This window comes from Lutra lutra, chromosome X (assembly GCF_902655055.1).
Source record: "Lutra lutra chromosome X, mLutLut1.2, whole genome shotgun sequence".
Taxonomy (NCBI): Eukaryota; Metazoa; Chordata; class Mammalia; order Carnivora; family Mustelidae; genus Lutra; species Lutra lutra.
Genome location: NC_062296.1, coordinates 51,117,836 through 51,189,924, shown reverse-complemented (window position 1 = coordinate 51,189,924; position 72,089 = coordinate 51,117,836). Strand labels below are relative to the sequence as shown.

The 72,089-nt window shown below is 39.2% G+C and overlaps 2 protein-coding genes across 2 annotated transcripts; both read right to left on the bottom strand.

Moving 5' to 3' along the window:
• Positions 1–25,839: 25,839 nt before the first annotated feature.
• Positions 25,840–26,395, bottom strand: LOC125091768 (glycine cleavage system H protein, mitochondrial-like). Its single transcript, XM_047715733.1, has one exon. The coding sequence runs from the start codon at positions 26,393–26,395 to the stop codon at positions 25,874–25,876; it is 522 nt and encodes a 173-aa protein (XP_047571689.1). The 3' UTR covers positions 25,840–25,873.
• Positions 26,396–63,216: 36,821 nt separating this feature from the next.
• On the bottom strand, positions 63,217–65,681 carry LOC125092151 (sorting nexin-10). The gene has a single exon (XM_047716501.1). It carries the CDS (start codon positions 65,537–65,539, stop codon positions 64,934–64,936), a length of 606 nt encoding a protein of 201 aa, XP_047572457.1. The 5' UTR covers positions 65,540–65,681; the 3' UTR covers positions 63,217–64,933.
• Positions 65,682–72,089: the final 6,408 nt, after the last annotated feature.

The following is a 72,089-nucleotide window of genomic DNA, read 5'->3' as shown; positions in this document are numbered from 1 at the left end:
CCGCATCAGGCTCCCAGCGCCATGGGGAGTCTGCTTCTCCCTCTGACTGTCCCCCCTCTCATGCTCTCTCTCACTGTCCCTCTTTCAAATAAATAAATAAAAATCTTAAAAAAAAAAAGAATGCCACCCCAAACAGGGTGCTTGGAAACTGGTCAGTCACCACTGCCTCCTCCCATCTGTTGTTACAGCAGTCATTCAGTAGTTGTGGTTGGGATTTGATTTTGGTGTTCATTGAGGTTTTCAGAGTCCTTTCAGGCTTCTCCCTACAACACCATTACCTACCACACTGCTGTGGTCATCCCCTGAAACTTGCTGTACAGCTAGGCATTGTTCCAATCTCAGAGAAGCCCCTAAGTGGGACACTGAAACTAATAATCCCTGCTCAGCCTTAGTCTGGAATGACTCAGCTTCACACAGTTCTCACACCCCACCTTGTCCCACCTTCAACTTTCCAGGCTAAATTCTTTGTTGTTTATCCTTCTGCTTCCAAATTTACCTCACCTTCTTTCTCCAATGCTTTTTAAAAATATTTTCCAAATTGTGATCTCTCGAGCATCAGTCCTGACTCTATCCTAGCAATATAATTTCAGGCTGCCTTTGTTAACACCTCACTCCATTCACACCAGTTCTAAGGAAACCCCAACCCAACAGCATAGCTCCATCTCTTCTGTGAACCAGCTTCTCCCCCAGAGTACCATTTATACCCCTACTTCCACTACCAGACCAGTGCAGTCAAACCTGCTAGGAAAAACCTGTGGTGGAGAAGGGGATGTTGGGTAGATGGTCAGCAGTAGCCACTCTACTTGGATCTACTTGCCCATGAAATTATTGTCATGGGTCTCTCTCTAATTTTACAGTTATCTGCAGCCCCATTTGCCTTGAGGAATAGGGCCTGAACTTGCTGGGAATCTATTCCAGAAGATGGAGTGGAGAAGCTACACAGGAGTGAGTTCTAGGTAGCCCAAAACTCAGATGATTCCAACCTGGGGCCCCTTCAGCTCAGTTGGGAGCTTTCCCACCATCTAAGGTAAGGCTTAGCTGTTCGTAACCCATACTGTCCTTGCTGTAGCTGCCAACCGTTCCATATGACTCTCCATGGCTATTTCTGCATCAACCACCAAAACCTGAGTTTGGGCCTAAAATGTAGGTTCAGTTGTTCCAGGTTATCTCTAATAATAATAACTTCAACCTCAATCTCACAGCAGGAAGTAATTTTATCAACAGGGAAAATTCCAGTGCATTGTGGCAGAGAGAGTCAACTGCTCACTAACAATCAGTGCTTCTCTTGCACAGTATAAAGTTTTGCTGGGAACCAACTGCCCAGCTAGGGACTACATTTGCCAGTGTCCTTCTATCAAAATTAGGTCACATGATGGGTTATTGTGGCAACAGGAGGTGAGCAGAAATGATAGGTGTCACTTACAAATTGAGATAGTTAATATTAGGTGTGCCTTTCTCACACTGTCCTCTTCCCTTGCAACTTTGGGACGTGTGGCAAAGATGCTGACATTACAAGATGGATGAAGCTGGATCTATGAATGACAAGAGGGAGCAGAGAACCCCCATACCTGCAGACCACATTAAACTTTTATTATGTTAAGCCATTGAGATTTCAGGGTTGGTGTTACAGTGGTCAAATACCTTAAGCCAACTGTGCAGCCTAGTTTTGTCTTCCACAGCTGGCTATGAGAAACTCCAGTCAGCAGTTTTGGTCAATGCTTGATTCTTTATGGGGCTTTAGGCTCCCCTCTCTACTCCCTTATGTAAGTAGGTATTTAAAATTATCCAAAACACAGAACTTTGGATCCTCTCTGCCAGGGGACCAAGAACTTAACATATGCTTCCCCAGCACTTTCTCTCCTCCAAAGGACTTATATTAAATTCAACCACTGTCCATTGCTGATGGATTTTGTACTTTGAACACAGGTACCCCCTCATGAATGAGACCCTGGAAGCTTTCTGACATGACTTCTTAGCATAGTCTCCAAGACATTTCTTTTAAAAAAATATGTATTCCTCAAAGCTACCCTATGACCCAGCAATTGTACTACTAGGTATTTACCCCAAAGATGCAAATGTAGTGAAAAGAAGAAGCACATGCACCCCAGCATTCCTTATTGTGGCACCTGTCTCAGGCTCCTGTGTCCCATTGGCTCCAATATCTGTTTGGTTCTTTCAAAATTAATTCTACCATATCCCTCAAGGAATATGGAGAACTTCATATCTCCAGAAGCAAACCAAATGTCTATAAAAATTCCGTGCCCGTGTTGATTTTCTGAGGAAAATTTTAGTCTTGAACCAGCCTAGAAAATTCCCAACACAAAGAGGCTCCCAGCTCCTTGGTGAAGTACGTCTTACCAAGTGTGACCCTCCTCCCGAAACTTTAGTGCTGAGGTCACAGCTCTCTTCACCACATCCCTCTCCTGCTGGGAGGGGCTCCCTGGCACCATTACTATCTGAGCTGTGTCCACTTTGTCTCTTAAGCCTCAGGCCCATTTTGCTAACAATTTTGAGGCCAGAGGCCCACTCCTGGATTCAGTTCTTTAGCATGCTTTGTTTTGGGTGCAGTTAGACTGCATTACAATTTAACAATCCTGGACAGGGTCCATCCCCTGAGTGCCCTTGTCCCACTCCCCCCATTCCACATCATATAACCCTGTTATTATGCTTTTTAATATCAGAAGAGTAGGCCCATATAGCCCTTTACGGGGGGAAGGGGAAGGTCTTACTATTACCTGCTCAATCATACACAGAGTCCAGAACAATGTAAAGAATAGTTTACTCCGGGTGGGAGGTTGGGGGCACCAGGTGGTGGGTATTGTAGAGGGCACGGATTGCATGGAGCACTGGGTGTGGTGCAAAAATAATGAATACTGTTATGCTGAAAAAATAAAAAAATTAAAAAAAAAAAGTTAAAAAAAAAAAAAAGAATAGTTTACTCCAAGCTCCCATGCCTCTTACAATCCGGAGAATCCTCCCTACCACCCCTCCCAAATTTGGAATTAGCTCCTCTGTCTGAGTCAATGGCCTTAGCAGGCCTTTGTTCTTCCCTTTAAGGGCCACCCACCCCACAGAGTTGTCTCAAGGAGTCTCTCCTCTGGAACTGCTTTCTTCCTCCCTCACCCCAACTGAGGCTCCTGGCCTTTGAAGCTTCCTATGCCCTCAAAATTTCATCTCTTCTCTTCCTTGGCCTTAGGGTTGGGGTGTCATTCATACCGCTGCATCTAGTTTGCCCCTGAGTGGAGCTAGAAAGGGCTTTGGACACTTACAGGTAGAAAGGGAGATGAAGAAAAACATTGCTTACTGGTCCAGCTTCATTGTCAAGCTATTATAAGACAATCAGGCCTTTCACACTGACAAGACTGCCTCTCACCTTGCCCCCTATGCGTAATGCTGCTAGAAGAATCTCATATTGATCTTCTCTTCTTTTAGTTGCATCACAAAAGTTTCCCTTGTTTACCTTCCAGCTTGGTATGGTTGGGGCCCAAGAATGGTACAGGGGGAAAAAATCCTTCTAGCCACATCAGACAACTCCTTTCATGGGATACTACTATGGGCTTCTTCTCAACTTCTCTAGACTTCAGCTCTGCCCCCATCTTTCTCATTTATGCCATTTAATAATCATTCATTTGTCAAAACTCACTGTGCCAGGCCCTAAGTAAGGGGCAGGAGGTACAAATAGGTACAGATACCAATGTAGTTTCCACTCTCCATGAGAAAGCACACGACGAAAACAGACAAATACAATATTCTGCACTCAACACTATGACAGGAGGAGGCAAAGAAGACTGTGGGAACACAGGAAAGGGTCACCTTGTGCAGACTAGCATAGTTAGAGAAGGCTTTCCAGAGAAGGGGGCACTTGAGCTGAGGCAGCGTAGGAGGCAACCCAGGCAGAGGTAACACCTAGAGGAAAGGCGGGTTGAGGTGAAGTGAGAGTAGTACGCTATAGTTAGGCAACTCTGCGTAGTTTAGTGTTGCTAGAACGTAACATGCAAGGGAGGGTGCAGTGAAAGGTGAGACTGGGGAAAGTGGCAGGAAGCAGGCCCAGGAAAACCTTGGCACCCAACTAAACACCTGGCTCCTATAACCCAAAGGTGGTAATCAAATATTTAATGACCAGAAGAGCATGCCGTCCAACCAGTCAAAATGAGGCAATGTCCAATTCAGAATAGAGGCTGGCTGTGCATGGACCAATGATCGGTGAGGAGATGGGTCTCATCAAAACTTTTGTTCTGCATCTAACCCCAGGATTTGCTTAACTCTGTTAGAGGAGAAAATATCTGTTAATAACTGAGGTTAAATTTCCCAAGAGCCCAGGAGGTGAGAATAAAAGTCAGATTTTGATTGATTTAGTGAAAATAAGGATATTGGCTATTTCTGGTACACTTGTCTTTGCCCTTATTAAAGAGTAAGGCAGCTACTAAAAAGAGTTATCCTGGGCCTGGAGTCCTCAGGTGCTTACCTGTGTGTATGGGTGAGGGACAGGGGCAAGAAAAGGCAGAGTTTCTCTCGGTTTGACTGGTGAAGCTCACTTGAAGTGGGTTAAAACCTCTGGGGATACCCCACTTCTTCCAGCTTGATAGTATGTCACTTAATCAAATAATCACAGTGCCCTCTGGTGGGCTGCAGGGGTCCGGGGGGCTGAGGAAACCTTAAAATGACAGATTGGTGTGCCTGTTGCTGGTGATGCTCTGGGTCAGAGCATTGGCTTATGATGTCCATCTGAGTTCTGGCCTGCTGCATCTGGCTTCACACAACAGAGCCAGGTGAGATGGATCTGTAGCAGAGTCAGAGGATCATAATTACAGCAGATATGGACTGTGGAATGGGCTGCTCTGAGTCAATAAGTAGTGGGGAGATGGGTGGGTCAGTGGCCTCCTTGTGGTGGTGGAATCCCCGAGGTTGTCTCCATGCTGGTCTCACACTTGGGCTTAGTTAACAGTAGAAAAGGCAATTGCACATTTCTTGAAGCACCTTCCCAAATGGGGTCACCACACAGGTACCTGGTCAGAGATGCAGATGCTAGAGAAGTGACTCAGAACATGGGTTTGAAGCCTGGCTGCCAGAATTCAAAGCCCAGTTCTATCACTTAGCTGTGCAAACATGGGCAAGCTCTGTATCTCAGATTCCTTTTCTGCAAAATGGGGCCACCTATCTCTGGTAATGTTGTAGTGAATTAGATAAGAGGCATAAGGACTTAGAAGAGTAGCTGGCACAGAGTAAGGGCCCAATCAATAATTGTTCTTGTTACAAGGGATCCAAGGCCAAGGGGAGTCTTATACTGGGGAAAGAAAAGGTCATTTTTGCAGGGATTGTCTAGGAAGTGTGACATAATGACTTGAGGGAAAGGAGTCAAGATTCTTTGTATGGCTTTGGTTCCTGTGGGAATTTGGGGTTTAGGGCTAAGTGTAGTGGTCCTTTTGGTTGCCTAGGCATAGTTTTTTCTCTTTCTCTTGGCCTCGTGACTCTGAGAAGAGAGTGCCATGCTCCAGACATCTAGCCTGATGTCCTGACTAGCCAGGATGAACAGGCCACCAGGCTGCTGTGGTAACACAGGTGCTGGCTTCAGTCTTGCCAGGAGCCATGTAGTAGAGCTGGGATGATGCCAAAGATCATTTCTCTCTTCAGTCCTTTCTAGGTCTATGGTAGCTGATCCTGGAATTCTGCCAGCACCCAGTAAGCACAGGTGATGGCCTGCATCTGGTGATGAGAGGCTTGTAGGCAAGACCCTGTCAAGTGACATTTCCTGAGTCCTGAAATGGGAAGTCACTGAAGAGTTCTATGTCCTCAGGTTGAGAAGTATCAGTCAGAAGTTCTGGGTTCCCCTTCTAGTCCCTCCACTGAGTAATCAGAACAGTAGCCCTAAGGACAGCAGTGCATTTATCAAGCACATCCAGGGTGGGGGCCGAACAGACTTGTGAAGAGTGTGAGCTTTAGACTAGTTAGCTAGACCTGGGTTCAAATCCAGACACTGCCAATTTTGTAACATCTTTATTAGACATAATTCACATACCATACAATTCAGCCATTTAAAGTATACAATTAAATGGGTTTTAGTGTGTACGAAGAGCTGTGCAACAGTCACTACTTTCAACTTTATAACATTTTCATCATCTCAAAAAGAAACTCTGTACCCATACCAATAACTCCCCATTCCCACTCCAACCTCTGTTAAAACAAAACCAAAACGAAACAAAAACAGAGCCAGACAGTAGTTAATACAGTAAAAACAGATTTTATCCTGAACTGCTGCAGTATGGGGAAAAAAGATCTCAGTATAGAATTGGACCCAATTCCAAATACAGCAAAAATAAGTAGGGATTTATAGCAGAGGAGCAGGTTGGGGTGGGGTGTGGTTGGTGGATGGAAAATTGCTAAAAAGAGACAATAGGGTTTGGGAGATTTTTGCTAAATTGTATTCTTGCTGAAGGCAGGCTAAGGTAATCAGAAATCACCTAAAGGACAGTAGGGAATTGGGAATTTGATATCAAGGGTGATCAGATATCTAGAGAAGGAGATTCTCACTAAACTGTCTTAAGAGGATTCTTGCTAACACTAGGCTATGTAGGCCTGAAAACAAAGCCCAAGGACAAGTCCTAGTTGAGTAAAGGGCTTAGAGGAGGCTGACTAAAGTTTGGTCAAGTAAAGAGTCCTTGTCACCCCTGCAGTCCCTGGCAATCACTAATCTGTGTTCTGCCCTTATTGATTTGTGTACTCTGGAAATTTCATATAATTGGAATCATACAATATGTGGCCTTTTCTGGCTGGCTTCTTTCACTTAGCATGATGTTTTCAAGATTGCACATGTATCACTACTCTATTTCTTTTTCTTGCAAAATAATACTCCATATTTTATATACTCACTCATCAGTTACTGGGCATTTTGATTGTTTCCTTTTGGCGCTATTATGAATACTGCTGTATAAATATTTGTGTGCAGGTGTTCTGTGGACGTAAGCTTTTATTTCTCTTACCTAGGAATAGAATTGCTGGGTTAGATGGTAACTCTGTGTTAAACTATTTGAAAAATTACCACACTGTCTACTACAGTGGTGGCATCACTTTACATTATATTCTAACCAGCAGAGGATGATGATTCCGATTTCTCCACATTTTCTACAACACCTGTTATTGTGTCTTTTTTTTATTATAACCATCCTAGTGGGTATGAAATTGTATCTTGTTATGCTTTTTTTCTCCTTTTTTTTTCATTTTTTTTATTGTGGTTTTGATTTGCATCTCCATGATGGCTAACATGTTGAACATCTTTTCATGTGCTTAATGACCATTTGTGAACCATCTTTGTACAAAAATTTATTCAAATCCTTTCCCAAATTTTTAATTGCTTTTAATTATTGATTTGTAAGATTTCTCTATATATTCTACATACATGTCCCTTATCCAAATTGCAAATATTTTTTCCTATTCTGTGTGGTATCTCTTCACTTTCTTTTTTTTTTCAATATTTTATTTATTTATTTGACAGAGAGAGAGAGAGAAGGAGAGAGAGAGCACAAGCAGAGAGAGCGGCAGGCAGAGGGAGAAGCAGGCTCCCCACTGAGCAAGGAGCCCAATGTGGGACTCTATCCCAGGATCCTGGGATCATGACCCGAGGCAAAGGCAAACACTTTATCACCTAAGCCACCCAGGTGCCCCTACGCTTTCTTGATGGTATACTTTCAAGCAAAACATTTTTTTAATTTTGGTGAAGTACAATGTATCATTGTTTTATTATGTCACTCATGCTTTTGGTGTCATATCTAAGAAGGCTTTGCCTAAACTGGTGTTATGGAGAATAACTCAGGGTTTTCTTGTAAGAATTTTATAGTTTTCTATCTTACATTTGGTTTTATGATCCATTTGGAGTTAATTTGTGTGTATGTTCTGTGGCAGGGGTCCAACTTCATTCTTTTGCATGTGGATTGTCAGTTATTCCAGCACTATTTGTTGAAACACTATTCCTCCTTCACTGAATAGTCTTGGCACTCTTGCTGAAAATCAATTCACCATAAATGCAAGGGTTTATTTCTGGACTCTCAATTCTATCCCATTTATCTCAACATCTATCTTTATCCCAGTACTATAATGTCATGATTCTTGTAGCTTTGTAGTAAGCTTTGAAACCAGGAAATATGGGAGGAGGAAGCAAGATGGCAGAGAAGTAGGAGAATGAAATATCATCAGGTCCCAGAGGCTCAGCTAGATAGTTATCAAACCATTATGAACACCTACAAACTCAACAGGAATAGAAGAGAAGAAGAGCAGCAGTTCTAGGATCAGAAAATCGACCACTTTCCAGAAGGTAGGACATGTGGAGTAGTGAATCTGAGGCAACATATGGGAAGATAGATCATGGGGGGAGGGGGCAACTCCTGAAAGGCAGTAGAGCAGCTGAGCACAAAATGGGAACTTTTAGAAGTCTGCTCCACTGAGGGATGTCAACCCAGAAGCTAAGCGGGGGTTGGGGGGGGTGGGGGTGTGTGTGGAGCCCTTGCAGGGATAGTGTGGTCTCAGGACCCACAGGGTCACAGAAAGACCAGGAGTGTCTGAGTGTGGCAGCACTCCTAGGTATCAGAGCAGGGAAGCTGGCTATAGAGACAGAGCCAAGGAGTGCACTCTCAGCTCAGGCTTACCTTAAACTGTGATCTGGGGCACAGTCAGGCCACTGCTCTTTAAGCAGGGGCCCTGCAGGTGGCAGATCTGGGGAGATCTCCTTCCTCCTCCAGGAGGAGGGGTGTGGGAGTGCCCTGCAGGAATCTGCTGGGTTTGGAGACTCCAAATGGGGCCATGTGCCAGAGATAGAAAGGCTCAGTCACAGGCTGGGTGAGCTCAGGGTGTAACCAGAGACCAGGGAGATGGGAGGGATTGACTGCTTTTCTCTGAAGGTGCACTGAGGAGTGGGGCCCTGAGCTCTCATCTCCTATGGGGCTGGAGATTGGGAGGCCGCCATACTCATTCTTGTTCTCCAAAGCTGTACAGAAAGCGTGTTCAGGGAACAAAAGCTCTGGATAGCAAACCCAAGCAGATTGCTTAGTCTGGCTCCTGGCAAGGGCGGCGCAATTCCACCTTGGGCAAAGACATTTGAGAATCACGGCAACAGGCCCCTCCCCCAGCCAAGATCAAAGTCACAGATCAATGAGAACTGTGGAACTCCAGGCTAGGGGAAAGCAACACATGGAATTCATGATCCCATGATCCTTTCCCCCATGATCCTTTAGTCTTTCAAAGTTAAATTCTTTAAATTTTATTTTTTTCATATTCTACTTTTTAAAAACTTTTCCTCTTTCCTATATTAATGTTTTTTATCTATTTTATCTTATCAATCCCCTTTTTAAAAAAGTCTTTTTAAATTTTCATTGTTATACTCATATTGTATCCCTTCATTGTATTTAACCTTATTTTTTGTATAAATATAGGGTTTTTTCTTTAAAAATTTAGGATACAATTTCTTCTAATAGATCAAAATATACCCTAAACCTAGTGCATGGCTTTGTTCTAGTCTCCAGCCTGATCACATTCTTTCCTCTTTTTTTTCTTTTTCCATCCAACTTATCAATTCCTTTTTTAGAATCTTTTTAAATTTTCATCTTTACAGTCATATTCCATCCCTTCATCATGTTTACTCTTATTTTCATATATATATATATTTTTTTTTATTTAAAATTTTGGGAGGTAATTTCTTCTAAGAGACCAAAATATACCCAAAATCAAGTGGGTGGCTCTTTTCTATTCACCACTCTAACATATACATATGTATAAAATTTTTCATTTTTAAATTTTTCCCCCTTTCTTCTCCCCCTGGTTTTGGATCTCTTATGATTTGGTTAGCATATATTTTTCTGGGGTTTTTGCCACCCATTTAGTACCTTATTCTCTCATTCATCTATTCTTATCTGGATAAAATGACAAAGCAGAAAAACTCACCACAAGAAAAAAAAAAAGTACAAGAGGCAGTACCAATGGCTAGAGATGGAATCAATATGGATATTAGTAATATGTCAGAACTGGAGTTCAGAATGACGATTATCAAGGTGCTAGCTGGACTCAAAAAAAGCATGGAAGATATTAGAGAATACCTTTCTGGAGAAATAAAAGAACCAAAACCTAACCAACTTGAAATCAAAAAAGGTATTAATGAGGTACAATAAAAAAATGGAGGCTCTTACTGCTAGGAGAAACAAGACAGAAGAGAGAATTAGTGATATAGAAGACCAAATAATGAAGAATAAAGAAGCTGAGCAGAAGAGAGACAAACAACTACTGGACACAAGGGGAGAATTCGAAAGATAAGTGATACCATAAAACAAAACAATATTAGAATAATTGGGATCCCAGAAGAAGAAGAAAGACAGAGAGGGGCAGAAGGTATACTGGAGCAAATTATAGTAGAGAATTTCCCTAACATGGCAAAGGGAATAAGCATCAAAATGCAGGAAGCACAGAGAACCCCCCTCAAAATCAATAAAAATAGATCCACACCCCATCTTCTAATAGTAAAACTTACTAGTCTTAGTGACAAAGAGAAAATCCTGAAAGCAGCTCAGGACAAGAGGTCTGTAACATACAATGGTAGAAATATTATATTGGCAGCAGACCTAACCACAGAGACCTGACCAGCCAGAAAAGACTGGCATAATATATTCAGAGCACTAAACGAGGAAAATATTCAGCCAAGAATACTATATCCAGCTAGGCTGTCACTGAAAATAGGAGGAGAGAGAAAAAGCTTCTAGGACAAACAGAAATTAAAAGACTTTGCAAACACCAAACCAGCCCTTCAGAAAATATTGAAAGGGGTCCTCAAAGCAAAGAGAGACCCTAAAAGTAACAGACCAGAAAGGAACAGAGACAATATACAGTAACAGTCTCCTTACAGGCAATACAATGGCACTAAATTCATATCTTTCAATAGTTACCCTGAATGTAAACGGGCTAAATGCCCCAAGCAAAAGAACATGCCCCCAAACCTGATACAGGGTATCAGGTTGGATAAACAAACAAACAAACAAACAAGACCCATCAATGTGATGTCTGCAAGAGACTCATTTTAGATCCACAGACCCCTCCAGATTTAAAGTGAGGGAGTGGAAAACCATTTACCATGCTAATGGACATCAAAAGAAAGGTGGGGTGGCAATCCTTATATCAGACAAATTAGATTTTTAAGCCAAAGACTATAATAAGAGATGAGGAAGGACACTATATCACACTTAAAGGGTCTGCCCAACAAGAAGATCTAACGATTTTAAATATCTATGCTCCTAACATGGGAGCAGCCAATTATATAAACCAATTAATAACAAAATAAAAAAAAAACACATTGACAATAATACAACAATAGTAGAGGACTTTAACATCCCCCCTCACTGAAATGGACAGATCATCAATGTGATACAATACATTAATAAAAGAAAGAATAAGAACTCTAAGATACTCTCAATAGATGCTGAAAAAGCATTTGACAAAGTACAGCATCCTTTCTTGATCATAACTCTTCAGAGTGTGGGGATAGAAGGTACATACCTCAATATGCTCAAAGCCATCTATGAAAAGCCCACAGCAAATTCATTCTCAATGGGGAAAAACCGAGAGGTTTTCCCCTAAGGTCAGGAACATGGCAGGGCTGTCCACTATCACCACTGCTACTCAACATAGTACTAGAAGTCCTGGCCTCAGCAATCAGAAAACAAAAAGAAATAAAAGGCATCCGAGCTGGCAAAGAAGAAGCCAAAATCTCACTCTTTGCAGATGATACAACACTTTATGTGGAAAACCCAAAAGGCTCCACTCCAAAACCGCTAGAACTCATAGAGGAATTTAGTAAAGTGTCAGAATATAAAGTCAATGCACAGAAATCAGTTGCATTTCTCTACACCAACAGCAAGACAGAAGAAAGAGAAATTAAGGAGTCAATCCCATTTACAATTGCACCCAAAACCATAAGATACCTAGGAATAAACCTCACCAAGAAGGCAAAGAATCTGTACTCAGAAAACTATAAAGTACTCATGAAAGAAACTGAGGAAGACACAAAAAAATGGAAAAACATTCCATGCTCATGGATTGGAAGAACAAATGTGAAGATGTCTATGCTACCACAAGCAATCTACCCATTTAATGCAGCCGCTATCAAAATACCATCAATTTTTTTCAAAGAAATGGAACAAATAATCCTACAATTAATGGAACCAGAAAAGACCCCAAATAACCAGAGGAATGTTGAAAAAGAAAACCAAAGTTGGCATCACAATTCCATACTTCAAGCTCTATTACAAAACTGTAATCAGCAAGACAGTATCGTACTGGCACAAAAATAGACACATAGATCAATGGAACAGAATAGACAGCCCATAAGTGGACCCTCAACTCTACGGTCAACTAATCTTCAACAAAGCAGGAAAGAATGTCCAATGGGAAAAAGACAGTCTCTTCAACAAATGGTGTTGTGAAAATTGGACAGCCACATGCAGAAGAATGAAACTGGACCATTTCCTAACACCACACACAAAAATAGACTCAAAATGGATGAAAAACCTCAATGTGAGACAGGAATCCGTCAAAATCCTTGAGGAGAACACAGGCAGCAACCTCTTTGACCTCAGCCACAGCAACTTCTTCCTAGAAATATTGCCAAAGGCAAGGGAAGCAAGGGCAAAAATGAACTCTTGGGACTCCATCAAGATCAAAAGCTTTTACACACCAAAGGAAACAGTCAACAAAACCAAAATACATCTGACAGAATGTGAGTAGATATTTGCAAATGACATATCAGATAAAGGTCTAATATTCAAAATCTATAAAGAACTTATCAAACTCAACACCCAAAGAACAAATAATCCAATCAAGAAATGGGCAGAAGACATGAACAGACCTTTCTGCAAAGAAGACATCCAGATGGCCAGCAGACACATGAAAAAGTGTTCAACATCACTCAGCATCAGGGAAATACAAATCAAAACCACAATGAGATATCACCTCACACCAGTCAGAATGGCTAAAATTAACAAGTCAGGAAACGACAGATGTTGGTGAGGATGTGGAGAAAGGTGAACCCTCCTACACTGCTGGTGATGATGCAAGCTGGTGCAGCCACTCTGGAAAACAGTATGGAGGTTCCCCAAAAAGTTGAAAATAGAACCACCCTAGGACTCAGCAATATGACTCAGTAAATATGTGTGGGTATTTACCCTAAAGATACAAATATAGTGATCAGAATGGTCACGTGCACCAAAGTATTTATAGCAGCAATGTCCACAATAGCCAAACTACAGAAAGGATATAGATGTCCATCAATGGATGAATGGATAAAGAAGATGTTATACACACACACACACACACACACACACACACACACACACACACACACAGTGTAATACTATGCAGCCATCAAGAGTAACATTGCAATTATGTTCCATGATGACTTGCAAGAGTAATATTAATTATAAGATTTTTTAAAATAAGTATTTCAGTTATGGAAAACCTAAATACATTTGAAATCTAGAAAATGGTATAAAGCATTTCTTCCCTATTGCCAGCTAATACTCCTTTAGTCCACAGAGTCTGCCTCAGAAAGGTGCCTAGAATGCTCCCATGCCTGAATCCTCCTCCTTTTCTCTGTTACTCGTTTGCCCCTGCTTCCACTCCCAGGACTATGGTCCTATTCTGCTTACCTCTGTGGTCAAGTATGGCAGGATCCAATGGATTTTTGTAGTTAAGACCAGCAGAAAAGTCTCTTGTCTTTAGGAAGAGAGGGGAACCACCCATTCTTCAGCTGAAGTGCCTTCCAGACCAACAAGCCACTTGATTGTTTCTGTTTCCTCTCCTGAAAAAAAAAAAAGCCAATGCATTATTGTGATAAATGGCCTCCTCCTCACCTGAAGGAAGATTGGGAGGAGGAGTTGGGTGACTTTTGTTTTGAAAAGAACCCCTCCCTTCTCACCAGGAGTAAGAATGATGAGGAACAAGCATCCTAGTAGTACCCTTGCAAAGAAGAGTACTGCCACTTCCTTCAGTGAGTTAGAATTTCCCAACATGTTCTTGGGGGACTCCCTCTGGATCCTCCAGTTAGACAATGAGAGTGTTCTCTTCTCAAATTCACTAGCAGCATTCCTGTCACAGAAATAACTCTAAGTTCCAAAGACTTAAACTCTGCAGTATCTGGACAATGTTTTGTGGGTGGAAGCTTGCTAATTCCTGGTGCTTTGGAAAGAGCTTCCCACTCATCAAAGATTGAGGTACTCATGGAATCCCCTTCAAAATATGTCACAAACACACACACCCTACTATCAGTCCCCATGTTCTCCTTTCTTCAGCAGGTTTGAGAATAAATAACAAATCATATCATCATAATTATTGCTTTGAGTTTGGAGTATCCCCTATCCTAATTACTTCCCTGATGGATAAACATTGACATGATGCATTATGTCAGTGATTCTCAAAATGTGGTCCTCAGGCCAACAGCATCAGCATTCACCTGGGAACTTGCTAGAAATGCAAATCCTTGGCCTCACTCCGGACCTAGTAAATGAGAAATTTTAGAATGGGCCTCAGTCACCTGTGTTTCAACAATTCCTACAGGCAATGCTGATGCTGTTCGAGTTTTGAAAATCATTGCATTATAGGTCCAGCTTCTGTTCTCCTTTCCAGCTGTAAGGTGGCAAGTATTCTAAACAGTTAACTACCAGCTACAGAACTGCTGTCCAGCAGTATAGCAGTTTTCACATGTAGCAAAACCTGATCTCTGAACAGTCACTTGGGTGCCTTATGCAGGTGTCCAAGTGTTTTTCCTCTGTGTCTGGGGTACTCTGTTGCCCCTATCACCTACCCCATCAGCAAATGGTAATGTATTCCTTAGCTTACCTGCAAACTGAGCCCTTATTTACCCATCTGGGCCTTTGCCACTGATCTCAAACAGATTCCAATAGTCAGATAGGGTTCCCTTCAAAATATTGAAGAGATAGGTGGCAGACATACTCTTCATAGCCTTATATGCATGGACTTGACAGCCCATGTGCCCATTCTACCTGATCCTATTATGGCCAGAGGGACCCCACCATGTTATTAACATTTCTTAAATTTTAATTCAGAGATTATTTGGATAATGACAAGAGTAATTCTCACTTTTTGATTCCTGCCAATTGAGACAGTTTCCATAACAACCAACTCTCAAACTCTCTCTTGGGCAAAACGCATGCAAGCAAAATTGCCTCCTAACATACCTGTACTACCACGGATGTTCTCTGATTCTAGGCAAGTTTCACTGGGCATGACAAGTGTCAAGGCACCAATATGTTGCCCAGATGATGACTATTTTATTCTAGGGAAAACAGTCAATTAATTCTAGAGGTTTGAGGGCTGACTTACATCATTATAGTTCGCTTGTGTGGGCAACGATTTTACTGAACATTTGAAATGCAGTTGTCACATTTTTCCTGAAATTCCTTGGTTCTTTTGGGCCAAAGAAATTCAATTAGCTTTACATACATTCTCTTTTAAAAAGTTTTTATTTTAATTCCAGTTAGTTAACAAAGTGTTATATTAGTTTCGGGTGTATTTGGGTATATTTTGGGTGTATTCAGGTGTATTCGGGTGTATAGTGATTCAACATTTCCATACATCACCTGGTGCTCATCACAAGTGCACTTCTTAATCTTATCACCTATTTAACCCATTCCCCTCCTCCACCCTCAGTACAATCAGTTTGTTCTCTGTAACTAAGAGTTTCTTGGTGTGTGTCTCTTTCTTTTTCCCTTTGCTCATTTTTCTTTCTTAAATTCCACATATGAGTGAAATCATGGTATTTGTCTTTTTTTGACTGACTTATTTCGCTTACATTATACTCTGAAGCTCCATCCAAGTCATTGTAAATGGCAAGATTTCATTCTTTTTATGGATGAATAATATTTGCATGTATAAATATATGAAATATATATATGTACCATTTTTCTTTATTCATATTTATATGTATATACCATTTCTTCTTTATCCATTCATCTATCAATGGATGCTTTGGATGCTTCCATATCTTGAATGTTGTGAATAATACTGCTATACACATAGGGTTGCATGTATGCCTTTGAATTAGTGTTTTTGTATTCTTTGGGTAAATACCCAGTAGTTTGATTGCTGGATTATATGGTACTTTTATTTAACTTTTTAACTTTATGGTAGTTTTGTATTTAATTTTGGGGGAAACTCCATACTGTTTTCCACAATGACAGCACTAGTTTGCATTCCTACCAGCAGTGCAAGAGGGTTCTTTTTTCCTCCAGGTCCTCACCAACACCTGTTGTTTCTTCTGTTACTGATTTTAACCATTCTGACAGTTGTGAGGTGATATCTCATTGTAGTTTTGATTTGCATTTCAATGATGGTAAGTGATGATGAACACCTTTTCATGTCTCTATTGACCATCTGTATGTCTTCTTTGGAGAAATGTCTGTTCATGTCTTCTGCCCATTTTTTAATTGGATTATTTGTTTTTTGGGTGTTGAGTTGTATAAGTTCTTTATATATTTTAGATACTAACCCTTTATCAGATATGTCATTTGCAAATATCTTCTCCCATTCCATAGGTTGCCTTTTAACTTTGTTGATTGTTTCATTAACTGTGTAGAAGTTTTTTTTCTTTTTTATCTTTATGTACTCCCAGTAGTTTACTTTTGATTTTGTTTCTCTTGTCTCAGAATACATATCTAGAAAGAAGTTGCTATAGCCGATGTCAAAGTGGTTACTCCCTGTGTTCTCCTCTAGGATTTTTATGGTTTCATGTCTCTTTAAGCTCTTTAATCAAAAAGGTCTTTAATCCATTTTGAATTTATTTTTGTGTATGGTGTAAGAAAGTGGCCCAGTTTTATTCTTTTTTTTTATTCTTTTGTATGTAGCTGTCCAGTTTTCCCATCACCATTTGTTGAAGAGACGGTCATTTCCCCATTGGATATTATTTCCTGCTTTGTTGAAAATCAATTGATCATATAGTTATGGGTTCATTTCTGGGGATTTTATTCTCTTCCATTGATCTATGTATCTATTTTTGTGCCAGTACCATGCTACTTTGATCACTAGTGCTTTGTAATATAATTTTGTAATAACTTTGTACAGAATCATGATGTCTCTAGCCTTCCTTTCTTTTTCAAGGATGCCTTGGCTTTCCAGGGTCTTTGGTGGTTCCATACAAATTTTAGGATTGTTTACTCTAGCTCTGTGAAAGATGCTGTTGGTATTTTGATAATGACTGCATTAAATATGTAGACTGCTTTGGGGAGTATAGACATTTTAACAATTCCAATTCAAGAGCATGTAATGTGTTTCCATTTCTTTGTGTCATCTTCAATTTCTTTCATCAGTGTTTTATAGTTTTCAGAATACAGGTCTTTCACATCTTTGGTTAGTTTTATTCCTAGGTATTTTACTGGTTTTGGTCCAATGGTAAATGAGATTGATTCTCAATTTCTCTTTCTGCTGCTTCATTATTAGTGATTAGAAATTCAACAGATTTCTGTACACTGATTTTTTCATCCTGCAACACACTGAATTATTTAACATAGTCCAGTCATTATATCCTTTCATCCATAGATACTTTATTTATAGTTCAAAAATTGAGGACTTTATTTTTTAATATAACCACAAACACTGGAGGTATTTATACACGGGATTGTTGTGGCATGATTTGTATTTAAAAGATCACTCTGACTACTGATGGAGAAAAGATCAAAGGTGTTCAATGATGGTAGTGAAGAGATTGGTTAGGTTACTTCAGTGGTCCAGGAGACAGATAGTGATCATTTGGATCATGGGTAGCACTGGAAATGGAGACAAGTCAGGCTGCTGTAGATAGAAGGTAATAGTAGCTCATGAAGCTAAGAAACTTTTTAATTATAAGATTCTAAGGGAGCTCCTGCTCTGAGACCACAGTCACTTTTGTCAGCATTATCTAAATACTTTGAGGATAGTATGGTCTTAGGGAATTCTACTCTAGAGTGGCCAAGGATGATTGCTCTGAAGGTCACACAAACAATCTGGGCTGAGGTATAATTAAGCATGCTGCCCAAATATATATCAACTCCATAGCTTCAGAATACACATGGGATGCTGGTCATGGCATGGTAAAACACTCTTGGCCCTACAAGATAAAATACTTGACCTGGTGGTCTGGGGTCCTAGCTGCTTGTGAGACTGCTGTGAATGCTAAGATCATGGCTTCTGAAGGCCTGAACTAGGATGGAGCTCTCAGAATCAGTGCTTGCCATACTAGCCAATAGCACTATAGCCACAGAAAGTCCTAGCTTTGGTTAAAATGAAAAGAGGAGAAGTACAAGCCAGAGAGCTGGGATTGAGTGTTGAGATTTTATCTGAGGATTAGACTAGGCCATAAGATAACATGGGAGAAGGGAAGAGGATGTAAAATAAATCATAAGTTTGAGGCCAAGAAAATCAACAACAGAGGTTAGTAACAGTGCACACAGCTGGTCAATGAAAGTGGGTCAGGATGTAGGCTGCAAGGTATGTCAGAGGTCTGTTCCAATTATGTGGTTTGAGGTTTGGGTGGAACTGGGGGTGGCTGAGGCTAGGAATCCAATTGGGCAGGATGAGACACTGGCAGATGTTCCTCCACTTGCCTTTGGGGTTACAGATGAAGGTATTATGTCTCCTGGTGCCTGAAGTTTCCAGTCTCATGTGGTCATGATTTCCAGTACTTAGTTGTCTTAGAGGAATTTTAGTTTACTATTTTGAAGGGTGGGTAAAGCCTTCCTATTTCCCCAGGGATTTCTGTCAATAACAATTCAGAGCATGCATCCTCTGGCCCAGATACAAAGTATCCCCATTTGATATAGACTGGACCCTGGAAATGAGGAAATAACCATGTCCCTCCTCCCTTCCTGGGAGGAAGAAGCTTCTTGAGCTTATGCTCCAGGAAAATCATCCCAGACACCACGTAACTGACCAGAATTTTAGCTACTAACAGGGTGAGTTGGACAGCTGCCTGAGGGGCCCACATTAAGTGCTGACAACAGTAGATCAAGATGAAAGCCACTGCTTTACAGTGGAAAAGACAGGGAGTGAGTGACCATAAAAATTAGCAAATTATTGTGGCCTCTGAGGAAGAAGTTCACGCGTAACATACTTCTTAGCAGGACTCATGATGGTGATGATGGTAATGATGATGATGGGATGGCTACCACTTATTGAGCACGTATTGTAGGTCAGACACTATACTAAATTTTAAATTAATATGTTTTATATTAATTGTCTCACTTAATCAATACAGTAATCCTGAGAGGCTCTTATTATCCTCATTTTTACAGTTAAAGAAACAAAACTTAGAATGGCTCATTAATTTGTCCAAAGTTACCTACTAGCTAGTAATGGGCTAAGTCCAAATTCAAATACATGCAATCTGACCTCAGATCCTGAGCTCCTAATTTTTTTTTTTTTTTGCTATGTTGCCCATAGAATGTATCCATTTATAATACAACAAGTTTGGGACAGAGAATCAGTAAGGTCTGATAGAGCAGATCCCCATGAATAAAACTTCACATTATTCTGGAATATACTATGGCCTAGATTGGCAAGCAAGCCCTAAATATGAAAATGGGGCAGGCATGAAGGTAGGATAGGGGAAAGAGCAGGCCCAGGAATCCAACTGCCCCATGACATAGATTCAATGATGCCTCTCAAAACATGTGTTCTTGGCCATGAGTAATAGAGGGTAGAATCACCCAAATACATGCACTCTTTTTAGCTGCAAGAAGAGCCCAAGTAATAGTCCTAGTTATGCTAGAAAATATCTGTGGCCTCAAGTTCACATTCTTAGCCATATCCACTGGGTGGATTTTTAAAAATATTTTATTTTATTTAAATTCAATTAATTAACATACAGTGTATAATTAGTTTCAGAGGTACAGTTCAGTGATTCATCAGTTGTATATAACACCCAGTGCTCATTACATCATGTGCCCTCCTTAGTGCCCATCACCCTGTTACCCCATGCCCCCACCCACCTCTCCTCCAGCAACTCTCAGTTTGTTTTCTATAGTTAAGTCTCTTATGGTTTGTCTCCCCCTCTGATTTCATCTTATTTTATTTTTCCCTCCCTTCCACTGTGTTCATCTGTTTTGTTTCCTAAATTCCACATAGGAGTGAAATCATATAATTGTCTTTCTCTGATTGACTTATTTCAATTAGCATAAGACCCTTTAGTTCCATCCATGTCATTGCAAATGGTTAAGATTTCGTTTTTTGATAGCTGAGTAATATTCCATTGTATATATATATACACCACTTTTTCTTTATCCATTCATTTATCAGTGAACATCTGGGATCTTTCCATAGTTTGGTTATTGTGAACATTGTTGCCGTGAACATTGGGGTACAGATACCCCTTCGGATCACTACATTTGTATCTTTTGGACAAATACTTAGTAGTGCAATTTGCTGGGTCATAGGGTAGCTCTAATTTTAACTTTTTGAGGAACCTCTATACTGTTTTCCAGAGTGACTGTACCAGTTTGCAACCCACCACACTGTAAGAGGCTTCCCCTTTCTCCACATACTCACCAATATTTGTTGTTTTCTGACTTGTTAATTTTAGCCATTCTGACTGGTATAAGGTGGTATCTTATTGTGGTTTTGATTTGTATTTCCCTGATGCCAAGCGATTTGGAGCATTTTTCCATGTATTTTCCGGCCATTTGTATGTCTCCTTTGGAGAAATGTCTGTTCATGTCTTCTGCCCATTTCTTGACTGGATTATTTGTTCTTTGAGTGTTGAGTTTGATCAGTACTCTGTAGCTTTTGGATGGTAGCCCTTTATAAGTCATTTACAAATATCTTCTCTCATTCTGTTTGGTTTTGCTGACTGTTTCCTTTGTTGTGCCAAAGCTTCTTATCTCTATTAAGTCCCAATAGTTAATTTTTGCCTGTTTCCCTTGCCTTTGGAGACATGTCTAGCAAGAAATCACTGTGGCCAAGGTCACAGAGGTTGCTGCCTGTGTTCTCCTGTAGGATTTTGATGGATTCCTGTCTCACATTTAGGTCTTTCATCCATTTTGAGTTTATCTATGTGTGTGGTGTAAGAAAATGATCCAATTTCATTCTTCTGCAAGTGGCTTTCCAATTTTTCTAATACAATTTGTAGAAGAGACTGTCTTTTCCCCACTTAATATCCTTTCCTCTTTATTGAAGATTAGTTGACCATAGAGCTGAGGGTCCATTTCTGGGTTCTCTCTTCTGTTCATTGATCTATGTGTCTGTTTTTGTGCCACTGAGTACCTACTTAATGAGATTTCCCACTTGGAACATCTGAGAGAACTCATTGCGTAGAAGCCCTGTCAAAACCTTCTGAAAGTACCTACCAAGAAAGTGGCATCATCCTAAAGAGGGCTTGCATAAGACTGTGGAATTCCAAGGCAAAAAAGCCAACTTGTTCCACCTTGACTCTTAGTGGCACATCACCTTTGGTAGAAATCAATACATTACTTTTAATTTTTCCATGAATCCAGCATAACCACCATGCAGGGGAAGTTTTCATGAGCATGCACTTGGAAAAGCCAGTGTTTTGTCCTCTCTAATCAAGCTAGAAATCCTTCAGCTTTGCTTCCATACTATAAAGTCAAAGCATTACAAAGCTGTATCACAAATCCAGGGGGCTTATCACCATGCAACTGTTCTCATGGTGGTTAGTGTGGCTATAGTTTTTTAAAAAAAGCCATGCTATGTGATTGATAGTCTTTATTCCTCATGTTCACCCTGATATTTTCTGGAGATTCTTAAGAATCCAAAAAGTTCACAATCCACATTACTAGTTAACCCCAGAATATTGTCACATGCCTTTTCAGTGAGCTTGTCAGACATTTAAGCCAATTTATCTGCCTCTAAGTTACCTGGAATGCTGACTAAGAAAATAGCCTTCTATAATAATAGAACTTTGCAGAAAAAGACAAAGAGAACTGTTTCTGTACTAGGATTTTGACTATACCACATGTTGATATACCAGAGCCCATATTTGAATAAGATAGCATGGTAGTCATCAATGCTGTTCACCAGTAATTTTTCGTTTTCCTTCTTCAGGCACAGAGTAGAATTGCACTTCCTTTTCTCCCTTGAAGTTAAGCATGCCCATATGACTTTCTTTGGCCAGTGAAAAATGAGTAGAATTGACATAGGTCACTTCTCGGTGGAAACTTAAAGGATCAGTGAGTAATTCAGCTGTTCTTCTCCCTTGATGCAACAGTTTACGGAAATGATTTGAGATGGAAGCTCTGTCAGCTTGGGTCTCCAATGACTATGATAAGTAGAGCCCCCAGCTGACCCACAATGTACATGTAGCATAAACAAGAAATAAACCTTTATTATACTAGTTTTAGGGACTGTCACTACAGCAAAACCTAAACTATCTTGACTAATACAGACAAGTATTTTCTCTCTCAGAGATGAGAGGTTCAGGAATTTAAGGATACAGATAAGACCTTAGGATTTCAGCTTCTCTGGCTCCATTCCTCACTAAGACTTCAGCTCTTCGAGTAGAAGATAAGAATGGAAAAGTATGACAGGCAGAATTACTTAGTCTCAACACAGTGACTATAAGTAACCACTTCCTGTTTTGAATAACCTCAGCTTCTTGGGCCAGCTTAAAGAGTTATTCACAAAGTTGGACCTATGAGATGTTTGTGAATACAGGAAGGTGGTGAGTGGAAAATAGCCTTCCAGTTATCTTTGAGGGCCTTGTCTTCCCAAACCAGCCTGAATCACCCCTAGAGCATGTGGCCAATGGCCAATAATGGTGGTCCTTCCCACTTTAGCTCTTATTTTCTCCCTTTCAGCTTTCCCCAATTTTCTATTCTGACTTTGTCTTTCATTTCTAGTCTTACTCTTCCACTTTGGACTCAACTTCCCTGATTTTTTTTTGACCCTTGGTGTTTACTTATTGGCTCTTGCCACCCCTGGACACCATAAAATAACAGCAGCCACAGTATTTCCCATTACTGAACACCCATTATGTTCCAGGCACTGTACTAAGTGTTGCCTCATTTAATTTGATTCTCAAACTAGCTCCTCCCAAAAATAGGTATTGTCAGAGTTTCCATTTTATAAGTGAGAAAAAAAATGAGGCTCAGAGAGAATAAGTCAGCTAGTGAATGATAATTCCAGAGTTCCAATTAATTGTATCCCATGTCACCCTAAAATCCATGGTTTACCAACTTTACAAGCATTCAGCTCTGGCCCTTGGATCTTAAACTATAGTAGCTACCTGACCACTGCCTAACTTTTCAAAGGGGTCTTTCTCAGCCCTCGGTAGAGAATCAGACACTACAGACACTTAGGGCAGTTTGAATAATCGATGTTGCCCTTAGCAACAAATTCTGGATTGACTTTTCTAGCCCTCCTGGACCAAGGGGCTATGGTAAACCTGGATTATATTACCATTTATTCTCCAAACCTTACCCCCAAAGTCCCCCAATCTGGGAAAGCCCAAGTCATCCCTACAGCATCACCTCTGAGCCCACACAAAATTATATGCCTGAAAGGCTGAAAATCCTATTCATGGACTTGGGCTTGTCAAACAGCTTCCCAAGCCATCCAGGAAATATTTAAGGGCTTGATGAGATTATAGAGGCTCACAACCTATCTGTTTTTCCAGGCTGTTTCTGTGATCCATGCCACATCAGGGTTTCCTAGTAGTTACAAGAGAACTGTTCTATCACAAAAGGCCTCTGAACACTGGTAGAGGGTACTTTGTCTCTCGTTCTTGTTTTTCTAGAAAGCTGAATACAGCGAAGATAAACTCTATAGGATGGGAACAAAAGCTGCTTCAGATGCCTATAAGCCTTACCCTGGGGGACTCTAGACAATCTCTGACCACAGGGTCAAAACATCACATTCTTAAGCAGCTTCCTCTCAGCCCACATCAATGCAGTTGGTCCACTTCCTTAGATATTTCAGATGCAAATCACCATCTCATTGTGAGTTCCTCCTTGCTGAGATACTGTGCCCCCAAAAACACAAGAGAAGTTATGTGTCAAATAGATAAATGTATAAACCATCAGGATAAGGTCCATGGCTTCCCACAATATCTTTCAAAGACTAGAAGAATGGGAGGTAAAAGGGGCCACTCCACCAGAAGACCACAGCCCATCCTATCAGGGGAAGACTTCAGACATATCAACCATTACACAGCCCTAGTTGTGCCTCCATAGACTTCTGGTGGCCAAAGCAGACTTGAACCTCACAGGACATTGGTATCCATGGGAGTTTACAAATCCAGGAGGCTATTGGGGCTATCAAAGTCCCATTGAGATCACTGCAACACTTTTTAACAAGAGATGCTTACCTCATGATCTGTGCTGAGCCTCATTTCCTTCCCAGGGTCATACAGCCTTATGGTGGTGGTAGGTGCTCTCACCATGGTGGTATATTTTACTTTGCTCCAAATTTTCATCAATCCCAGCTATTGCTGCCTTGTAAAGCAGGAACTTCAATTTTGTCTCACAAGTTTGTACATTTGACAGTTTTCTAAACCCTCTCTGTCCACATTAGATTATCACCTACCATCCACAAACCAGACTATATACTGAGTCTGACAGCAGAATCATAGAAGGGTACCTTCTGGTGTAGACATTACAACTACCATGGAGGCTACACCTACCTCCCGATCATAAAGTCAATATCTAAGAACTTTTCTTTCTTCACTCAGAGCATACCCTGGCCTAATTACAGGCTTCACTCTCTGCTTCCTCAAACCACAGAGTACCATCGTAGCTATAGACCACCCAGAAAAACCTAGCATAAATTATGTATGATATAGCAAGAAGCTTTATTAGGCACCAAACATCAGCCAAAGCTTGGCTTGTAGGAGGCAACAGATCCATTCAAAAGACTAAAGAGGTGGTTCTCTATAGCACTGAATCAGATATGACTTTTTGTAAAGCATCCATTGTGCAAGTCCCTCAACAGTGCCTACTACATTTTTGGAGATGGTCCCTTTAATGAAGTATAAGGAGTAACGCTGTGGTAGTCTAAGATGGGAGCCAAAGAAAACCTTCCCTAACCCTGTGAAAGGCTTATGCTTTAATGGAGGCCCTGAGTTTATAAACCTTTTTTTTTTAATGAAGAAGTTGAATGTTTTATTATTAAACGATTTATCTTCCTGCAAAGCTGTTGCTTCACTGTATAAAAATAGCACCAGCAAGTGCAGTATATTGCAAAATTAAGGTAGTATTGTTTTTATCTGGCACTGAACAACTAATAAACCTTTCTCTACTGCCAGCTATTTCCAATGGAAAGATTATTTAAGTATTTTGACCCCCATCCACGGATAGATTGTAAGGAAGTTAAACAATATTCCCTAAGGCTTAAGGTAACAATGTCATCCTTCAATTACATGGTTTTTTTTTTTAAGATTTTTACTTATTTATTTGTCAGAGAGAGTGAGTACATGCAGACAGAGTGGCAGGCAGAGGCCGAGGGAGAAGCAGGCTCCCTGATGAGCAAGGAGCCCGATGTGGGACTCGATCCCAGGATGCTGGGATCATGACCTGAGCCGAAGGCAGCTGCTTAACCAACTGAGCCACCCAGGCGTCCCCAATTACATGGTTTTTATAACTAGTTTTTAACCACAGATAATTTCAGGATTCTGCATATCATAACTGGAGCATAAAAATCATACGGTGTTGCAAAACAGAGGCATACTGTGTTTTTCTGCAGTCATTATAAAGTTAAGGGGTATTTTCTTCCATTAGCATTGTTGCAAGTAGTTTCTTTTTCTACTGTTATTGCTAATAGTTGCTATTTTAAAATCCTCTGTGTACCACTAATTTAAGACAACTATGCTAGATTAAGTTGTTTCATACTAGTTTATTTAGGGGTTCCATTTTCACTCCTCAATAGATTTTATGTATTTCCCATATGCTTCTTCACTCATTAATTCATCCAGTTCTGAAGGATTACTGAGTGCTATCTTGATCAGCCAACCATCTTCATAACAAGATTTGTTGACAAGTCCTGGATTTTCTGCAAGAGCTTCATTAATTTCAGTTACTTCTCCTGACAGAGGAGAATAGAGTTCACTAGCAGCTTTCACACTTTCCAAAGCACCAAACTCATCTTGTTTGTTCAGTTTTGTCCCGACCTCAGGCAGACTACAGTAAACAACATCTCCCAAAGCTTCCTGTGCAAAATTGCTGATTCCCACTGTTCCAATACCATTTTCTGTTGTTACCCATTCATGCTTGTCTGTGAATTTACGCACGGAGAGCAGAGCCGAGCCTGTGCGCAGTGTCCGGATGGTACCCGCCCTCAGTCCCCAGAGCCGCAGCAGGCAGGGTGCGGTGGGCGTGGACGTGACGCGCAAGCTGCAGGCCGTAACCAGCACGCTCCGCATGGCTCGCAGTGCCATGTTGACAGACGCGCGGGGGTCGTCTATAAACCTTTTTAAAAAACAAACTGCATATTCCAATACAGCTCCTTTCTAACCCTTCTTTTTGCCATTATTGTCATTAATTTTTTAAAAAAGTATTTTAAAATTTATTTGAGAGAGAGAGAGAGAGCAAAAGCATGGAAGAGGGGCAGAGGGAGAGGGAGAAGCAGACTCCCTGCTGAGTAGGGAGTCAGACATAGGGCTTGATCCCAGAACCTGAGATCATGACGTGAGCCAAAGGCAGATGCTTAACTGACTAAACCACCCAGGTGCACTTGTCTTTACTTTTTATACACTACAATTTCACTGACACAATTTTGTTATTATTGTTTTATGCATTCATCTTTTAAATTAGGGAAGAAAAAAGTAAAATCATATATTTTATACTGTCTTTATATTTGTCTATGCAATTACTTTTACCATTGCTCTTTATTTCTTCATATGAATCCCAATTACCATCTACTGTCTTTTCTTTTCAGTTTGAAAGAATAATTCCTTTTGGTATTTCTTGTTGTACATAGCTACTGGTGACAGATTCTCTCAGTATTTGCTTATGTGGGAATAGATTTATCTTTTATTTTTCAAAGATAATACTGCTGAATATAGAATTATTGATTCACAGTCTTTTTCTTTTTCTTCTTTTTTAACTTATTTTACTTAAATTCAATTAGTTAACATATAGTGTATCGTTAGTTTCATATGTAGAGTTCAGTAATTCATCAGGTGCTTATAATACCCAGTGCTCATTATGTCACATGCCCTCTCTAATGCCCATCAACCAATTACCACATCCTCCGCCACATTCCCTCCAGAAATCCTCAATTTGTTTCCTATAGTTAGAGAGTCTCTTATGGTTTGTCTCCCTCTCTGATTTCATCTTATTTTTCCCTTCCCATCCCCTCTGATCCTGTTTTATTTCATAAATTATACAGATGAGTTAAACAATATGATAATTGTCTTTCTCTTATTGATTTATTTCACTTAGCATAAGACCCTCCAGTTCCATCCACATCAATGAAAATGGTAAGATCTCATCTTTTTTTGATGGCTGTGTAATACTCCATTTCCTTTTTCTTTCAAAACTTTAAATATGCCATCACACAGTCTTCTGGTTTTCTTTGTTTCTGATGAAAAGTCAGGGATCATTTGTATGTGATAAGTCATGTTTCTCTTTCTGCTTTCAAGTTTTTCTCTTTGGCCTTGGATTTCCTCAATGTGATTATGATGTGTCTAGGTGTAGATCTCTCTGTATTTCTTATATTTGAAGGTCATTGACTTTCTTGGATATGTAGATTAGTATTTATCATCAAATTTGGGAAGTTTTCAGCTATTATTTATTCAAGTATTTCTTTGCCCTTTTCTCTTTCTCCCCTCCTTCAAGGATTCTCATTATGCATATGTTGGTATATTTGATGGTGTTCCCCTGGTCCCTCAGGCACTTTCATATTTCTTCATTCTTTTCTTTTTCTGCTTCTCAGAGTAGATAATCTGAATCAACTTATGTTTAAGCTCACTAATTCTTTCTTTTGCCAGCTCAAATCTCTATTCCCCTAACAACAGAGTATCAAAATATGGGACCAATAAAACCAGGATCTAATTGATATCTATGGAATATTTTATACAACAACAGCTTAATACATGTTTTTCTCAAGTTCACATGCAACATTCACAAGATGGACCACATTATGGGCCATAAAACTCAACTTAACATGTTTAAACTGAAAGAAATTATTCAAAGTATGCTCTCAAATAAAAAAAGAATTAAACTAGTAATCAATAACAGAAAATCCCAAATATTTAACAACATTTGGAAAATCCCAAAATATTTAACAACACAGTTCTTTAAAAAAGTGATCTCAAAAGAAACTTTAAAATGTGAAAATACAACTTATCAAAATTTATGGGCTACAGAAAAGTGCTTAGAAGGAAAATTTTTTAGCATTGAATGCATACATTAGGAAAAAAGGAAGATTTAAAAGGAATAAACTAAGGTTACAGCTTTGGCCAATTTATTTTTGATAAGGGTACAAAGGCAGTTCAATGAAGGAAAAATGTTTTCAACAAATTGTGCCGGACCAATTGTATATCCATGTACAAAAAAAAAAGTGAAATGAAATAAAACAAAGAACTTTAACCTAAACCTCATATCTTATAAAAAACATAATTCAAAATGGAAAATAAACTTAAATGTAAAATTTTAAACTATAAAACTGAGTAAAAATACACAGGATAAAATCTTTGTGACCCAGTGGAGGTAGAGTTCTTAGATAATATGCCAAACTATGATCCATAAAGGAGGAAGTTGATAAGTTATATTTCATCAAAATTAAAAGTTTTTGTTTGGGTAGGACCCTCAACTCTGTGGTCAAATAATCTTTGACAAAGCAGGAAAAAATACACAGTGGAAAAAAGACAGTCTCTTCAATAAATGGTGCTGGGAAAATTGGACAACTATGTGTAGAAGAATGAAACTCGACCATTCTCTTACACCATACACAAAGGTAAACTCGAAATGGATTAAAGATCTCAACATGAGGCAGGAATCTATCAGAATCCTAGAGGAGAACATAGGCAGTAACCTCTATGAATCAGCAACAGCAACTTCTTTCAAGACATGTCTCCAATGGCAAAAGAAACAAAAGTGAAAATGAACTTTTGGGACTTCATCAAGATCAAAAGCTTCTGCTCAGCAAAGGAAACAGCCAACAAAGCAAAGAGGGAACCCAAGGAATGGGAGAAGATATTTGCAAATGACACTAAGACAAAGGGCTTATATCCAAGATCTCTAAAGAACTCCTCAAACTCAACACACACAAAAAAGACAATTATGTCAAAAATTGGGGAGAAGACATGAGCAGACACTTCTCTAAAGAAGATATACAAATGACTAACAGACACATGAAAAAATGTTCATCATCACTAGCTGTCAAGGAAATTCAAATCAAAACCACATTGAGATACCACCTCACACCAGTTAGAATGGCCAAAATTAACAAAGACAGTAAACAAAGTGTGTCGGAGAGGATGTGGAGAAAGGGGAACCCTCTTACACTGTTGGTGGGAATGCAAGTTGGTACAGCCACTATGGAAAACAGTGTGGAGATTCCTTAAGAAATTAAAAATAGAGCTTCCCAGACTTATGATAAAGATGACAGAGAAGTAGCAGGCTGAGACTACATCAGGTAGCAGGAGATCAGCTAGATAGCTTATCTAAAGATTGCAAACACCTACAAATCCAACGGGAGATCAAAGAGAAGAAGAACAGCAATTCTAGAAACAGAAAATCAACCACTTTCTGAAAGGTAGGACTGGCGGAGAAGTGAATCCAAAGCGACAGGAAGATAGACCGCAGGGGGAGGGGCCGGGTCCCGGAAAGCAGCAGAGCAACAGAGCACAAAATCAGGACTTTTAAAAGTCTGTTCCGCTGAGGGACATTGCTCCAGAAGCTAAACCGGGGTGAAGCCCACGCGGGGTCACAGAAGGACCGGGGGTGTCTGAGTGTTGCAGAGCTCGCAGGTATTAGAACAGGGAAGCCGGCTACAGAGACAGAGCCGAGGAGTGAGCTCACAGCTTGGGGTTACCTTGAAACGGTCACAGGCTGGGTGAGCTCGGAGTGCAGCCGGAGGCCAGGGAGATGGGAGTAATTGGGCGCTATTCTCTGAGGGCACACTGAGGAGTGAGGCCCCGAGCTCTCGGTTCCTCTGGGCCGGAGACTGGGAGGCCGCCATCTTCATTCCCAACCTCCGGAACTCTACAGAAAACGCTCAGGGAACAAAAGCTCCCGAAAGCAAACCCAAGCGGATTACTCAGCCCAGCCCCTAGTAAGGGCGGTGCAATTCCGCCTGGGGCAAAGACACTTGAGAATCACTACAACAGGCCCCTCCTATAGAAGATAAATAAGAAATCCAGCCAGGACCAAGTTCACCTACCAAGGAGTGCAGGTTCAATACCAAGGAGAGCATCGGAATTCCAGACGAGGAGAAAGCAAAGCATGAACTCATGGCTTTCTTCCCATGATTCTTTAGTCTTGCAGTCAATTTATTTTTTTTTTTTCAATTTTTTTTCTTCTTCTGCTAATTTTTTTTTAACTTTTACCCTTTTCTTTTTTAACGTTTTTTAACTAGTATATCTAATATATATATTTTTTCTTTTTTATATTTTTTCTTTATTCGTTTTCTTTTTTTAATTGTTTCTTTTTTTTTCCTGAACCCCCTTTTATCCCCTTTCTCCCCCCCACGATTTGGGATCTCTTCTGATTTGGTTAAAGCATATTTTCCTGGGGTCTTTGCCACCCTTTTAGTATTTTACTTGCTCCTTCATATACTCTTATCTGGACAAAATGACAAGGCAGAAAAATTCACCACACACACACAAAAAAGAACAAGAGGCAGTACTGAAGGCTAGGGACCTAATCAATACAGACATTGGTAATATGTCAGATCTAGAGTTCAGAATGACGATTCTCAAGGTTCTAGCTGGGCTCGAAAAAGGCATGGAAGATATTAGAGAAACCCTCTCGGTAGATATAAAAGCCCTTTCTGGAGAAATAAAAGAAATAAAATCTAACCAAGTTGAAATTAAAAAAGCTATTAATGAGGTGTAATAAAAATGGAGCCTTTCACTGCTAGGATAAATGGAGCAGAAGAATTAGCGATATGGAAGACCAAATGACAGAGAATAAAGAAGCTGAGCAAAAGAGGGACAAACAGCTATGGACCATGAGGGGAGAATTCGAGAGATAAGCGACACCATAAGAAGAAACAACATTAGAATAATTGGGATTCCAGAAGAAGAAGAAAGAGAGAGGGGAGCAGAAGGTATATTGGAGAGAATTATTGGAGAGAATTTCCCTAATATGGCAAAGGGAACAAGCATCAAAATCCAGGAGGTACAGAGAACCCCCTTCAAAATCAACAAGAATAGGTCCACACCCCGTCACCTAATAGTAAAATTTACAAGTTTTAGTGACAAAGAGAAATTCTTGAAAGCAGCCTGGGACAAGAAGTCTGTAACATACAATGGTAAAAATATTAGATTGGCAGCAGACTTATCCACAGAGACCTGGCAGGCCAGAAAGAGCTGGCATGATATATTCAGAGCACTAAACGAGAAAAACATTCATCCAAGAATACTATATCCAGCTAGGCTATCATTGAAAATAGAAGGAGAGATAAAAAGCTTCCAGGACAAACAAAAACTGAAAGAATTAGCAAACACCAAACCAGCTCTACAGGAAATATTGAAAGGGGTCCTCTAAGCAAAGAGAGAGCCTAAAAGTAGTAGATCAGAAAGGAACAGAGACAATATACAGGAACAGTCACCTTACAGGCAATACAATGGCACTAAATTCATATCTCTCAATAGTTACCCTGAATGTTAATGGGCTAAATGCCCCAATCAAAAGACACAGGGTATCAGAATGGATAAAAAAACAAAACCCATCTATATGTTGCCTACAAGAAACTCATTTTAGACCCGAAGACACCTCCAGATTAAAAGTGAGGGGGTGGAAAGCAATTTACCATGCTAATGGACATGAGAAAAAAGCTGTGGTGGTAATCCGTATATCAGATCAATTAGATTTTAAGCCAAAGACTATAGTAAGAGATGAGGAAGGACACTATATCATACTCAAAGGGTCTGTCCAACAAGAAGATCTAACAAGTTTAAATATCTATGCCCCTACCATGGGAGCAACCAACTATATAAACCAATTATCAAACCAAAATCAAACACATCCACAATCATACAATAATAGTAGGGGACATTGACACTCCCCTCACTGAAATGGACAGATCATCCAAGGAAAAGATCAACAAGGAAATAAAAACCTTAAATGACACACTGGACCACATGGACATCACAGATATATTTAGAACATTCCATCCTAAAGCAACAGAATACCCATTCTTCTCTACTGTACATGGAACATTCTCCAGAATAGATCACATCCTGGGTCATAAATCAGGTCTCAACCAGTATCAAAAGATTGGGATCATTCCCTGCATATTTTCAGACCATTACGCTCTGAAGCTAGAACTCAATCACAAGAGGAAATTTGGAAAGAACCCAAATACATGGAGACTAAACAGCATCCTTCTAAAGAATGAATGGTTCAACCAGAAAATTAAAGAAGACTTTTAAAAATTCGTGGAAACAAATGAAAATGAAAACACAACTGTTCAAAATCTGTGGGACACAGCAAAGGCAGTCCTGAGAGGAAAATAAATAGTGATACAAGCCTTTCTCAAGAAACAAGAAAGGTCTCAAATACACAACCTAACCCTACACCTAAAGGAGCTGGAGAAATAACAGCAAAGAAAACCTTAACCCAGAAGGAGAAGAGAAATCATAAAGATCAGAGCAGAAATCAATGAAATAGAAACCAAAAAAACAATAGAACAAATCAACGAAACTAGGAGCTGGTTCTTTGAAAGAATTAATAAGATTGATAACCCCCTGGCCAGACTTATCAAAAAAAAAGAGAAAGGACCCAAATAAATAAAATCATGAATGAAAGAGGAGAGATCACAACCAACACCAAAGAAATACAAACATAATAAGAACATACTATGAGCAACTCTACGCCAACAAATTTCACAATCTGGAAGAAATGGATGCATTCCTAGAGACATATAAACTACCACAGCTGAACCAGGAAGAAATAGAAAACCTGAACAGGCCCATAACCAGTAAAGAGATTGAAACAGTCATCAAAAATCTCCAAACAAACAAAAGCCCAGGGCCAGACGGCTTCCCAGGGGAATTATACCAAACATTTAAAGAAGAACTAATTCCTATTCTCCTGGAATTGTTCCAAAAAATAGAAATGGAAGGAAAACTTCCAAACTCATTTTATGAGGCCAGCATCACCTTGATCCCAAAACCAGACAAGGATCCCACCAAAAAAAGAGAATTACAGACCAATATCCTTGATGAACACAGATGCGAAAATTCTACCAAAATACTAGCCTATATGATCCACCAGTACATTAAAAGGATTATTCACCATGAATAAGTGGGATTTATTCTGGGGCTGCAAGGTTGGTTCAACATCCGCAAATCAATCAATGTGATACAACACATTAATAAAAGAAAGAACAAGAACCATATGATACTCTCCATAGATGCTGAAAAAGCATTTGACAAAGTACAGCATCCCTTCCTGATCAAAACTCTTCAAAGTGTAGGGATAGAGGGCCCATACCTCAATATTATCAAAGCCATCTATGAAAAACCCACCACAAATATCATTCTCAATGGAGAAAAACTGAAGGCTTTTCCACTAAGGTCAGGAACACGGCAGGGATGTCCATTATCACCACTGCTATTCAACATAGTACTAGAAGTCCTAGACTCAGCAATCAGACAACAAAAGGAAATTAAAGGCATCCAAATTGGCAAAAAAGAAGTCAAACTATCACTCTTCGCAGATGATATGATACTATATGTGGAAAACCCAAAAGACTCCACTCCAAAACTGCTAGAACTTGTACAGGAATTCAGTAAAGTGTCAGGATATAAAATCAATGCACAGAAACCAGTTGCATTTCTCTACACCAACAACAAGACAGAAGAAAGAGAAATTAAGGAGTCAATCCCATTTACAATTGCACCCAAAACTATAAGATTCCTAGGAATAAACCTAACCAAAGAGACTAAGAATCTATACACAGAAAACTCTAAAGTACTCATGAAAGAAATTGAGGAAGACACAAAGAAATGGAAAAATGTTCCATGCTCCTGGATTGTAAGAACAAATATTGTGAAAATGTCTATGCTACCTAAAGCAATCTACACATTTAATGCAATTCCTATCAAAATACCATCCATTTTTTTCAAAGAAATGGAACAAATAATCCTAAAATTTATATGGAACCAGAAAAGACCTCGAATAGCCAAAGGAATATTGAAAAAGAAAGCCAAAGTTGATGGGATCACAATTCCAGACTTCAAGCTCTATTACAAAGCTGTCATCATCAAGACAGCATGGTACTGGCACAAAAACAGACACATAGATCAATGGACAGAATAGAGAGCCCAGAAATAGACCCTCAACTCTATGGTCAACTCATCTTCGACAAAGCAGGAAAGAACGTCCAATGGAAAAAAGACAGCCTCTTCAACAAATTGTGTTGGAAAAATTGGACAGCCACATGCAGAAAAATGGAATTGGACCATTTCCTTACACCACTCAGGAAAATGGACTCAAAATGGATGAAAGACCTCAATGTGAGAGAGGAATCCATCAAAATGCTTGAGGAGAACACAGGCAGCAACCTCTTCGATCTCAGCCACAGCAACTTCTTCCTAGGAACATCACCAAAGGCAAGGGAAGCAAGGGCAAAAATGAACCAATATTGGGACTTCATCAAGATCAAAAGCTTTTGCACAGCAAAGGAAACAGTTAACAAAACCAAAAGACAACTGACAGAATGGGAGAAGATATTTGCAAATGACATATCAGATAAAGGGCTAGTATCCAAAATCTATAAAGAACTTAGCAAACTCAACACCCAAAGAACAAATAATCCAATCAAGAAATGGGCAGAGGACATGAACAGACATTTCTGTAAAGAAGACATCCAGGTGGCCAACAGACACATGAAAAAATGCTCCACATCACTCGGCATCAAGGAAATAGAAATCAAAATCACAATGAGATACCACCTCACACCAGTCAGAATGGCTAAAATCAATGTCAGGCAATGACAGATGCTGGCGAGGATGCAGGAAAGGGGAACCCTCCTACACTGTTGGTGGGAATGCAAGTTGGTGCAACCACTCTGGAAAACAGCATGGAGGTTCCTCAAAAAGGTGAAAGTAGAGCTACTTTATGACCCAGCAATTGCACTACTGGGTATTTACCCTAAAGATACAAACGTAGTGATCCAAAGGGGCACGTGCACCTAAATATTTATAGCACCAATGTCCACAATAGCCAAACTATGGAAAGAACCTAGATGTCCATCAACAGATGAATGGATAAAGAACAAGTGGTATATATATACAATGGAATACTATGCAGCCATCAACAGAAATGAAATCTTGCCATTTGCAATGATGTGGATGGAACTAGAGGATATTACGCTTAGCGAAATAAGTCAATCAGATAAAGACAACTATCATATGATCTTCCTGATATGAGGAAGTGGATATGCAACGTAGGGGGTTTGGGGGGTAGGAAAAGAATAAATGAAACAAATGGGATCGGGAGGGAGACAAACCATAAGTGACTCTTAATCTCACAAAACAAATTGAGGGTTGCTGGGGGGAGGGGGGTCAGGAGAGGGTGGTGGGGTTATGGACATTGGGGAGGGTACGTGCTATGGTGAGTGCTATGAAGTGTGTAAACCTGGCGATTCACAGACCTGTACCCCTAGGGCTAATAATACATTATATGTTTATTAAAAAATTAAAAAATTTAAAAAAAAAGAAAACAACCCAATAAAAAAATCTTTAAGAGACTTCACCAAAAAGGATATATGAAGGGCAAATAAGTTTAAAAAAGATAGTTGACATCTTTACAGAAAAGCAAATTAAAAACGTGTTGAGACACCGCTATATACCTATTAGAATTGCTAAAAGTAAAAATATATATATTGACGATACCAAGTACTAGCAAGGATGTGGAGATTGTGGAACATACATTGCTTATGGGAATGCAAAATGGCACAGTTACTCTGTAAAACAGCTAGCAGTTTCTTAAAAAGTTAAACACACATTTCCCATACAATACAACGTCTTAATCTGTTTGGGCTGCTGTAACAAAAATAGAATAGACTAGATGATTTGAATAACAAATATCTCAAGGTATGTATATAGTATATCATAAATTTTTTATTCATTAGTTGTGTATAACATGCAGTGCTCCACATATCATGTGCCCTCCTTAATGCCCATCACCCAGTTACCCCATTTCGCCACTCACTTCCCTTTCCACAATCCTTAGTTTGTTTCCCAGAATCAAGAGTCTCTCATGGTTTTTCTCCCTCTCTGATATTTTCACATTCAGTTTTCCTTCCCTTCCCCTATGATCCTCTGCACTACTTCTTATATTGTACATATGAATGAAGCTATATGATAATTGTTTTACTCTGATTGACGTATTTCACTTAGCATAATACCCTTGAGTTCCTCCATGTTGATGTAAATAGTAGGTATTTATCTTTTCCAGTGGCTGAGTAATATTCCATTGTATATATGAACCACATCTTTTTTTTTAAGATTTTTATTTATTTATTTATTTGACAGAGAGAGATCACAAGTAGGCAGAGAGGCAGGCAGAGGGAGAGAGGAAGGGAAGCAGGCTCCCTGCTGAGCAGAGAGCCCGATGCGGGACTCGATCCCAGGACCCCAAGATCATGTCCTGAGCCGAAGGCAGCGGCTTAACCCACTGAGCCACCCAGGCGCCCTGAACCACATCTTCTTTATCCATTCATCAGTCAATGGACTCTATTCTTGCTTGCATGCTTTCTGAAAAGTCAGATGTAATTCTTATCTTTGCTTGTCTACAGGTAAGGTTTTTTGTCTCCAGCTTCTTTAGAATTTTTTTTTAATCTTTGGTTTTCTGAAGTTTGAATATGATATGCCTAGTTGTAATTTATTTTTAACTTTTATTTACTTGGTGTTCTCTGAGCTTCCTGGTTTTGTGGTTTGGAATCTGACATTAACTTGGGGTAATTCTCAGTCCTTATTGCTTTAAACGTTGCTTCTATTCCTTTCTCTCTTTTTTTCCCCCTTAATATTCTACTTATTAGTATATTACTTCTTTAGTACCTATACCACAGTTCTTGGATATTCTGTTTGGGTTTTTTTTTTTCCCAGTCTTTTTTTCCCCTTTGTTTTCAATTTTGGAAGTTTATATTATCATATTCTCAAGCTCGGAGTTTCTTTCCTCAGCAATGTACAACCTATTAATGAGCCCATCAAAGGCATGCTTTATTTCAGTTACAGTGTTTTTGATATATAGCATTTTTTCTTAAAATTTATATGTCTCTTGGGCCCCTGGGTGGCTCAATCAGCTAAGCATCTTCCTTCAGTTCAGGTCCTGACCCTGGGGTCCTGGAATTGAGTCTCATGTCAGACTCCCTGCTCAGTTGGGAGTCTGCTTCTCCTTTTACCTCTGCCCTTCCTCCCACTCGTGCTCTCTCTAGTTTGCTCTCTCTCTCAAATAAATAAAATCTTTTAAAAAAAGAATTTACATCTCTCTGTTTACATTATTTGTCCATTCTTGTACTCATCTACTTTTTCCATTAAATCCCTTTAAAATTTTTTTTAATTTAAATTATAGTTAGTTAATATATAATTTAATATTGGTTTCAGGAGTAGAATTGAGTGACTCATTACTTATATACAACACCGAGTGCTCAACACAACAGGTGCCCTCCTTAATACCCATCACCCATTTAACCCATCCCACTGTCCACTTCCCCTCAGTTTGTTCTCTATAGTATGTTTTCTGCTTTGCCTCTTTTTTCCCCATATGTTCATCTCTTTTTTTCTTAAATTCCACATATGAGTGAAATCACATGGTATTTGTCTTTATCTGATTTATTTCACTCTGCATAATACTCTCTGGCCCTATTCATATTGCTATAAATGGCAAGAAATTAATTCTTTTTATGACTGAGTAATATTGCATTATCTACATATATCTTTTTTATCCATTCATGAATCAATGGGAATTTGGCCTCTTTCCATAATTTAGCTATTGCTGATAAGCTAGTGTAAACACTGGGGTGCATGTGTCCCTTCAGATCAGTATTTTTGTATCCTTAGGTTAAATACCTAGTAGTGCAAATGCCAGATTATAGGGTAGTTCTATTTTTACCTTTTGAGGAACCTCCATGCTCTTTTCCAGAGTGCCTGTACCAGTTTGGATTCCCACCAACAGTGCAAAAGGGTTCCCCTTTCTCCACATCCTCACCAGCATCTATTGTTTCTTGTGCTGATAATTTTAGGCATTCTGACTGGTGTGAAGTGATATCTCATTGTAGTTTGGATTTGTATTTCCCTGATGAGTGATGCTGAGCACTTCTCATGTGTGTGTTAGCCATCTGTAGGTCTTCTTTAAAAAAATGTCTATTTATGTCTTCTACCCATTTTTAAAAACTGTATTGTTTATTTTTAGGGTGTTCAGTTTTGTAAGTACTTTATATATTTTGGATACTAACTCATTATCAGATGTCATTTCCAAATATCTTCTCCCATCCCATAGGTTGCCTTTCAGTTTTGTTGATTGTTTTCTTTGCTCTGTAGAAGATTTTATCTTGCTTTATTATTGATGTATAGAAATGCAACAGATTTGTGTACATTGATTTTGTATCCTGAGACTTTACTGAATTCATGTATCAGTTCCAGCACCTTTTTGGTGGAATCTTTCAGGGTTTCTAAATAGAGTATCAGCATCTGCAGGGAGTGGAAGTTTTATTTCTTCCATGACAATTTGGATGCCTTGTATTTCTTTTGTTGTCTGATTGCTGGGGCTAAGACTTCCAGTTTTATGCTAAACAACAGTGGTGAGAGTGGATATCCCTGTTTTGTTTCTGACCACAGGGGAAAATCTCTCTGTTGTTCCCCAATAATGCTGACATTAACTGTGGGGTTTTCATATATAGCCTTTATTATGTTCAGGTATGTTCCCTCTAAGCCTACTTCTTCTTTTTTTTATTATGCTATGTTACTCACCATACAGTACATCATTTGTTTTTGGTGTAGTGTTCCATGATTCATTGTTCACATGTAACACCCAGTGCTCCATGCAACGCATGCCCTCCTTAATACCCATTACCAGGCTAACTCATCTCCCCACCACCTTTCCACTTAAAACCCTCAGTTTGTGGGCACCTGGGTGGCTCAGTTGGTTAAGCCTCTGCCTTCAGCTCAGGTCATGATCTCAGGGTCCTGGGATCGAGCCCTGCATCGGGCTCTCTGCTCGGCAGGGAACCTGCTTCCCCCTCTCTCTCTGCCTGACCCTCTGCCTACTTGTGCTCTCTGTCAAATAAACAAATAAAAAAATCTTTAAAAAAATTAAAAAAATAAAACCCTCAGTTTGCTTCTCAGAGTCCTTAGTCTCTCATGGTTTGTCTCCCTCTCTGATTTCCCCCACTTCATTTTTCCCTTCCTTCTCCTAATGTCCTCCATGCTATTCCTTATGTTCCACAAATAAGTGAAACCATATGATAATTGTCTTTCTCTGCTTGACTTATTTCACTTAGCATAGTCCCCTCCAGTTCCATCCATGTTGATGCAAATGGTGGGTATTCATCGCTTCTGTTGGCTGAGTAATATTCCATTGTATATATGGACCATATCTTCTTTATCCATTCATCTGTTGAAGGGCATTGTGGCTCCTCCCATGGTTTGGCTATTGTGGACATTGCTGCTATGAACATTGAGGAGAAAGTGCCACTTCTTTTCACTGTCTCTGTATATTTGGGGTACATACCTAATAGTACAATTGCTGGGTCATAGGGTAGCTCGATTTTTAACATGTTGAGAAACCTCCATACTGTTTTCCAGAGTGGCTGTACCACCTTGCATTCCCACCAACACTGTAAGAGTGTTCTCCTTTCTCCAAAACCTCTCCAACATTTGTTATTTTTTGCCATGTCAATTTTTGTCATTCTAACTGTGTAAGGTGGTATCTCAATGTGGTTTTGATTTGATTTTCCCTGATAGCTAATGATGATGAACATTGTTCATGTGTCTGTTAGCCATTTGTATATCTTCTTTTGAGAAGTAACTGTTCATGTCTTCTGCCCATTTTTTTTAAAGATTTTATTTATTTGTCAGAGAGAGAGAGAGTACACACAAGCAGGCAGAGAGGCAGGCAAAGAGAGAGGAGGAAACAGGCCCCCTGCCAAGCAAGGAGCCTGATGCGGGACTCGATCCCAGGACCCCAGGACCCCAGAACAATGACCCGAGCCGAAGGCAGCGGCTCAACCCACTGAGCCACCCAGGCATCCCGCCCATTTTTTTTAACTTACTTGTTTTTTGGGTGTTGAGTTTGAGAAGTTCTTTATAGATGTTGGATATCAGTCCTCTGTCTGTAGTGTCATTTACAAATGTCTTCTCTTCTCTCATTTTGTGGTTTGCATCTTTGTTTTGTTGACTGTTTCCTTTGCTGTGAAGAAGGTTTTTATCTTGATGAAGTCCCAAAAGTTCATTTTTGCTTTTGTTTCCCTTGTCTTTGGAGATTTGTTTTGAAAGAAGTTGCTGTGGCTGATGTTGAAGAGGTTGCTGCTTATGTTCGTCTCTAGGATTTTGATGGACTCCTGTCTCACATTGAGGTCCTTCATCCATTTTGAGTTTATCTTTGTGTATGGTATAAGAGAATGGTCAAGTTTCATTCTTGTGTATATAGCTGTCTAATTTCCCCAGCATCATTTATTGAAGAGACTTTTTTCCATTGGATTTTTTTCCTGCTTTGTCAAAGATTATTTGACCGAGGGCGCCTGGGTGGCTCAGTGGGTTAAGCCTCTGCCTTCGGCTCAGGTCATGATCTCAGGGTCCTGGGATTGAGGCCCGCATCGGGCTCTCTGCTCAGCGGGGAGCCTGCTTTCTCCTCTTTCTCTATGCCTGCCTCTCTGCATACTTGTGATCTCTCTCTCTCTGTTTCAAATAAATAAATAAAATCTTAAAAAAAGAGAGAAAAAAGATTATTTGACCATAAAATTGAGGGCCTATAGCTGGGCTCTCTAGTCTGTTCCATTGGTCTATGTGTCTGTTTTTGTGCCAGTCCCATGTTGTCTTGGTGACCACAGCTTTGCAATATAGCTTGAAATCAGGCAATGTGATGCCCCCAGGTTTGTTTTTCTTTTTTCAACATTTCCTTGGCAATTCAGGGTCTTTTCTGGTTCCATACAAATTTTAGGATTGTTTGCTTCAGCACTTTGAAAAATGCCATCAGTATTTTGATAGGGACAGTGTTGAAAGTATAGACTGCTCTGAGCAGCATAGACGTTTTAACAATGTTGCTCTTCCGACCCATGAGCATGGAATTTCCATCTTTTTGTGTCTTCTTCCATTTCTTTCATGAGTGTTCTGTACTAGAATACAGATTCTTTACCTCTTTGGTTAGATTTATTCCCAAGTATCTTACAGTTTTTGGTGCTATTGTAAATGCAATTGATTCTCTAATTTCTCTTTCTACAGTTTCATTGTTGGTGTATAAGAAAGCAACTGATTTCTGTGCATTGATTTTTATCCTGCCACATTACTGAATTGCTATATGAGTTCCAATAGTTTGTGGGTGGAATCTTTTGGGTTTTCCATATAGAGTATCATGTCATCTGTGAAGAGAGAGAGTTTGACTTCTTCTTTGCCCATTTGAATACCTGATTTCTGTGCATTGATTTTTATCCTGCCACATTAGTGAATGGCTGTATGAGTTCCAATAGTTCGTGGGTGGAGTCTTTTGGGTTTTCCATATAGAGTATCATGTCATCTGTGAAGAGAGAGAGTTTGACTTCTTCTTTGCCCATTTGAATACCTTTTATTTCTTTTTGTTGTCTGATTCCTGTTGCTGGGACTTCCAGTACTATGTTGAACAACAGTTCTCAACATTTCCCCATTGAGAATGATATGGGCTGTGGGTTTTTCATAGATGGATTTTATGAAATTGAGGAATGTTCCCTCTATCCCTATACTCTGAAGAGTTTTAATCAGGAAAGGATGCTGTATTTTGTTTTTTCTGCATCAATTGAGAAGACCACGTGGTTCTTCTCTCTTCTCTTATTAATTTGTTATTTCACATTGATTGATTTGCAAATGTTGAACTACCCTTGCATCCCATGGATAAATCCCACCTAGTCATGGTGGATAATCTTTTTAACCTACAGTTGGATCCTATTAGCTAGGATCTTGTTGAGAATCTTAGCATCCATATTCATCAGGGATATTGGTCTGAAATTCTCCTTTTTGGTGGGGTCTTTGCCTGGTTTGGGGATCAGCATAATGCTGGCTTATAAAAAGAGTCTGGAAGTTTTCCTTCTGTTTCTACCTTTTGAAACATTTTCAGGAGTATAGGTATTATTTCTTCTTTGAAAGTTTGGTAGTATTCCCCAGGGAATCCATCAGGTCCTGGGCTCTTGTTTTTTGGGTTTTTGATCACTGCTTCAATCTTGTTACTAGATATTGGTCTATTCAGGTTGTCAATTTCTTCTTGTTTCAGTCTTGGTAGTTTATGGGTTTCCAGCAATGCATCCATTTCTTCTAGGTTGCTTGATTTGTTGGCATATAGCTGTTGATAATAATTTCTGATGATTGTTTCTGTTTCCTTGGTGTTGGTCACGATCTCTCCCCTTCAATTCATAATTTTATTAATTTGGGGGCTTTCTTTTTTCTTTTGGATAAATCTGGCCAGTGGTTTATCGATCTTATTAATTCTTTCAAAGAACCAGCTTCTAGTTTCATTGATGTGTTCTACCATATTTCGGGTTTCTAATTCATTGATCTCTGCTCTAATCTTGATTATTTCCCTTCTTGTGTGTGGGTTAGGCTTCATTTGTTGTTGATTCCTCAGTTCTTTAAGGTGTAAAGAGAATTTGTGTATTAAGGATTTTTCTATTTTTTTGAGTGAGGCTTGGATGGCTGTGTATTTCCCCCTCATGCCTTTGTCATATCCCATAGGTTTTGGACCAATGTGTTTTTGTTCTCATTGGCTTCCATGACTTAAGTTATTCTTTGATTTCCTGGTTGACCCAAATATTCTTTTTTTCTAAAGATTTTGTTTATTTATTTGACAGAGAGAGGGAGAGATCACAAGTGGGCAGAGAGGCAGGCAGAGAGAGAGGGGAAATCAGGCTCCCTGCTGAGCAGAGAGCCTGATGCAGGGCTCAATCCCAGGACCCTGGGATCATGACCTGAGCTGAAGGCAGAGGCTTAACCCACTGAGCCACCCAGGCACCCCTGACCCAAACGTTCTTGAACAGGATGGTCTTTAGCTTCCAAGTGTTTGAATTTCTTCCAAACTTTTTCTTGTGATTGAGTTCAAGTTTCAAAGCACTGTGGTCTGAGAATATGCAGGGAATAATCTCAATCTTTTTTATTGGTTGTGGCCTAATTTGTGACCCAGTATGTGGTCTATTCTGGAGAAAGTTCCATGTGTGCTTGAGAAGAATGAGTATTCTGTTGTTTTAGGATGTTGTTTTTTAGTCGAGTGTATCATTCAAAGCTCTTGTTTCTTTGTTGATTTTCTGCTTAGATGATCTGTCTGTTGCTGAGAGTGGAATGTTGAGATCTCCCACTATTAATGTATTATTGTCAATATGTCTCTTTATTTTGATTAACAGTTGGCTTAAAGTTGGCTTCTCCCATGTGGGGGCATAGATATTTTCAATTGTTAGATCTTCTTGTTGGATAAACTCTTTAAGAATGATATAGTAGGGGCACCTGTGTGGCTCAGTGTGTTAAAGCCTCTGCCTTTGGCTCAGGTCATGATCCCAGGGTCCTGGGATTGAGCCCCACACCAGGCTCTCTGCTCAGCAGGGAGCCTGCTTCCTCCTCTCTCTCTGCCTGCCTCTTCACCTATTTGTGATATATCTCTCTGTCAAATAAATAAATAAAATCTTTTAAAAAAAGAATGATATATTTCTGTATCTCTAACTACAGTCTTTAGCTTAAAATCTAATTTGTCTGATATGAGAATTGCTAACCCAGCTTACTTTTGAGGCCCATTGTCTAAGTCTACTTTGTTGAGGGTTTTTCATCATGAATGGATGTTGTACTTTGTCAAATGCTTTTTCTGCATCTATTGAGAGGATCATATGGTTCTTACCCTTTCTTTTATTAATGTGTGTATCATGTGATTGATTTGTGAATACTGAACCACCCTTGCAGCCCAGGAATGAATCCCACTTGATCATGGTAAATTATTCTTTTAAGGTACTGTTAGTATTTTATTAAAAATCTTTGCCTCCACATTCATCAGGGATATTGACTCGTAGTTCTTTTTAGTGGAGTCTTCATCTGGCTTTGGAATTAGGGTAATGTTGGCTTCATAGAATGAGTTAGGAAGTTATCCTGTTTTTCCATTTATTGGAATCATTTGAGAAGAATAGGTATTAACTCTTTAAGTGTTTGGTAGAATTCACCTGTGAAGCCATCTGGCCCTGGACTATTGTTTGTTGGGAGATTTTTTGATTGCTGATTCAATTTCTTTGCTGCTTATTGGTCTATTCAAGTTTTCTATTTCTTCCTCTTTCAGTTTTGGTAGTTTATATATTTCTGCGAATGTATCTATTTCTTCCAGATTTGTTGGCATATAGTTTTTCATAATGTCTCTTATAACTGTTTGTATTTCTGTGGTATTAATTGTTATTTCTCCTCTCTCATTTGCGATTTTATTTATTTGGGTCATTTCTCTTTTCTTTTTGATAAATGGGTAGGGCTTTATCAATTTTATTATTTTTTAAAGGAACCATCTCCTGGTTTCATTGATCTGTTCTACTGCTTTTTTAGTTTCCATATCATTTATTTATGGTCTAATCTTTATTATTTCCCTTCTTCTGCTGGCTTTACACTTTGTTTATTGTTCTTTCTCTTGGTCCTTTAGGTATAAAGCTGTTTTTTTTTTTTAAAGATTTTATTTATTTATTTGACAGACAGATCATAAGTAGGCAGAGAGGCAGGCAGAGAGAGAGAGGGAAGCAGTCTCCCTGCTGAGCAGAGAGCCTGATGTGGGGCTTGATCCCAGGACCCTGAGATCACGACCCGAGCCAAAGGCAGAGGCTTTATCCCACTGAGCCACCCAGGCGCTCCAAAGCTGGGGTTTTTAATTTGAGATTTTACTTGCTTCTTAAGGTGGCCTATTCCTATTCCTATATTCTTCCCTCTTAGGACCACCTTTACTGTGTTCTAAAAGTTTGGGACCATTGTGTTTTCATTTGTTTCCATGTTTTCTTTAATTTCTTCTTTAATGTCCTGGTTGACCCATTCGTTCTTTACTAACATGTGTTTTAACCTCCATGTATTTGTGCTGTTCCCAATTTTTTTTTCTTTTTTTTTTTTTTTTTTTTTTTTTTTTTTTGTCAGAGAGAGAGGGAGAGAGAGCGAGCACAGGCAGACAGAATGGCAGGCAGAGGCAGAGGGAGAAGCAGGCTCCTGCTGAGCAAGGAGCCCGATGCGGGACTCGATCCCAGGACGCTGGGATCATGACCTGAGCCGAAGGCAGCTGCTTAACCAACTGAGCCACCCAGGGGTCCCCCCAATTTTTTTTTCTTGTTTGACTCCAACTTTCACAGCATTGTGGTCAGAAAAGATGCATGGTATGATCTCAGTCTTTTTGTACTTGTTGAGGCCTAATTTGTGACCTAGTATGTGATCTATTATGGAGAATGTCCCATGTGCACTTAAAAAGAATGTATACTCTGTTGCTTTAGAATGAAATGTTCTGAATATATCTGTTAAGTACATCTGTCCAGTGTGTCACTCAAAGCCATTGTTTCCTTGTAGATTTTTCTGCTTAGATGACCTGTCCTTTGATGTAAGTGGGGTATTAAAGTCCCCTACTATTACTGTATTATTATCAATGAGTTCCTTTATATTTATTATTGTTTTATATATTCAGGGGCTCCAATGTTGGAGGCATAAGTATTTAGTTATTAGATCTTATTGGATAGTCCCCTTATTGTGATATATGGCTCTTTTTCATCTCTTGCTATAGTCTTTGATTTAAAGTCTAGTCTGTCTGGGGTACCTTGGAGGCTCAGTTGGTTAAGCATCCAACTCTTGATCTGAGCTCAGGTCTTAATCTCAGAGTTGTGAGTTCAAGTCCCATGTTGGGTTCCATGCTGGGTGTGGAGCCTTCTTAAAAATAAATGAGTAGAGACATCTGGGTGACTCAGTCATTAAGTGTCTGCCTTTGGCTCAGGTCATGATCCCAGGGTCGTAGGATTGAACTCCACATCATGTTCCCTGCTCAGTGGGAAGCCTGCTTCTACCTCTCCCACTCCCATTGCTTGTATTCCCTCTCTTTCTCTGCCAAATAAATAAATAAAATCTTTTAAAAAATGAATAAATGAATAAATGAATGAGTGAATGAATGAATGAATGAATGAATAAATAAAATCAGTTTGATATAAGTGTTGCTACTCCAGGTTTTTTGACATCCATTTGCATGATATATATTTCTCTATCACCTAACATTCAACCTGCAGTTGTCTTTAGGTCTAAAATCAGTCCCTCCTAGGCAACATATAGTTGGATCTTTTATTTTTCACCATCCTGACACTCTACGTATTTTGACTGAGTATTTAGTCTATTTACATTCAGAGTAATTATTGGTAGGTATGTAATTATTGATATATATGATATATAGATAGTAATTATTGATAGATATGTCACTTTATTCCTTGTTTTGTCATTGTTTCTGGAGATTTTCTCTATTTCTCTCTAGTCTTTGTCACTTTTGGTCTTTCCTTCTCACTCAGAGATTCCCCTTTATTATTTCTTGTAGGACTGTTTTAGTGTTCACAAACTCCTTTAGTTTTTGTTTGTCTGGGAAACTCCTTCTATTCTGAATGATAGCCTTGCTGGATACACTATTCTTGGCTGCAGATTTTTCCCATTCAGCACATTGAATATATCATGCCACTCTCTTCTGGATTGTCAAGTTTCTGTGGAAAGGTCTGCTGCCAACCTTATGGGTCTTCTTTTGTAAGCTAGGGAATGTGTTTGTCTTGCTGTTTTTAAGATTTTTTTCTTTACCACTATATTTTGCAAATTTAACTATAATATTTCTTGGTGTTGGCCTGCTCTTGTTGATTCTGATGGGAGTTCTCTCTGCCTCCTGGAATCAGATGGCTCTGTCCTTCCCCGATTAAAGAAGTTTTCAGCTAGTATTTCATCAAATAAAACTCCCCCCCCCATTTTTTCTTCTTCTGGAACTCCTGTGATATGAGTGATTATACGTTTGATGGAGTCACTGGGTTACCTAAGTCTGCTCTCATGATCCATCATTCTTTCTTTTGTTCAGTTTCATTATTTTCCATAATTCTATATTCTATATTATTTATTTGTTCCTCTGTTTCTTCCATCTGTGTGGTCATTACATCCAGTCAGCTTCAAAACTTAGATAGTGCATTTTTTATTTCTGCCTGATTGTTTTTTTAGCTCTTTTATCTCTGCAGTAAGGATATCCTTGATGTCTTCCATGTTTTCCTCAAGCCCAGAAAGTATCCTTATAATTGTTGCTTTAAATTCTGCATGAGGCATATTACTTATATCTGTTTCAATTAGATCTCTGGCCATGACTTTTTCTTGTTCCTTCCTTTGGGATGAATTCTGCCATCTTGACATTTTGTCTAGGTCTCTGTGTTCTTGTGTGTGTTAGAAAATCCTGTTATGTTTCCTGTGCCTGAGTAATAGCTTTATGAAGAAAAGGTCATACAACGTCCAGTGTCTGAAACTTCAGGAAGTGTCTCTGGTGTGTACTGCATGGACTCTACTGCTGTGTTTTGACTGCTCTACCCCTTAGATCAGTCTTCTAAAGAGGTTCTCCTTGCCTGTAGTGGACAGTGTTTGGACCTTGGCCAGAATGTAATTAGTTTTAACTAGGTGTGCTCTGGTCTGTTTGTTAGATGAGACCTGATTCTATTTCCACTAGAACTGAAGCTTTGCAGAACCCTGTGGTCAGTAAACATGGTGTGTGAGGGTGCTTGTGCTGGCCTTCTGGGAAGGGGCTTGCTGCATTGGTACTTAGGCACACCTGCCCAAGAAAAGCAGTATAGCCCTGCACAGGTGTGCAGGACCTCGTGTAAGCAGGTTAGGCAGCCAGTGCTGGTGCTATGCAAAGGAGGGAAATGTCACCAGTAGCTCCTTTGTCCCCAGAAAGGGGAGTCCATACTTGCTCCTCTCAGGGAAACTCCCTCAGAAAAACAAATAATTTCCCATCATGCATCCTAGGCATTTTTCAGATCACTATTTTCACACTATCTGTCTCTGGGTTGTTTGTCTGCCTGGAGCAGAGCTGTGCACTTTAGGTTCTATCCCAGCCAAACCTGCTGACTTTTAAAACCCCAATCTTGGGCACCTGGGTGGCTCAGTAGCTTAAGCTTCTGCCTTTGGCTCAGGTCATGAGCTCAGGGTCCTGAGATCAAGACCCACATTGGGCTCTCTGCTCAGCAGGGATCCTGCTTCTCCCCCTCTCTCTGCCTGCCTCTCTGCCTACTTGTGATCTCTCTATCTCTTTCTGTCAAATAAATAAATAAAATCTTTTAAAAAAAATCTTTAGGAACCTGGTGTGACAGGGACCTGCACCGGCCTTCTGGGGGAGGGGTTTGCCGCACTCAGAACAATGCATGTTTGACCCAGAAGGGCAGTCATGCCAGAGCCCAAGGATGTGGGATTTAGAACAAAGGAGGCTAAACAGCCAGTATCCAGGTTAGCCAACCTCAGAAGATGTCTCTGTGCCTATGCTGAGGAGCAGAGGAGGGAAATGGTGCCTATAGGCTCCTTTGTCCCCAGAGAGGTATTGCCATTTCCCACAGATATGCTCCAAGAAGAGGGACCAGTCCCCTCCCCCTTGTGCCTTAGACGATCCTCAGTTTATGCCATCTGCCCTAGGGTTGCTTACCTGCCTTCTTTCCAGGAGTAGGGTAGTGTCCTCAGGTCTCTATCCAGCCAAACCCACAGACCTCCAAAAATCCAGTCTTTGAGTCTGGCTGGTTGCAAAAACTCCAAATTCAGCCCCTCTTGTTCTCCCAGCCAATGGCTTTGGGTAAGTGTTCTCCTTATACATATTCCTGTGCACTCCATTCTCTCTTGCTTTTCTCCATCCAGGTCTCCTTCCCTGCTTCAACACCCATGGTCTGTTGTTCCCCCAAACCACATCTCTACACTTCCTGCCTTCCTCAGTGTGACCTCTTCTCTCCCTCTAGTTGTGCAGTTTGTTCTATCAGCCCTTAGGTTGATTTCTTGGGTATTCAGAATGATTTGATATTTTTCTAGCTGTGTTCAAGGGACAAGGCAAGGTTAGGGTTCTCATACTGTGCCACCATCTTAGCTCCCCTCTCTATATATCATATTTTCTTTATCCATTTATCTATTGATGGACACTTGGATTGCATTCATATCTTAACTATTGTAAATAATGCTGCAATAAACATAGCAGTGCACATATCTTTTTATTAATGTTTTCATTTTGTTTGGATAAATACCCAATAGTGGAATTAGTGGATTATATGGTAATTATAGTTATAATTTTTTGAGAAAACTCCATAATGTTTTTCACAGTGGATGCATCAATTTATATTCCTAACAACAATGCATGACAGTTCTGCTTTCTCCATGTCATCATCAACACTTGTTATTTCTTGTGTTTTTAATTTTAGCCATTCTGACAGATGTCAGGTGAAAGAAAGCTTCCAAATTCATTCTATGAGGTCGGCATTACCCTGATACCAAAATCAGATAAAGACACTGCAAAAAAAAGAAAACTACAAGCCAATATCTCTGATAAATATATATATAAAAATTCTCAACAAAATATTAGCAAACCGAATCCAACAATGCATTAAAAAAAACTATTTACCATGAGCAAGTGAGATTTGGTCGTGATGCAAGGGTTATTCAATATTTGCAAATCAATCAACAAGATAAATCATACTAACAAGAGAGAGGATAAAAACCATAATATCCTCTCAATAAATGCAGAAAAAGTTTTGACAAATTACAATAGCCATTCATGATAAAAACTCTCAACAAAGTAAATCTAGAGGAAAAATACCTCAAACTAGTATGTCTTGTAATTTTTTTGTTGAAAGGGTACTGAATGAAAGGAACTGTGGTAAATAGACCTTTAGTAAAATAGTGGTAAGGGGGGGAAGTGTTCTATAGTCCTATTATTAGGTCTCAATCTTTTGTTCAACCTGCAATTCTGAACTGTGAACTTCACCAGTGTTTTTCAGTCACCTCCTCCCCCTTAGGTGGAACAAGAGGGTTAGAGGGGACTAGAGTTGGGTATTTCCCTTCTCACACATGGAAGATGAGTGTTGGCTAGGGTTGGATAGTTCTCTTCTCCTGGTAATTTAGGTTCTGTTAATATCCCAGCACATTAGGTTCTGGTTAAGTAATTTGTCCTGAAGGCATACCTTCAGAGTGCTCTGGTATATTTCAAGATGGTTCCTTTTCCTCTCCTCTTGCTGGAAGCACAAGGGATTTTTTTCCCTGATATTTACTACTAAAATCCTCAGAAGCATAGGGGCCCTACTATGACTTGGTCCCCCTGTGGTTTCTAACTCTCAGACTTGTCATTCTAAGTCTTCGGTAATTCATCAGTTACAGTTCAGATTTCCTACCCTGCCACTGGCTCCCACAGAGATGTCTACTTATTAGTTTCTGTGCTGGTAGGTTGTGAGTCTCTGTTTCTACCTATCTAACACTCTGTCCAATTTTGTAGGCAGCAGTCTTCCCAGTGACCTCACTCCTCTGACAGTTCAAAGAAGAGTTGTTGATTTTTCAGTTTCTTCATGTTTTTATTTGCCAGGATGGTGTGGTGACTTCTTAGCTACTTATATACCGGATTGGAAACTAGAAATCCTATGTGTTAATTTAAAATATAAAATTCTAAAAAGAAAAAATTCTCTGCCACTCCCACAGTCCAATGATTCCTCATTGCCTTGTACAAATAATGGTAAGAGACATCACTGGGCTTTAGACAAGGGTTATAAACTTGCAATGATAGCCTGTATGCCCCAAATTTGTCATATGTTCTTGATCACTTTGGGGGTTGCTATTCAAGTACTGTAGGAACTTTGTCCACTCTTAACTGAACCAATGGTTACCAAAACTCAGTGCCTTCAGAACTATTTTAAAATAATTAAAGTTAATCCTGGTCTCCATCAACAGAATTTCTGATTTAGGAGGTCTAAGTTAAGCCCAAGGATTTCTTTGTTTGTCTTTGTATTTCTTTTGGGGGGATTTTTTTTTTTTTTTGCTTCTTAGCCATTCTGATGCACAGCAAGATTTGAAAATTGTTACTCTCTATCTCTCAGTCAGAAATCTAAAATTCAAATTCCAAGCCTTCAATATGCATTTCTTCAGTATGACCTGCAGGTGGTGCTGCTGTAGCATCTCAATATAACAGACCAACAACTAAAAGGGAAAACAGGTTTAGGGAGGAAATTAATATAAATTTAGGGCCCTAGATCCAAAAAGAATAAAAGATCTATTGTTTAGGTGACAGAACAATAAAGGTTAATTCACAGCAATGATATTACTAATATAATACCTTATATTACCCTCCAGTGGTTCTGAAATTACATTTTTAACCCTTCTAACTCTATCCGTACGTACCCAGCAGGTTCAGGTTTATAAATACCTAGGCTCCTTTTATAACACCATTGCCTTTAACCACTGGAGACTTGCCATAACCGGAAATCTTCTCATTTAGTCTTTTACCAAAAAAAAAAAAAAAAGCCAATGTCCATGGAAGAATTTGAAGATTTAATAAACCTCTACCATAGATTTTATACATGGATACTTGTGTCTGGACTCCAATATCAGAGTGTAAGTACATTCACTTTTCAAAGATGAGCATCCTGACTATAAGACCCCAAAACAAGGGGTACCTGGGTATCTCAGTCATTTGAGCATCTGACTCTTGATTTCAGCTCAGGTCATGATCTCAGAGTTGAGGGATCGAGCCCCACACTGGGTTTCATTCTCAGTACAGAGTCTGCTTGAGATTCTCTCCCTGTGTCCCTCCCCCACTCACTCTCTCTCTCTTTCTCTAAAAGTAAATAAATAAAATCTTAAAAAAAAAAGACCTGTAAATCAGTCGAAGTTCTGATAAGGACTATAATTTCCATTTCCTGTTCTGAAAACATTTCCCAAGTAGGTGACAATTTACTTGGCAAAGTGGGTTATCTGGTCACAAACCTGGTCCTAAGGTGATAATGTTGGCAGCACTTAGAGATGAAGTTCAGGGTCTCAGTTCCTCTAGGAAATGTTTGTAGGTCTCAGGATAGGTATGCCTAAGGTCAAACAGGCACATGGTCAGGGAGGGATGGTTTATATTATCTCTGAGCTTCAAGGGTATAGGTGCCATCAGAAGCAAATGCCCTTCAATAAAGCAGAGCTTCCCAACATGTGAGCTGCAACACAGATATTAATCCTCTCAACCTTAGGTGGCTGGACAGAGCCTGAGGCAACTGGAGCTTGGAGCAGCCAACTCTGACTATGAGTAGTCTCCATTTAACCCACTGCACTATACAAATGTTATCATTTTCTATGTGCACTTTGGCATGAGAACGATTGGGATTTTTTAAATAAATTCTGCCAGGACTAGGGCAGGCCTGAGCCAGGTTGGCAGCTTGGCCTACTAGACCCAATTCCCCAATATTCCCAAAGACCAAGTCTACAGTTTTTTAAGTGGGTACCACTATGCTCTCTACGGTTTCCTTGACAACCAGGATATCTCCTGACTCAATGTGAGGCTCAGATAAAATTAAGGTTGTACTTGAGCCTACCCCATTTTCCTGGCACTAGCAGCTAGAATGTTTTCCAGATATGGGTTCAGACCATGAAGCACAGTGTCCTCATGTGGCCTGCTCACTAAGATGTTATCAACTAAGAATATCTCTCTCTCCAACCTATATCCTCATGTAATGTCCCAGATATATTATGTATTAGTCTCTATATCAGTATGACCAAGAGATAAAGTCAAGTGACCAGCAGGATATTAATTCTAGTGTGTCCAAGAGTATGGCTGGTTCAGTGGTCTAGGCTAGTTTGTCTCAGATAAGACTCCTTCTTGAAAAGCATAGCCTCAAGGTAAGATTGTTCATATAAGTAGATAGGTCAGTAGAATGGAATGGAATAATGGCTTACTAACTTTTACCCATAGAAAAGTCAGAAAAGAGTGGTGTTGACATGTTCTATCAAGTCATGGATGTATTGTGTCTAGAAATATCATGGAATCTTTTCTGCGGGGGCTACCTATGTGTAAGGAACAAATTGTCTTTCCATAACAGTGATCCCTCCTTCTCCATAGGAGCTATGTTCCAAGACCCCTAATGGATACCTGAAACCATGAAATAGTACTGAACCTATATATACTATGTTTTTTCCCTGTACATACATACCTATGATAAAGTTTAATTTATAAATTAGGCATAATAAGAGATTAACAACAATAACTAATAATAAATGTAACAATTAAAACAATATACTGTTATAAAACTTATCTCAATGTGGTCTCTCCCTCTAAATATCATATTGTACTGTACTCATTCTGCTTGCGATGATGTGAATGATAAAATGACTATGTAATGAAATGAAATGAGGTGAATGACGTAGGCATTGTAACTAGTAGCATTAGGCTACTTGTGACCTTCTGGCCATAAGTGAGGAGGGTCATCTGCTTCCAGACCACTGTTGACTGCAGGTAATTGAAAATGCAGAGGAGAGGACTACTGTACCTATCTGCCTCTCAATTGTACCCCCTTAGGAGGTTAGTAGATTCATGATAAATGCCACTAGCCCAAAAGGTCCACAGAAGTCTACAGTAATAGAGACAAAGCCTGTTGTTGGAAGCCCAAAGGCATTAGCTTGAGTTCAGGGATCATTAGGACTGTGAACACAAAGTGAGTAGCTCTGCTCTGGCCTTTCCTCTTGGGGAGAATGTAACTTCCCTCCATCGTTCCAAATCTTCAGTAAAGTCCAATATGCACATTCTGCCTTTTGGTGGACTGCATTGAAAAAAGGGATAGGGCTTCAAAGGGGGTGTCCTGTACCCTGTCTTCCCACTCAATGAGGCCTCTGCAGAGCTATCAACATTAACCCAGAGGGAACTATAGTTTAGGATGTACAGGTGGTGACAGGTTGAAGCAAAGGGAAAGAGTAGCAAGGATAAACACGTGGAACAGAAAAGCAGTACTCACTGTACAACTCAATAGTAGACAGACAAACCTCCTTTCCCCCATCAAAATATACCAGAGGGTATGATTCTTGAGGGAACATGGATATTGAAATCTTTAAATAGTTCTTATTTTAAATGATGGCTTTATTGATATATAATTCACATACCATAAAAATTCACCAGTTTCAAGTTTACAATTCAGTGATTTTTAGTATATCAACAAAACTGTGCAACCAACACAACAATCAATTTTAAAATATTTTCATTCTTTACAAAAGAAACTCCATACTCATTGGTAATCATTCCCCATGATTCCACTAATTAACTTTGTCTTATCTCTATGGATTTTCCTTTTCTGGACAATTCATATAAGTACAGTCAAACAATATGCAGCCTTTGTGACTTGTTTCTTTCACTTAGCATAATGTTCTCAAGTTTCATGCATGTTGTACCATGTATCAGTACTTTATCCCTTTTTATGGCCAGGTAATATTTTGTTTTAAAGATATACCACTTTTGTTTAACCATTCATCTGTTGATGGACATTTGGGTTTTCTACACTATTTGGTTATTATGAATAATGGTGTTATAAATATTAGTGTACAAGTCTTTGTTTGGGCATATATTTCTATTTCTCTTAGGTTGATACCTAGGAGAGGAATTGTTAAGTTATATGGTAACTCTATATTTAACTTTTGGAGAAAATGCCAGACATTTTTTTTTTATTTTCTAAAGTTATTATTGTGTGTATCTAGTTCTTTTATGATCAAAAAAATAAAAAATTCTCAGTAGACAGTTGAAATCAGAAAAGCTTCTGTAATCATCATATACTAACTGACTCAGAAAATCACTCCAAGATCATCTTTCCACTTTCTTCACACTTTTCCTTTTGTCTGACCCCTAGTTTCTGTCTTACTGGTATTATAACTAAATGAAGGCCATTATGCCTAGAGCAAAGGCAGGGGTTGCAAAGTCCCTCAGGTTTGAAAGTATACTTGCTGAGCTCAAGGGACAATAGCAAGCAGGTCCATTTAGAGCTGGCTGGAGTAGAGCAAGTAAACAAGTTAGAGTGGTAGATGAAGTCAGAAAGGAAATAGTGTCAGTCAAGGAAGACCTCTCTGCTAAGGCAGTATTTGAGCAGATATCTGGAGGGAAAAATTCCAGACAAAGGGAACACCAGTACAAAGGCCCTATGGTAAGAGCATGTTTGGCTTGTTTGAGGAATAGCCAAGAAAGCTGAGGCATGGCTAGAGGACAGTAAGTGAAATTGAGAGTGATAGGTGAGGAAGGCAGAGAGGCATGGTGAGGGGCAGATATTGTAGAGACTTGAAGGCCATTGAGAAGGTATTTACCTTCAGAGAAATAGAGAGCAATGGGAGAGTTTTAAGGAAAGGGCATGATCTGACCTACCTTTTAGAAAAATCTTTCTGGCTGTTGTATAAGGGGAGGTTCCAGAGGTAACAACCCTGACTTTCTGAATCAACTGAAAGGAAACCTAAGCTTTACAAAGCCTGACACTCAGGGTATGTACAGCTACATCAGCCAGAGGTGTTTTGTTTTTTGCTAACTTAAATTCAATTACAGTGTCCCCTGTTTAACACCTTCCAGTATCTCCCCATCATACTCAGTAAATTCGTGTCCTTGCCTGATGATTTCTTTGTCCTTTTCACCTTCTACTGTCCCCCTTCTTCTCTCTGTTCCAGCCACATTGGGCTGCCTTCTTAGTTGTCCTCCCCCCACATTCATCAGGTTTATTCCTGTGCCTAGGCTTTTGCACTTGTTTCTTTTGCTGGAATGCTCTTTTCTAAGCTTTTTCAATAACTTGCTTCTTATTAGTATTCAGATCTTAGCCAAAATGTCACCTTTTCAGAGAAGCTTCCCTGACCTCTCACTATAAAGTAGCCCCCACAGTACCCAACTTTCTTCCTTCTCAGAATTTATCTATCTTTGTAATTATATCTACCATTTACTTACTATCTAAATTCATCACTAAAATGTGAGCTCCATAAAGATAGGGACTTTATTTTATTCAGTGTTGTATTCCCAAGAACCTAGGACAGTATTGACACACAGTAAGCAATTAATAAATGCTTGCTGAACAGATGAATGTAAGAAAATCAAGCCTTCCTCCTCTTAATTTCTCCACCACTGTAGAGATAAACTAGATTTCTTGAAAGAAAAGGTACAAAAAGTAAAGGAGGCTAAAAATAAAGAAAGAAAATGCAAAAGGTATACCAGAGCTTTACAATAAAGCATGGGTCAGTAAAAGAGTTAGTGAGGCTGCATCTACCTGAAACCAACAGGTAACATCATACTTAACGGTGAAAGACTGAAATCTTCCTGTTAATGCCAAGAACAAGACACAAATGTCCACTCTTGACAATTCTTTTCAATACTGTACTGTAAGTTCTAGGGAAATAAGGAAAGAAAACTGAATAAAAGACATGCAGATTGGAAAAGAAGTAAAACTACCTCTACTTGCAGATGACATGACCTTGCATATAGAAAATCCTAAAGAATCCACTAAAGAACTATCAGACCAATAAACAAGTTGAACAAGGTTGTAGGAAGCTTCCAGGGCAAGAAGGGCTGGTAAATGGGGTTTCCTGCCCCTCCCAAAACTGATGGAGTAACCTATACACGTCTTCGGGTACCATTTTCATGGAATGAAACAGTCTAGACAGACAAAAACTCTTTCTGCCTTCCTGCAAGTTTCTCCCCTGCTCCATTTCCATCACCCTTTTGTGAAAAGGTTGAAGGATTATATTCTCATATCCTGTGTTCCCTGTTAGCTGTGCCAGTCAAGCTAATCTGTAGTCAGAGAATAGTTATCTCAGGATAAGGAATCGGGACTCTTTAATGTATCTTTTCCTAAGCTTTTGTATTTTTTCTCCCTCTCTCCAGTTTGTTTTTCACTTGGTTTCCTAGCAAATTTCCTTTTGAGAAATTCCAATATTGTCTCATCTGAACCGAAGGAAATAGGATTTGTCTACATCTCAGCTGCTGCAAGACTAGCTTGGGAGGTCAGAGGTCCCTTGAGGCCAGGTGTGGGGGTGGCTGAAGCCAGCACAGCTGGAGATGCAGGGAAGGGTTGGAGCTGTGCAAATTTGTGGGTTTGGGGTTGTTGTTTTTTTTTTTTTGGATGATGGCTTAAGATACTGAAATGATAGTGTTTTGGCTAAGGATCGAGTGCATCTCACTAGGGAAGAATGTGGTTGCCTGGAGACTTGCCGATCTGATCAAGATGACTTTAACTGGAAATGGGGGTGGGGTGCAAAATGTGTCCATGTCAGACCATAAGGCCAGATACTATAGACAACAGCAGGCATGTCAGCGACAGAAAAATAATAGTGAGAGACACCCAGTGATTTGTAGAAGAAAATGACTGGGAAGGAAATTGGGAATGGTGTTCCAGTTTCAACTGTCAATGTGCCAATGTGAAAAGTGAGAGCAGAAAACAAAGCAAATTGGGATCTGTAATACAAAGAAGTAAAAATAAATCAAAGATATAACTAAGACTTAGAAGAAAGGGATTTGCAACTGAAATATACTCACGGGCACTTCTAAAGACACAAATCTGATAGGAGGATTCAGGTTACCCACCAGTAGGAAAAGCCCTTTGCCGTGCTCTGACTTTGTGGCATCCTAAGGCTCAGGTTAAGAACAGAGAATCAGGGGAGGAAGTACTAAGGAAAATCCAAGAATTGTGGAAATTCACCATTTGTTCATTTATTCAGTGCCCTGCACTCATGGTAGGACAGTGAACAAGTCAGACAAAATTCCTGTTCTCATGGAGCTAGTACTGAGGGTAAATAGACAATAAACACATAAGCAAGTAAATTAACATATAAAAGATAATTTCAGATAGTGAAAAGTTCACAGGAAAAATAAAACTGATAGACAGTGAAAGACAGAGAGGAACTATTATAGTTTGGGTGGTCTTGCATGGCATATCTGTAGAGGTGACTTTTTAACTGAAAAAAAAAGATAAAAAATGGGGATGGACTATGCTAACATCTGAGGGAAGAGCATGCAAGCAGAGGAAACAACAAAAGCAGGACTTGCAGCAGGAACAAGTTGGACCTGTTGAAGAAAATGGAAGATGGCCATTATCCCAGTTTTAGTTCTCCCAGATGCAGACCCCAGGACAAGGATTTGAGTGCTGGTAGTTTATTGGGAGATGTGGGGAATACCAGTAGGTCCACAGGAAAATGACACAGGGAAAGAAAGGTAGCTGGTAAAGGGTATGTTAATAAGCCAGCTACACAGTGGATAACAGTCCTAATATCTCAGGGAAATGCTTGGAAATGGACAAAACATGCCTCAAAATTACCCCACTCAAAGAGTAAGAGAGTTGAAGTACTTATGCTCCAACTCTCAGAGTTACTGGTTTGATCACTGTTCTCCATGAGCAGAGTGACCTTCCAAGCCTCCAGAAAAAGCAGCCAGGCACAACGATACAGACATTGGTCAGTAGAAAGTAAAAGTGCACTGAAATGGCAGATCTGAGAGAGATGAGAAATCATTGACAGTGTCTGCTATACCTAGTGAGCCTGGGGGGCAGTCAGAAAAAAAGCCAGCTGGAGAGTCTACCAGGGGCCCAATCATCTAAGACCAAGGCTAGTTGCAACCTAGAGGCTGACAAAGGAGTGTGATTTGGTCTCAACAATGTTTTTGTTTATTTTGATTTTGTTTTTATTTGCCAATAATTAAAAATCAGATCTCACATCTAGGCCTGGATTTCCAGTTCTCTCGGGGGACAAAATGTAAAGATCTGATAACAATGAGTCCTCATTTGGCAAAGTGACAATCTGTTGGAACTGAGTAGCAGATACCCATTTACAGAAGGGCCATGTGCTATCCACTTAAATAGTCCTCTTCAAGTTGTGGATCAGTGTCTAGGCATTGTAGGACATGAGAAAGAGTTAGGGTTTCATCCTAGGAGTATGAGCCAGTTTTAAGCTGGGGATTGATACAATCAATTCTGTGTGCAGAAAGAGTCAAGAGTATAAGCAGGTAAACAACCAAGGAGGCTGTGGGAATAGCCTGAGCAGGAGATAGTGGGGACTTAGAATTGAGTTACAGTAGAGAAGAAAAGCAATGAAAGAATTCTGTATATAATTTGGGCTGGATTTGAAAGAATGTGCTGATGTAAAGAAAAGGAAGCAGTTAGGATTACACCCACATTTCTGGCTTTAGTGTATATGTGTATGGTACTACAACTCACTGAGATTGGGAAGACTGAGAGGAACTGGTTTGAAGGGAAAACCAGAAGTTCTATTTTGAACATATTATATTTGAGATGCCTATTAGATATCCAAATGAAAATGTGAAACAGGATATGTGAGGTATCTCTTAGATATGAGGGGTGAGGTCAGGGAGACAAATTTGGGAGTTATCAGAATATAGAAATAGGAATACACCTTTCATTTCTGGCAACATTGTGTATTAGATATACTGACAATAACTTCCTCCTACAAAAAAAATAGAAATACTGGATAAAAGTTAATAAATATTCTTTTAAATACATTGCTGAGCTCAAAAGGAACCAAATGAAATCCCCAAGAACCAAAAATAGGAGCCAAGCTTAAAAGAAGAGCCCTGGGTTAATGCTGTTTATGAATACTAGCAACTATGAATTACTAGCCAAGCAAAGATTGAAGAATTTGGGGTTTGTTTATTTTGGACCCTTTTTGGTTGAAGGAGAGGTGCCCACCAAGCATCACATTATCCCTTTTTAAAAAGGCCCTATGCAGTTTTGTCTTTGGATTTACTTTTAGTGTCATCTAAATTTTAAGCAATTACATAACCAATTTTAAGGTAAACTATCAACAAAATTAAAACAACAAATAATTTAATGTTAAAATACCAATAGCCTCTCATGACTTGTTTTTTTCCATATCCAAACCTGGAGCACATTCATTTTTCTATTTTCCAATCCAATTTTTAAGGTAAATTTTTATTGAAGTTTAATATGAACATGAAAGCACATGTATCTCAGTGTTTGGCTTGATGAATTTTCTTAAAGAGGGCACATCCTATAACCAGCACCCAGATCAAGAAACAGAACATTACTCCAGAACTTTTCCCACCTTAGATCTTGTTCCTGGTCACTATCTCCCAAAGGTAATGCTATCCTAACTTCTAACAGCATAGATTAATTTTATCTGTTTTAAAACTTTTTATAGGATGGAATCATATATTATGTATTCTTTCATGCCTGGCCTCTTTCACCCAATATTGCATTTGTGAGAGTCATCCATCCATGTTGTAGTGTGCAGCAATAATCCACTCATTCTCCATTGCTGTATAGTATCCCATAGTGTGGATATATAATTTATCAATTCAACTATTGGTGGACATTTGAGTTGTAAACATTGCCTCTTGTCTTATACATGTCTATTGATGGACATATATATGTAATTTCTATTGGGCATATACCTAGAAGTGGAAATGTTAAGTGATAAGATATGCATATATTGAGCTTTAGTATATCCAGTCAGTTTTCCAAAGTGTTGTACATTTTGTACAAATTTACCCTCCCGCTAGAAGAATCTAAGAGTTATAATTGCCCTACTTAATTTAGAATTGTCGGCACTTAATTTTATTATTCTTTTGCATTTTGCCATTCTAGTAGGTATGAATAAGTATCATATTGTGGTTTTTAATTCACATTTCCCTGATGACTAATAAAGTTAAGCACATTTTCATCTGTTTACCGGCCATTCAAATATTTTCATTTTTCTTTTAGATTACTTTCCATTTACTTATTAATGTGAAAGATAGATAAAACAGATAGATAGATGATAGATACAAAATCTTTTGTTGGATGTATGTAACACTTTTAATAAATAGAGGTTCTTAATTTTAAATATAACACAATAAAACAATACTTTTTCTTATGTTTAGCACTCTCAGGTCCTTATTATGGCATCTTTGCTTATCTTACCAATTTTCCCACTGACCTACTAGTATTTCCTACATCTCCCAATAAACTAACTGCACTCAAATTCTTGTCTCAGAGTCTGTATCCGAGAGAACTGAAACTGAGATAATGGCCATCTTCCATTTTCTCCAACAAGGCAATCTTGTTCATTATATATTTTAGATATTAACCCCTTATCAAATATATCATTTGCAAATATCTTCTTCCATTCAGTAGGTTGACTTTTTGTTTTATTGATGGTTTCCTTTGCTGTGAAAAGCCTTTTTTATTTTGATGTAGTCCCAATAGTTTGTTTTTGTTTTTGTTTTCCTTGCCTTAGGAGACACATCTAGAAAAATGTTGCTACAGTGGATGTCAGAAAAATTACTGCCTTTGCTCTCTCCTAGGATTTTTATGGTTTCAGGTCTCACATTTAGGTCTTTAATCTATTTTGAGTTTACTTTTGTGTATAGTGTAAGAAAGAGGTCCGGTTTCATTCTTTTGCATGTGGCTGTCTAGTTTTCCTAATGCCATTTGTTGAAGAGACTATCTCTTCCATTACATTTCTTGTGTGATGCTATTTTTATCTGCTGGTTTTAGTTGGTGCTGTTGGAGCTTCCACTGGCTTCTGCTGGTAATGCTGAGTAGGCAGAAGGAGTTTCCCCAGGGCATCGCTTACGGGTGAAGAGTATCTCCTGTGCTATGCCACTTGTAGTGGAATCCGCCTTGCTCAGACCACCCAGCTACTTTGGTGAGGGCTGGGAGTACCAGGCCTGATGATGGTACTTCTTCTGGCCCATTATTGTCTACTGATTTTCCCTGTTGATGCTGTCAGTTTCATCTGGAGTTGTCATCAGGATTCCTATTCCATCTGGGGAAAGAGTGACTCTACCTAGGCCTCCTTTTCTTGCTAGGTAGGGAATCAGTAGACATTAGGCATAGGTAGCCTTCTTCTTTTGGGTTCAATCATAATATGTCCTGTCAAAATTTCCTCCAATCCTGGGGTCTTTTTCCACCTTTCAGAATTCTTTTGATTGCCCCTTGCATTATTTCCTGGGTTTATCTTATCATTGAGTCTGTATCATCTTATTCAGGAGAAATAAGTCTAGACCATCTTAGGCCCCTCTCCCATTTGTTTTCTTCTAATCTTTTCTATTTTTTTTTGTTGAGATTCCCTATTCATTCAATTATTACAGCCATTTTTTTTTCTTTTCTGTTTTCAAAAACAAAACAAAACAAAAAACAAAACCCATAACCCCAACACCTTTAAACTCCTTATTTACCAATTCCAAAATATGACTTAACTTGTGTTGGTTTATATTGTCTTCTGTTTCTCTTGACATTGGGTCATATTTTATTTTCTTCACATGTTGATTAATTTTTATTTTATCTTTGACCTTATGGATTATAAAGTGTAGAGGCTGTAGATTTTGTTTTATCCTCTAAGGAGTGATTTTTGTTCTAGTGGACAAATAAATCACTGGTTGATAATATTGAACTTTTGGGGGCATGGTTTTATGCTTTTTTAGGGTGTATCTGTTTCAATTTTACCTTTTTTCTTAGGGTAAGTCACTTATCTTTGGATATAGTCTCCACTTCGAAGTCAATTGTCTTCTGGGATTTCAGTGAAAACTTTGGGGTATTTACCTCTCTTACTTGGCAGTACTTAAACTGTAAACTCTGTCTTCCCTGCAGTGGGCAGCATCTAAAATCTCTGGTCAGGATTTTTAAACTTCTAGCTGTTGTTTTTTGCCAGGTCCTTGGAGTACCCCTAATTATGTGAAGTTCAGGGTTGATCAAGGATTTTAGGAGCTCCCTCCATAGTTCCCTTTTTACCAGACTTCCCTTTGCAATTTGGTGCTCTGGCAAGTACAAACTCTGTTTTCTGGCACTTCAAGGAAAAATGATAGGACTTCCCACTTGAATTCAAGCCATTCTGTGGCACAAGAACTGAGGATTGGTCTCAGGGGATAGGACATATAATTTTGGATCTCAACCTATGAGACTCTCTTTTTTTTTTTTTTCACGTTTAATGTGAAAATGATGATCTTGTGAAGTTTACATACCACAGTATTAGGCATACTTAATATCAATTTTGATGGCTATGTTACATCATCTAAAAATAATATGACAATCGGTGGCACATTACATGCTTTCAAAAACTGCTGTAAAACAGAAATAACGTGAATTCAAATACATACTGCCCAGCAAGCTAGGGATTGCTCTTAAATGACTGGATGGCAAACTTTACATGTTAGCAAGAGAAAAAGAAATTGCTAACTCTTTTTTTCCCCTGTACTGAAACAATGAGTCTTAGATGATAAAGTAACAAGATCCAGGATACACTAAATCAAAATATTTACAAAAGCTCAATAATGCTCTGGACCAAACAAAAAGAAGACGGAAAAAGTAAGATCATTCTTATTCTAAATTGAATTTTTTTCTGTTCTTAGTTATGAGTGTTTCAAAGACTTTTTAATAATATGGTAACTTTTAAACTCCCAGTTAAAATAAAATGAGGTGAGGTAACATTTAATTAAAGCAACAAGTTATTCCAGTTACGTAAAAATATCTTCCCAGTGGTTTCAGAGATATTTCGTACCATTCAACGAAGAAGAAACTTGGATAATTATCTCAAGAAAATGCTGTCTCATCTGAAATTTGAAGTTCGGTGTAGTTTATCTAAGACCTTTTATCTTTGGGCCACTAAAAAAGAAGATATTTTATTAAATGACCAATCCTCAGGCAGATGCCTTAAAAGAAAGGGCTTTTTAAAAATGAAGAATTCTTAAATTAGCAAGTTGACATTCTTTTCGAAATTATGGGAATATTTATTGATAAACTTACTAATTTTTAGATGATCCCACTTATAACTTAAAAATAAGTGACAAGTGACCACCACTGACACTGGAAGTTATCTAGTGATAAGAAATTGCACATTTAGTCAGAAAATAGTTAACCCGTAAATTCTAATCACACAACAATAATGAAAACTATTTATTTCCAGAAACCATGTGTGAATCTGGACCATGAAAATGTATTTCTGCGTCTCTAGATTGCAAATATAAGCAACATGACTAGCGCTACTTCTGTTTTTGTATAAGACATCAACATTATTTTAACATGTCTCTACTCATAAGATGCACCTTCCATCTAAGTGTGACATAAAGTACTGGAACGGTGAGATGTCTTAGAATATTTCAAACATCCAAAAGCAAAGTGTCTTTCCCAGGTCAGGGAAGGTGCCCACAAGATGTCAGCCACATGTCTGAGAGAGGCGGCCTGGTCTATGCTGTCAGGCTTCATAGCAGTTAAGATCATACAGGCTGTGTTTCTTCGAACACTGTCCCACTGATACTTCAAGGAATGTACTATCTGAATTTTTAAATGCAGGCTACCTATATACCTGTCTTTTAAAATTGAGTAAAACCAAGTAGGTTTTTCTAAACGTAGCTATCATTTCGTTCCAGGGCAGGATCTTGTTTTTAACCCACAATGTTTGCCTCTAAGGGGGACTTGCATTCATAGGCCTTTTCACTTTTTACAAAAGCTTAGCCTAAATGAGACAACATAAAAATGCCACTAATAAACAACCTGACGTCTTCAAGAATTTAAATGCCTAATGTCATGACAGTGAGCTTTAGGTAAGGATATATTATTAGCAAGCTTTCTTCTCCATGAATGGACCCCATTTGCTCTTCTAAGATGGTAACATTGGAATTATTTTTCAGGATTCCTGCGGAGCGGTGCTCATTTTACATCCGTGTGAACTGCTGTCATCACTACTGTGTCCAAACCCAGAGGATGAACTTTCCGAATCGTAATCTATATCGTTCTCTTTTTTTCCTTCTTCGTCTTCTTCGGGGAAACGTCTGTTCATCAAGGCAAACTTGTGAATGGCATCTTCTACGGAGTACTTAGTCTGCCCGGAAACGCAAGCCTCTATGTCTTCTGAACTCAGATGGCTCTGCAGGAAGAGGTGGAGGCAGCTGTCGGAGAGCAGGAGTGCATTCTGCAGGACCTTTCTGAGGAAATCTTCCAAACCCTGACGACGCTGATCTACATGCTGGCGATTATTCATGTTGAAAAACAGGTTTTTAGATGGAAGTTCTGGTAGTTGTACCAGCAATGCATTACTTTGGAGTCTCTGCCTCAGCCACACAAATTCTCGGTATCTTCTTCGCACACAGGATGTTTTCATGGTAAAACACATGCTATTGGTATGAATACATATCTCATAGTCAATATAGGAATGCCAAAAGTCCTCTTTCTGGATCCGAGGATCTCGAACCCAGACGCTTACAAACTCCTCTTTCTGTTGTTCTGGAAACATCTTCAGCACAGGACACAATCAATGGACGGCTCCTCCCGGCAGGGCCAAGCCGGCAGGCTGGCAGGCGGCGGAGTTTGCTGACTCAAAGGCACGGCGGCAGCGGCGGCGAGCGCCCAGGAGCGCACCCGAGCGCAGCCCCGCGCGCCCCAGAGACTCTCTTTTTTTTAAGAGTAAGATCTCTTCCAGTTTCTGCCTGGTTTTGTTCACTCAATCTATAATGCATTCAAGTAGTTGGTCATTTTTCAAATCATGGTTTAAAAAAGATTAGTCTTGAGTTTATTGTTGTTATCTGTGGGAAGGCTAATCTGATAAAACCTACTCTGCTATTACTGGAGCCCAAACTCTCCTTGCACTCTCTTTTAACTCAGAGCCTCATTATCTCTGATCTAGGTTATTGTAATAGATGCCACACTGGCTCCATGCCTCCAGTTGCTCTTGTAATTCATGCTGTGCATTCAACTGTCAGAATGATTTTTGAACATACAAATCTGATCCTTCTGATTACAATTCTTAAGTGCCCTCGCCCCTTCAATATACAAAATAAAGTCAAAATTCCTTGGCATGACCAGGTTCATGCCTATCTCTTCAGCTTCATATTTGGATGGCTGCTCATCTACCGTGATATCTATGCTCTAACCATACTGAATTACTTGCAGTTTTTCTATTATATCTTGCTATTTCATTCTAGGGTTTTTGAACCTCGCCTTCTCCCTGATATTAAAACAAACAAAAAAAAATGGAAGAAAATATATTGTGATAATAATGATAACAGACAACATTTATTGAGGGCTTTCTATGTGCCAGGTGCCACACTAGCAGTTTTTATGGTATTGTTTAGTTTTTGCAACAACCTTATGAAGTACATATTTTTGGTATCCTCATTTTGCAAATGATAAAACTGGCTCAGAGATGGTACACAGTAGAGCAGGATTATTCTAGAATCAGACTCTCCTCTACTGTCTCCCACTCAAGCAAAGTATAGGACTTAGAAATGAAAGAACTAAAATCGCCCTTGAGAGTTAAACTGTTGAATTAACATAAGATGAATATTAACAGAGATGTGCTGTAACATCTTAATAAGACAGAATGGCTCCCTTGTCAGCAAGGCTTGACTGTAACCTGATGGAAGTCATTGGCATATCCAAAGAAATAATGTGTCAGACAGAAGGGCAGCTGGTCAACTATGAATGCATACATAGAAAAAGCCACAGAGACAAACGTGAGCAGTTCCCTCCACACACTTTCCAAAGCATGTAGTATTTCAGCCCAAAGACCTAAACCTGATAACCAGCATACTTATTGTGGTGAGAGAGATATCCATGTTTCTTGGCCAAATATTTTTATATATTTAAATCATATAACTGATTTTCTTCACTTTATTCCATGCTCATTAGATAAGCTTCCTGTTATAATTTCGACTTCTACTTGTCCTTGCCTACAGGTTAGAAAATGCACAGGTAAATTTACGTGTATGTTTTGCAACTGTGAGGGGAACTGGACTAAGAGAACATGCTGAGGATGGTGTCATGGCTAGGATGGCAGAGAAAAAGACAGACATATCCTGGATCTGCTATTACAGAGTCACTGAATCAAGCAGCCTGGAACCATCTCTTCACTAGAGTTCTTGTGGGTGAGCAAGTACACATTCTTTATTGTTTACATCAATTGACTTGACATTTTCTGTTATATGCTGCCAAAAGCAACCCAACTTATGGAATGAGGCAAATGCCAATCTTTAATGAATGTGGGAAGAGGGGAAATTACAGGGATATTGGCAGATGATAGAAGTGAGTTGGAGGAAGGGCAGTATTATTCATGGCATAAGCAGGGATTTTTTAACTCCAGGATTGAAAACAATGGCTCATATGGGAAAATAGAGAGCAAGAAGGACACCCACCTCACATTCCTAATGTATGTCCCATAAAAGAAAAGCCACCCATAGAAAAACTGGTGTGGTAAGGGACCCTCTAGATTGTAGTTAGGGCAGGAGATTGATGGAATGTTTGAAGAAGAAGGTGAGTGAATTTGGCTAATCAAAGGTGTGAGTTCCAGAGGGTACAGTAGAAAGGTGTAGGCTAGATGAAAAGAGGGGAAACATTCAAGATCTTATTGGTTAAGAGGAAGTATGGAGTAATTCAGGGAAAACATCCTGGTGATAATGATGTGCTGGGTATTACCTATTTCCCATCAGTTTGATTCCATATTCTTCTTCTGTAAATGGTTACTCAAAGGCGCCTGGGTGGCTCAGTGGGTTAAGCCACTGCCTTCGGCTCAGGTCATGATCTCAGGGTCCTGGGATCGAGTCCCACATCGGGCTCTCTGCTCAGCAGGGAGCCTGCTTCCCTTCCTCTCTCTCTGCCTGCCTCTCTGCCTACCTGTGATCTCTGTCTGTCAAATAAATAAATAAAATCTTTAAAAAAAAAATAAATGGTTACTCAATTGTCTTTGCCCACTGGCTTTGGCTTATGGAAAACATTGATTGAAATTGGAGCATGGAAGGAAGTCTAAACAAGGATGTTCTCTCCTCTCTTTTCTTTAAAGAGCATTTTCTGGCAGTGGCTGAATCTTTCTCCATGTTTCAGCTCCCCATCAGGTATTTCCATCACAGTCCCAGATTCCACCAGCTGGCCTTGGCTTCACCTAATCATGGTTCCCAAGCAAAAGAGATGGTAGAGGCTTCCTGCCATGGCTAAACTCTCAGCTGTTTCATAATGTGTTGCCAATTCCCCATATTAAATATCTTCTCCCATTCTATAGGTTGCCTTTTAGTTTTGTTGATTGTTTCCTTTACTGTGCAGAAATATTTTATTTTGATAAGCCCCAAAAGTTTATTTTTGCTTTTGTTTCCCTTGCCTCAGGAAACGTATCTCCAAAGGAGTTCCTACAATCAATGTCAAAGAGGTTACCGCCTTTATGATTTTTTTGGTTTCATGTCTCACATTTAGGTCTTTATCATGTTGAATTTATTTTTACATATTGCATAAGAAAGTGGCCCCAGTTTCATTCTTTTCCATGTTGTTGTCCTGTTTTCCCAACACCATTTCCTGAAGAGAATGTCTTTTTCCCATTGGATATTCATCCCTGCTTTGTCAAAAACTAGTTGACCATAATTGTGAGTTTTCTCTTCTGTTTCTCTTACTGTACAATACAGTAAGTTTCACTGATCTGTCTCTTTTTGTGCCAATACCATACTGTTTTCATCACTACAGGTTTGTAATATAACTTCACATCCAGAATTGTGATGCCTCCAGTCTTGCTTTTCTTTTTCAACATTGCTTTGGCTATTTGGGGTTTTTTGCACTTCTGCACAACTCTTAGGATTGTTTGTTCTAGCCCTGTGAAAAATGCTGGTGGTATTTTGATAGGGATTGCCTTGAGTGTAGATTGCTTTGGTTAGTATAGACATTTAACAATATTTGTTCTTCTAACCCATAAGCATGCATGTCTTTCCGCTTCTTTGTGTCTTCTTCAATTTCTTCCTTCAGTGGTTTTTTTTTTTTAAGGATTTTATTCATTTATTTGAGAGAAAGAGCACAAGTATGCAGAGAGGCAGGCAGAGAGAGAGGGGAAACAGGCTCCCCGCTGAGCAGAGAGCCTGATGAGGGGCTCGATCCCAGGACCCTGAGATCATGACCTGAGCCGAAGGCTGAGGTTTAACCCACTGAGACACCCAGGCGCCCATCCATCAGTGTTTTTTATTAGTTTTCAGAGAGCAGGTCTTTTATCTCTTTGGTTAGGTTAATTCCTAGGTATATTATGGTTTGGGGTGCAATTATTAAGCAAAAGATTTATATGATCTGAAGAGAAACTAGAGTATTGGGGTGCAATTATAAATGAGATTGATTCCTTAATATCTCTTTCTACTGATTCATTATTGATGTATAGAAATGCAAAGATTTCTGTATGTTGACTCTGTATCCTGTGACTTTATTGAATTTATGTGTCAGTTCTAGCAGTTTTTTGGTGGAGTCTTTAGGTTTTCTACACATGGTATCATGTCATCTGCAAGTAGTGAAAGTTTTACTTCTTCCTTACCAACTTAGATGCCTTATTTCTTTTTGTTGTCTGATTGATGCACTTAGGAGTTCCAATACTATGTTGAAGAAAAGTGATGAGAGTGGACATTATTGTCTTGTTCCTGACCTTAAGGGACCAGCTCTCAGTTTTTCCCCATTGAGACTGATGTCAGCTGTGGGTTTTTCATATATAGCCTTTGTTATGTTGAGGTATGTTCCCTGTCAACCTACTTTGTTGAGGGTTTTGATCATGAATGGATGTTGTACATTGTCAAATGCCATTTCTGCATCTACTGAAATGACCATATGCTTCTTATCCTTTCTCTTATTGATGTGATGTATCACACTGATTGATTTGTGAGTATTGAGCCACCCTTAAAACCAAGAAATACATCCTACTGGATCATGCTGAATAATTGTTTTAATGTATTGCTGAACTCATTTTCCTAGTTTTATTTGTTTGTTTGTTTATTTATTTATTTATTTATAGCACAGAGAGAGGGGCAGAGGGAGAGGGAGAGAGAGAATCTCAAAAAGACTTGGCTGGGCATGGAGACCAATGCAGGGCTTGATTTCACAAACCTGAGATCATGACCTGAGCCAAAATCAGGAGTTAGATGTTTAACTGAGTGAACCACCCAGGCACCCCCAGTTTGTTAGCATTTTGTTGAGTATTTTCACATCTATGTTTATCAGGAATATTGGCGTACTGTCATCCTCTTTTTCAGTGGTGTTTGTATCCAGTTTTGGTATCAGGATCATGCTGTCCTCACAAAATAAATTTGGAAGTTTCCCTTGTTCTTCTATTTTTTGGAATAGTTTGAGAAGAATAGGTGTTAAGTCCTTTAAATATTTGGTTGAATTCACTGGTGAAGCCATATTATCCTAAACTTGTTTGTTGGTTTTTTTTTTTAAATTGTTGTTTTCTTTTGTTTTATTAGAGAGAAAAAGAGAGTGCAAGAGCTTGAGTGGGGAGGGTGGGGCAGAGGTAGAGGGAAAGAGAATCTTAAGCAGGTTCCATGCCCAGCATGAGCCCAATGTGGGGCTTGGTCTCACGACCCTGAGATCATGACCTGAGCTGAAATCAAGTTGGGCACTTAACCAACTGAGCCACCCAGGCACCCCTGTTGGGAGTTTTTTGATTACTGATTCATTTCCTCACTGGTTATCTGTGTGTTCAAGTTTTCTATTTCTTCCTGTTTTAGTTTTGGTAGTTTATATGTTTCTAGGAATTTATCCACTTTCTCTAGGTTGTCTGATTTGTTGGTATCATAGGTTTTCATAATTGTCTCATAACTGTTTGGATTTCTATGGTGTTGGTTGTTTTCTCCTCTCTCACTTGTGATTTTATTTATTTGAGTTTTTTCTTTTTGTCTTCATAAGTCTGGCTAGAGGTTTATCATTTTTATTTATTTATTTATTTTTTCAAAAAACCAGCTCCTGATTTCATTGATCTATTCTACTGTTTGTTTCTATTTTGTTTTGTTTTTGGTTTCTATATCATTTATTTCTGCTCTAATGTTTATATTTCATTCTTTCTGGTAATTTGGGGTTTTGTTTTTTGTTCTTCTAGCTCCTTTAGGTGTAAGGTTAGATTGTTTATGTGAGTGTGTTTGTTTGTTTGTTTCTTTGCCTTTTCAGGTAGCCCTGTATCGCTGGCTATCAGCTTTCCTCTTAGATGAAATTTTGCTGTATCCAAGGGTTTTGGACCATTGTATTTCCACTTACAATTGTTTCCATGTACTTTTTATTTCTTCTTTTATTTCCTGGTTGACCCATTTTTTCATAGCATGTTACTTAACCCGGATATATTTTTTGTTCTTTCCAGATCTTTTCATGGAGTCGACTTCTGACTTCATAGCAATGTGGTCAGGAGATGCATGGTATGACTTTGATACTCTTGAATTTATTGAGACTTGTTTTATGGGTCAAGATATGATCTATTCTGGAGAATGTTGCATATGCACTTGAAAAGAATGTGTATTCTCCTGTGTTAGGATGGAATGTTCCAAATATATTTGTTAAATCCATCTGGTCCAGTGTGTCATTTAAAGCCATTTTTTTTCCTTATTGATTTTATGTTAAGATGATCTGTCTATTGATATAAGTTGGGTGTTAGAGTCCCCTGCTATTATTGTGTTATTATTGTTTATTTCCTTCATCTTTCTTATAAACTGTTTTATGTGTTTGGTGTTCCCACATTGAATGCATAATTATTTACAATCTTTATATCTTCTTGTTGCATTGTCCCCTTTATTGTTATATACTGTCTGTCTTTGTTTCTAGTTACAGTCTTTGTTTTAAAGTATCTTGGGTCCAATACAAGTATTGCTACTCCGGCTTTCTTTTGCTATCCATTTGCATGATAAATATTTCTCCATCTCCTCACTTTCAATCTATAAATGGCTTTAGGTCTAATATGAGTCTCTTGTAGGCAGCATATAGATGGTTTTATTTTTTTTATCCATTCTGTCACTTTGTGTCTGTTGATTGGAGCATTTTGTCCATTTACATTCAAAGTAATTATTGATAGA

Excerpts from the sequence above, each read along its gene's own strand:
- LOC125091768 (XM_047715733.1), bottom strand. The coding sequence starts at position 26,395 with ATGGCACTGCGAGCCATGCGGAGCGTGCTGGTTACGGCCTGCAGCTTG.
- LOC125092151 (XM_047716501.1), bottom strand. The coding sequence starts at position 65,539 with ATGTTTCCAGAACAACAGAAAGAGGAGTTTGTAAGCGTCTGGGTTCGA.